General features: G+C 45.1%; 2 protein-coding genes across 4 annotated transcripts; one reads left to right on the top strand and one right to left on the bottom strand.

The window, feature by feature from the left end:
• Positions 1-8,474: 8,474 nt before the first annotated feature.
• LOC139048946 (mitochondrial glycine transporter-like) lies at positions 8,475-29,365 on the bottom strand. Of its 2 annotated transcripts, XM_070523940.1 has the most exons (11): positions 28,997-29,365; positions 28,353-28,465; positions 27,451-27,538; positions 25,957-26,027; positions 22,305-22,410; positions 18,228-18,297; positions 17,546-17,644; positions 15,811-15,977; positions 13,890-13,986; positions 12,561-12,613; positions 8,475-11,067 (listed from the first exon to the last, which is right to left on the bottom strand). In XM_070523940.1, exons 1-10 carry the CDS (start codon positions 29,057-29,059, stop codon positions 12,603-12,605), a joined length of 885 nt encoding a protein of 294 aa, XP_070380041.1. In that variant the 5' UTR covers positions 29,060-29,365; the 3' UTR covers positions 8,475-11,067; positions 12,561-12,602. The 2 variants fall into 2 exon arrangements, with proteins under 2 accessions (XP_070380041.1, XP_070380040.1); XM_070523939.1 differs by lacking the exon at positions 12,561-12,613 and having other exon boundaries at positions 13,894-13,986.
• Positions 29,366-43,249: 13,884 nt separating this feature from the next.
• LOC139048945 (histone-arginine methyltransferase METTL23-like) lies at positions 43,250-56,730 on the top strand. Of its 2 annotated transcripts, none has more exons than XM_070523937.1 (5): positions 43,250-43,663; positions 47,527-47,631; positions 51,460-51,697; positions 53,781-53,865; positions 55,069-56,730. In XM_070523937.1, exons 1-5 carry the CDS (start codon positions 43,535-43,537, stop codon positions 55,259-55,261), a joined length of 750 nt encoding a protein of 249 aa, XP_070380038.1. In that variant the 5' UTR covers positions 43,250-43,534; the 3' UTR covers positions 55,262-56,730. The 2 variants fall into 2 exon arrangements, with proteins under 2 accessions (XP_070380038.1, XP_070380039.1); XM_070523938.1 differs by lacking the exon at positions 43,250-43,663 and adding an exon at positions 43,846-43,945.
• Positions 56,731-63,924: the final 7,194 nt, after the last annotated feature.

Raw genomic sequence — 63,924 nt, 5'->3', positions numbered from 1 at the left:
CCGGCGCCGTTCGGTTGGGGACTGTCGTATTGTCGTCCTTACGAAGCAAGTCGCCGCAGCAGACATCCCGGCGCCATTCGGTTGGGGACTGTCGTACTGTCGTCCTTACGAAGCAAGTCGCCGCAGCAGACATCCCGGCGCCGTTCGGTTGGGGACTGTCGTATTGTCGTCCTTACGAAGCAAGTCGCCGCAGCAGACATCCCGGCGCCATTCGGTTGGGGACTGTCGTACTGTCGTCCTTACGAAGCAAGTCGCCGCAGCAGACATCCCGACGCCGTTCGGTTGGGGACTGTCGTATTGTCGTCCTTACGAAGCAAGTCGCCGCAGTAGACATCCCGGCGCCGTTCGGTTGGGGACTGTCGTATTGTCGTCCTTACGAAGCAAGTCGCCGCAGCAGACATCCCGGCGCCATTCGGTTGGGGACTGTCGTACTGTCGTCCTTACGAAGCAAGTCGCCGCAGCAGACATCCCGACGCCGTTCGGTTGGGGACTGTCGTATTGTCGTCCTTACGAAGCAAGTCGCCGCAGTAGACATCCCGGCGCCGTTCGGTTGGGGACTGTCGTACTGTCGTCCTTACAAAGCGAGTCACCGCAGTAGACATCCCGGCGCCGTTCGGTTGGGGACTGTCGTATTGTCGTCCTTACAAAGCGAGTCGCCGCAGTATAGACATACCGGCGCATTCAGGTTGGGGACTGTCGTGTTGTCGTCCTTACGAAGCGAGTCGCCACAGGAGACATCCCGGTGCATTTCGGTTGGGGACTGTCGTATATTGTCGTCCTTACGAAGCAACTCGCCGCAGTAGACATCCCGGCGCCGTTCGGTTGGGGACTGTCGTATTGTCGTCCTTACGAAGCAAGTCGCCGCAGCAGACATCCCGGCGCCATTCGGTTGGGGACTGTCGTACTGTCGTCCTTACGAAGCAAGTCGCCGCAGCAGACATCCCGGCGCCGTTCGGTTGGGGACTGTCGTGTTGTCGTCCTTACAAAGCGAGTCGCCGCAGTAGACAAGCCGGCGCATTTCGGTTGGGTACTGTCGTATTGTCGTCCTTACGAAGCGAGTCGCCGCAGTAGACATCCCGGAGCCGTTCGGTTGAGGACTGTCGTATTGTCCTTACGAAGCAAGTCGCCGCAGTAGACATCCCGGCGCCGTTCGGTTGGGGACTGTCGTATTGTCGTCCTTACGAAGCAAGTCGCCGCAGCAGACATCCCGACGCCGTTCGGTTGGGGACTGTCGTATTGTCGTCCTTACGAAGCAAGTCGCCGCAGTAGACATCCCGGCGCCGTTCGGTTGGGGACTGTCGTACTGTCGTCCTTACAAAGCGAGTCACCGCAGTAGACATCCCGGCGCCGTTCGGTTGGGGACTGTCGTATTGTCGTCCTTACAAAGCGAGTCGCCGCAGTATAGACATACCGGCGCATTCAGGTTGGGGACTGTCGTGTTGTCGTCCTTACGAAGCGAGTCGCCACAGGAGACATCCCGGTGCATTTCGGTTGGGGACTGTCGTATATTGTCGTCCTTACGAAGCAACTCGCCGCAGTAGACATCCCGGCGCCGTTCGGTTGGGGACTGTCGTATTGTCGTCCTTACGAAGCAAGTCGCCGCAGCAGACATCCCGGCGCCGTTCGGTTGGGGACTGTCGTATTGTCGTCCTTACGAAGCAAGTCGCCGCAGTAGACATCCCGGCGCCGTTCGGTTGGGGACTGTCGTATTGTCCTTACAAAGCGAGTCGCCGCAGTATAGACATACCGGCGCATTTCGGTTGGGGACTGTCGTATTGTCGTCCTTACAAAGCGAGTCGCCGCAGTATAGACATACCGGCGCCGTTTGGTTGGGGACTGTCGTATTGTCGTCCTTACAAAGCGAGTCGCCGCAGTAGACAAGCCAGCGCATTTCGGTTGGGTACTGTCGTATTGTCGTCCTTACAAAGCGAGTCGCCGCAGTATAGACATACCGGCGCATTCAGGTTGGGGACTGTCGTGTTGTCGTCCTTACGAAGCGAGTCGCCACAGGAGACATCCCGGCGCATTTCGGTTGGGGACTGTCGTATTGTCGTCCTTACGAAGCAAGTCGCCGCAGCAGACATCCCGGCGCCATTCGGTTGGGGACTGTCGTACTATCGTCCTTACGAAGCAAGTCGCCGCAGCAGACATCCCGGCGCCGTTCGGTTGGGGACTGTCGTACTGTCGTCCTTACAAAGCGAGTCACCGCAGTAGACATCCCGGCGCCGTTCGGTTGGGGACTGTCGTATTGTCGTCCTTACAAAGCAAGTCGCCGCAGTAGACATCCCGGCGCCGTTCGGTTGGGGACTGTCGTACTGTCGTCCTTACAAAGCGAGTCACCGCAGTAGACATCCCGGCGCCGTTCGGTTGGGGACTGTCGTATTGTCGTCCTTACAAAGCGAGTCGCCGCAGTATAGACATACCGGCGCATTCAGGTTGGGGACTGTCGTGTTGTCGTCCTTACGAAGCGAGTCGCCACAGTAGACATCCCGGCGCATTTCGGTTGGGGACTGTCGTATTGTCCTTACGAAGCAAGTCGCCGCAGTAGACATCCCGGCGCCGTTCGGTTGGGGACTGTCGTATTGTCGTCCTTACGAAGCAAGTCGCCGCAGCAGACATCCCGGCGCCATTCGGTTGGGGACTGTCGTACTGTCGTCCTTACGAAGCAAGTCGCCGCAGCAGACATCCCGGCGCCGTTCGGTTGGGGACTGTCGTATTGTCGTCCTTACGAAGCAAGTCGCCGCAGCAGACATCCCGGCGCCATTCGGTTGGGGACTGTCGTGTTGTCGTCCTTACGAAGCAAGTCACCGCAGTAGACATCCCGGCGCCGTTCGGTTGGGGACTGTCGTATTGTCGTCCTTACAAAGCAAGTCGCCGCAGTAGACATCCCGGCGCCGTTCGGTTGGGGACTGTCGTACTGTCGTCCTTACAAAGCGAGTCACCGCAGTAGACATCCCGGCGCCGTTCGGTTGGGGATTGTCGTATCGTCGTCCTTACAAAGCGAGTCGCCGCAGTATAGACATACCGGCGCATTCAGGTTGGGGACTGTCGTGTTGTCGTCCTTACGAAGCGAGTCGCCACAGTAGACATCCCGGCGCATTTCGGTTGGGGACTGTCGTGTCGTCCTTACAAAGCGAGTCGCCGCAGTAGACATCCCGGCGCCGTTCGGTTGGGGACTGTCGTATTGTCGTCCTTACAAAGCGAGTCGCCGCAGTATAGACATACCGGCGCATTCAGGTTGGGGACTGTCGTGTTGTCGTCCTTACGAAGCGAGTCGCCACAGTAGACATCCCGGCGCATTTCGGTTGGGGACTGTCGTATTGTCCTTACGAAGCAAGTCGCCGCAGTAGACATCCCGGCGCCGTTCGGTTGGGGACTGTCGTATTGTCGTCCTTACGAAGCAAGTCGCCGCAGCAGACATCCCGGCGCCATTCGGTTGGGGACTGTCGTACTGTCGTCCTTACGAAGCAAGTCGCCGCAGCAGACATCCCGGCGCCGTTCGGTTGGGGACTGTCGTACTGTCGTCCTTACAAAGCGAGTCACCGCAGTAGACATCCCGGCGCCGATCGGTTGGGGACTGTCGTATTGTCGTCCTTACAAAGCAAGTCGCCGCAGTAGACATCCCGGCGCCGTTCGGTTGGGGACTGTCGTACTGTCGCCCTTACAAAGCGAGTCACCGCAGTAGACATCCCGGCGCCGTTCGGTTGGGGACTGTCGTATTGTCGTCCTTACAAAGCGAGTCGCCGCAGTATAGACATACCGGCGCATTCAGGTTGGGGACTGTCGTGTTGTCGTCCTTACGAAGCAAGTCGCCGCAGCAGACATCCCGGCGCCGTTCGGTTGGGGACTGTCGTATTGTCGTCCTTACGAAGCAAGTCGCCGCAGTAGACATCCCGGCGCCGTTCGGTTGGGGACTGTCGTATTGTCCTTACAAAGCGAGTCGCCGCAGTATAGACATACCGGCGCATTTCGGTTGGGGACTGTCGTATTGTCGTCCTTACAAAGCGAGTCGCCGCAGTATAGACATACCGGCGCCGTTTGGTTGGGGACTGTCGTATTGTCGTCCTTACAAAGCGAGTCGCCGCAGTAGACAAGCCAGCGCATTTCGGTTGGGTACTGTCGTATTGTCGTCCTTACAAAGCGAGTCGCCGCAGTATAGACATACCGGCGCATTCAGGTTGGGGACTGTCGTGTTGTCGTCCTTACGAAGCGAGTCGCCACAGGAGACATCCCGGCGCATTTCGGTTGGGGACTGTCGTATATTGTCGTCCTTACGAAGCAACTCGCCGCAGTAGACATCCCGGCGCCGTTCGGTTGGGGACTGTCGTATTGTCGTCCTTACGAAGCGAGTCGCCGCAGCAGACATCCCGGCGCCGTTCGGTTGGGGACTGTCGTATTGTCGTCCTTACGAAGCAAGTCGCCGCAGTAGACATCCCGGCGCCGTTCGGTTGGGGACTGTCGTATTGTCCTTACAAAGCGAGTCGCCGCAGTATAGACATACCGGCGCATTTCGGTTGGGGACTGTCGTATTGTCGTCCTTACAAAGCGAGTCACCGCAGTAGACATCCCGGCGCCGTTCGGTTGGGGACTGTCGTATTGTCGTCCTTACAAAGCGAGTCGCCGCGGTATAGACATACCGGCGCATTCAGGTTGGGGACTGTCTTGTTGTCGTCCTTACGAAGCGAGTCGCCACAGGAGACATCCCGGCGCATTTCGGTTGGGGACTGTCGTATATTGTCGTCCTTATGAAGCAACTCGCCGCAGTAGACATCCCGGCGCCGTTCGGTTGGGGACTGTCGTATTGTCGTCCTTACGAAGCAAGTCGCCGCAGCAGACATCCCGGCGCCGTTCGGTTGGGGACTGTCGTATTGTCGTCCTTACGAAGCAAGTCGCCGCAGTAGACATCCCGGCGCCGTTCGGTTGGGGACTGTCGTATTGTCCTTACAAAGCGAGTCGCCGCAGTATAGACATACCGGCGCATTTCGGTTGGGGACTGTCGTATTGTCGTCCTTACAAAGCGAGTCGCCGCAGTATAGACATACCGGCGCCGTTTGGTTGGGGACTGTCGTATTGTCGTCCTTACAAAGCGAGTCGCCGCAGTAGACAAGCCAGCGCATTTCGGTTGGGTACTGTCGTATTGTCGTCCTTACAAAGCGAGTCGCCGCAGTATAGACATACCGGCGCATTCAGGTTGGGGACTGTCGTGTTGTCGTCCTTACGAAGCGAGTCGCCACAGGAGACATCCCGGCGCATTTCGGTTGGGGACTGTCGTATATTGTCGTCCTTACGAAGCAACTCGCCGCAGTAGACATCCCGGCGCCGTTCGGTTGGGGACTGTCGTATTGTCGTCCTTACGAAGCAAGTCGCCGCAGCAGACATCCCGGCGCCAATCGGTTGGGGACTGTCGTATTGTCGTCCTTACAAAGCAAGTCGCCGCAGCAGACATCCCGGCGCCAATCGGTTGGGGACTGTCGTATTGTCGTCCTTACGAAACCTGTCGCCGCAGTAGACATCCCGGCGCCGTTCGGTTGGGGACTGTCGTATTGTCGTCCTTACAAAGCGAGTCGCCGCAGTATAGACATACCGGCGCATTCCGGTTGGGGACTGTCGAGTTGTCGTCCTTACGAAGCGAGTCGCCGCAGTAGACATTCCGGCGCCGTTCGGTTGGGGACTGTCGTGTTGTCGTCCTTACAAAGCGAGTCACCGCAGTAGACATCCCGGCGCCAATCGGTTGGGGACTGTCGTATTGTCGTCCTTACAAAGCAAGTCGCCGCAGTAGACATCCCGGCGCCGTTCGGTTGGGGACTGTCGTATTGTCGTCCTTACGAAGCGAGTCGCCGCAGCAGACATCCCGGCGCCGTTCGGTTGGGGACTGTTGTATTGTCGTCCTTACGAAGCAAGTCGCCGCAGTAGACGTCCCGGCGCCGTTCGGTTGGGGACTGTCGTATTGTCCTTACAAAGCGAGTCGCCGCAGTATAGACATACCGGCGCATTTCGGTTGGGAACTGTCGTATTGTCGTCCTTACAAAGCGACTCGCCGCAGTATAGACATACCGGCGCATTTCGGTTGGGAACTGTCGTATTGTCGTCCTTACAAGGCGACTCGCCGCAGTATAGACATACCGGCGCATTTCGGTTGGGCACTGTCGTATTGTCGTCCTTACAAAGCGAGTCGCCGCAGTAGACATATCGGCGCATTTCGGTTGGGCACTGTCGTATTGTCGTCCTTACAAAGCGAGTCGCCGCAGTAGACATATCGGCGCATTTCGGTTGGGTACTGTCGTATTGTCGTCCTTACGAAACGAGTCGCCGCAGTAGACATCCCGGCGCCGTTCGGTTGGGGACTGTCGTATTGTCCTTACAAAGCGAGTCGCCGCAGTATAGACATACCGGCGCATTTCGGTTGGGGACTGTCGTATTGTCGTCCTTACAAAGCGAGTCGCCGCAGTATAGACATACCGGCGCATTTCGGTTGGGGACTGTCGTATTGTCGTCCTTACAAAGCGAGTCGCCGCACTAGACATATCGGCGCATTTCGGTTGGGTACTGTCGTATTGTCGTCCTTACGAAACGAGTCGCCGCAGTAGACATCCCGGCGCCGTTCGGTTGGGGACTGTCGCTTCCCCGAAGATCACCAGCCCCCGCAGTAGCACCCTTTTGGGGTAATTTGTCCCACAATAATAGTCATGCATCTACCTTGCTTGCATCTCCTTTCTTGAAAACTCGGCGCTCGCTACTTTCCTTCGAGAATGCTGTATCACACTGATAACGTGCACACCGTTCGACTGGTAAGTACCGGGCTCGCAGCTTTAAAGAAAGGAAACGCGGGCAAGACAGATGCCGATTATTGTTGTGGGACAAGATAAGCCCCAAAGGGTGTAAATTTTTTAAAGAGTGAATCTTCCAATCGCCTCTTAACTCATCTCTATTGCGGACATGTTTACTTTCCCCCTGCTCTCGCTGAATCCAAGGGTTTCAAGGAGGCCATCGATCGCTCGGCAGTCATCTTCATATTCTAAAAAAACATGCTCCACCGTTTCCCTAGCTTTACCGCAATAAGCACGATTCGTCCTCCTTGTATCTCGCTTTATAAGTGCATGTTCCGAGATCCTGATCTCGCTTCGATTTCATTTTTTTTTTCATTTACGTATAGTTACTCATGGCAGGTTTCTTTATCACTGCAGCCACCCTTGACATTATCTCCCGCCTCTCTCTCTTTCCGCTCAACATCCTTTGTCGCCATGTTGCTCACCAAACCGGTCGCATACTTGTTAAGCTTCCTAGTTCTTTTCCTCCATTGTGAATAAATGTGTTTTCTGTACAAATATCTGAGCACTCTTCCAGCCCACTTACTTTCTGCTATATGCTTAATTCGTTCTTCATAATTTTACTGTGAGCTTCCCTCAATACTTGTCCAGCCCATATCACCCTGCATGGCTTCATTTGTAGTCTTCCCGTGAGCGCCCAATGCGAGGCGCCCCACTGACCTATGGCAGTGGGCAGCTCTGCGTGTGGCGCCACCTTTGCTACGTACCAGTGCTGCGCTCGAAGAAAGCTGTTTATAGTCTTTTCTCAAGCTTATGTATTTTAATTTTACTCACTCTTTAAGTTCATTTTAAATTGCGCACCTCGATCCTTTGCAGGCTGCAAGTCGCAACACGCTATTAATGTGTCGCCAAATTCGAACCGGCGAACGTACGTGCTTCAAAGCATGGATAGCAAATCTACGAAGAACCAGATTCCGCGCGCTCCACTTGTGGTGCTGATTTCAAGGTGCCCTGTATGATTTCATATGCCCTATCAACACCACTAACTTCTCACCTTTTCCGAAGCATGCCGGCAGCTTCCGCGCTTACAAAATTGACCGTGTCGCCCCCCCTCCAATTTGTTGAGGCTTTCTTGGATCTTCTCTGACAATGCCTTCGAAATTTGGACACCTTTTCTAAGCAACTGTCTTGTCTACACAATGGCTAGAAGCATATGGCTTGCAGACATCAAGTGCTAGCCGTCCTGAAGAGGTCTAAACTATAACTTGACATAGCTTGAGCTGCTTCTAGACGGCTCAAGCTGTACAAGCTAGCTAGTAGCCAACTTGTGCTTCCTGGGTTATTTGACAGCTGCTAAATGAGCCCGCATTTTTTAAATAAAAAGCCATGAACAGCTGCGAGAATCGGAATTCGTCGTATGCTGTCTTGTTCATTCTATAATTCAAGTTCCAGCTGCAACCAAATTTAATGCATACATGGTCTCACTTTCCTTTTTACTGTTTTAGTGTGGATGACTGAAAGCCTGTGCAAATACAATATGAAAAAGAAAGAAAAAGTATTTTCATAAAGCTTGCATGCATGCATGCAACACGTATGTACAATTATGTGGTGTCTGAAATTCCATGTATTTGTAGCAGTCGAATCGCAAAGTAAAAGCATTTAATATTGTGTGCATTGGACTGCAGTATACAGTGACAACAGCAATCGTACGATGAAAAATTACCTTGATGTGTATTTACAAAATACAAAGTCCTTTACAAGAAATTGTCAACTATGCATAAGATAGCTCTAGTTAAAGCATCCGAAGGCACAGGCTACTAATCAGAGATGATAAGCGCTCAGTATAATGTCTGCTTCACAAGTGTAGCGCTAGTTTTAAAGTGCTGCTGATTAGGCCAAGTTAACAACAACCTTCTCAGTGTGATGATTAGTTGCAACAGATCAGATACTTCTTCAGAGCCAATAGATGCAAAAAGATCATGCTTCCATCTGTACAAATGTACAAAAAAACATGCAAGAAGAACTTTGCACAAAGAAATGGCGTCGATGTTGCATGGCATGCAAGAAAACAGTTGCATAGACAGTGCTGCAACAGTGACGTTGCATAAGCCACAAAACGTTTTCACAGGTTGCACTTGCAGGACTGCATCTTCACTTGCAACTGCAAAGACATCCCGACTCACACACAACCCTCGCCTGCCTGTTGTCAAGTTAAAGAGCAAAACAATGCCATGTTTTCTTTTGAATAAATTTCACAAACCCTTCTTCTGGCTAAGTTTGTAGATACGGACAACCTACATGAGGAAACGCTGATGGTTCAATGACAACAAAAACAATGTAACACTTTCCTTAGAATTAATTTCATTAGCTTGCCACTGGCTAAATCCGCAGATGAAGTGCAGTATGCGCAAGGCAACAATGACACTGAATACGAACCACCCACCAACTCTAAAAAAATGTGGACGTATGAGCAAACACGTAAGCGACTCACACTGTACATAGCCGACGCCTAATAAAGTTGCATCGAAAAATCATGGCAGAGACCACAGCATATGTTACCAAGGGTTACAGATGTCATGGAACATGTAGGCTACAAAAATCTGAGTGTGCTGGCAGACATAACACAAAACCGCAGCACTCAACTTCCTGCTTCCAGGCTAACAAAAATATTTAGCTTTGCATGTCTCCAAGTTCTGTAAACTTTTGCAGCAATGTGTATAGTGTTTCCCAGCATGATAAAAGTAAGTATACAAGCTGCAATTACTCTCCGAAGGCCCTCAAGACTCATTCAGCCACCATGCATCAACGTCTGCAAGAGGCAGTTCCTTTAGAATAAAAGCCTCGCTGGCACATGCCTGAGCTCAATCAAGAAACAGGAACCATTCCAAATGATGAATCCTCTTTTACAGTTCTAAAACAACAGTCTCCTAGAGCTTATTTCCAAACGTTGATGCTCACTTTGTATTCCTTGTTGAACCTGAGGGCAAGGTAACTGCTGCCTACACGATACTAGTGCGACAACCTGTAGCTTAAGAGGAAGCTTTAGCTTGGGCCCAACTCTGACATGGCCCGTTCAAATACATTTAAAACGCAAAAACGTTTTTCTGAGATAACCCCTGGACTGATTTTAATGAACTTTGTTGCATTTGAGAGAGGAAGTTAAATTCTAGTGACTATTGCAAGCGGAATTTCGATTTATGACCTGAATTTTGTTTAAAAGATTTTCAAAAATGAGAAAGTTAGAAAAGAATACAGGAGCACGAAGTTTACAAATGAATAGCTCTGCATCAACAACATATATAGCGGTTTTGTAAACGGCATCCGCTAGAGCATTCAAAGTGGACAAATTCGATATGTCAATTTACAGCTTACATTAACTCGTTACGTTATGTACAAGAGGTCTGCAAAAGCTGTATTTTAATACTGCTAAATTTTTTTAGATTAATGTGTAACATATCAATTTTGTCCACTTTAGATGCACTATTATATGCAATTCACAGAATTGTGATATCATTTTTCATTGGACTTAGAGAGTTGTAAACTTGATAGCTTCATTTACTGAAAATTTTTGATTTTTGCCAATTTTTAATAAAAGAAATGACAATCTAAATAAAAAATTTGAAACCAACAGTCACTAGATCTTAAGTTTTTCTTTTAAATGCAACAAACCGCGTCAAATTTGGTGCAGTGGTTGCCGAAAAAAACTAATTACCCCTTCACATGCATTTCGATAGGAGCACCCGAACTAAAGCTCTCTCTTAAAGAAAAGTAATTTATGTGGCTGGCAAGTGATTCATTACAGTGCTTCAAGAATGAACAAGCAATGTGCTCGGTTAGATACTTTGTAAAGAAGCTATGGCAGCAAAGAAATGAAAAAAGGAAAGCTCATTACACATGAGACATAGCCATTCGAAACAACATGAACATGAAACAACATGTCAGCACAAGTCAGCAGAACTCTCAAAACCACCACAGCTCCAGCGAGTCACCTCACCACGAACCACCTTGGCTTGAATCACAGATGCTACCCAACAATGCTTGTGGGCAAAGGAGTCTGGACTAAGGGCACGACTAGATTCAGTAACAAACAGTGAGAGATGTATGTACAGTGAGGTATAGAGTCTGGAGGTTGGTTCCACTTGGAATTCGACGTACAGGAACAGAGTCTGAGCTTAGAGGCCAAGGGGTCATGCAGGATTGTTGTTGCCCGGACGAAACTTCGCATGAAGACTTTTTTGTTTTAGCTCTGGCACACTGAAAAACTGATTTTGGTTCACTTCTTGATGAATCCTTTGGTAACCTGCAAAAGAGATGAAAAAGAGCCCAACTGTAAGCATTGTGCAATATACACAGAGTACAAGCAGCATTGAGAAAAAGGAGCACTGATACAGCTTCCATGTCGCTTAACAGTTCTTGATTCAAATTGACTTGACAGACATGACAAGTTTCTGCGAATGTTGGGCATGCCTCTACTGTTCTCTTTGTATGCACCATCCATTTTTGCTTGGACATTTTATACTTGCCCTGGTAAAATATCTGCAGACAAATTTCTTCATTTGTCCCTGGTGAAGATCAATGATAAACTGTGTAAACATTGATTTCCTCTAGCATGAGCTATAAACACGTGCTATGTCACAATCAGCTCTAAAAACTAAGATGCAATGGGCCTGCTCAGGGAATGAGTATGCCACAAACTGCACAATTAAGAAGCCTGTCTGCATTGTCTCAAGTGCAGTGACTATGATTCAACAATGCCTGAAAGAAAAGTGCATTAAAGATGGCCTGTATGCATGCCTCAGTGGCCCTTACATTCATCATGCACTTCCGGTCTGAGTAACAAGCAGTCATGGGACATTGACTGGTGTTCACTAACTGCTGGTGTCCTGTCATAAGCCTTCCGTGTCAATCACGCTAATGATGAACATAGAGCCAAGTTAGCGTCATCATGCCACTTCCTTCGTCGCGTGGATGTTCCATTTTGTGACACTGACGCACTTGTGACGTGCACACTTTCATTTTGCAGCATCGACACATTTGTGATGGACACATTACTACAATCTGTGATGCTGACACACTTGCGTGTGCAGAATGTTGCATTTTGTGGCCTTGTCACATGTGCACATTGTGCCATTTTGTGACGTGACGCACATGCATGTGCACTCTGCCTGCAATGGTGACACTGTCACACTTGTCACTTGCAGTACTCCATATTGTGACAGACTTGTGATGAGCCATTAGCTACATTTCGTGACAATGACGCACTTATGATGTGCACACTGTTCCATTCAGTGACACTGCCACACTTGTGTGGCACACTGCTCTATTTTGTGAAATAAGGCCACTTTCAATGGATGCATTATTCTAACCTGCAATTCTTATATACTTGATATGTGCACACTGTTTTGTTTAGTGACACTGTCACACTTGTTGCTTGCATTGTTCCATCATTTTGTGACATGGTTACTTGTGATGAACACACTGCTATATTTTGTGACACTGAAAAACTTGTGAAGTGCAGAATGCTCTATTTATGTGATGTTTAGTGCTCTTTTCTACTCACATTTCAAGCTAAAGGTATTAATATTCCCTACTAAAAACTATCATTTGCTGTGTACAAACAGAAGAAAGACTTTGCACCAAGCTTTTGCTAGCATTTTGGGGAGCAGTTTTGAAGTGCGTCACTTATGTTATCGTAGTGTTTACTAACGTGACAGTAATCATGGCATAGCAAGACACATTATCACATGGCCAAGCAAATGACAAAAACAAAAGCAGACAAAAGACACTACTTGCCACACAACACAGACAAGAACAATGCCACGGTGTAAGCAGACGTCATGTGGTGACTGCCTGAAAAGCAGACAACACAGGAGTACCATGAGACACTTTCATCACTTTCAACACATAATGAGACACTACAGAAGAACACCAAGTCAACATCTGTGAATTAGCCATTAAAAGTTCAATATACAGTTGGCTCCTGCTAATTTGACCTTGGTTAATTGGAGTTTTCACTTAATTTGAATGCACTCAAATGTCCCAGCGAGAATGTAGGAAATAACTTCTTTAGTTGGAATGCAAAAGCATGCTGCTTCAGTTAGTTCAATCCAACCAGCACCCTCACACGCACAACGGTTATTGGTTTTGGTGCAACAGTTAATGCTTTTGATTATGAAAAGCTTTAAAAAACAAGAAATTCATCAAATTATGCTAGTGATTCTCTATGCATTAAGCTGTTCTTTTTATCTTTTAGTGTCCAACGCTCTTTCCACCCATGAAGTCATCTATTTCCACTTTTGTGCCATGTCACGAATACGGCTGAAATTGAGGCTAGACTCAATGCTGTGGAACTTTTCAGTCCAACGCTAAGGCAGCATTTAAACATCTCGGTGCTCTCCGCCATATGATGGTTGAGTCATGCCTGACAAGCAAGAAGCAAAGAAAAAGACATTACAGATTGCTTCAAGTGAGAAAAAAGATGTGAATTCATTAATTTTTGTCGCCACTTGTTAATTTTACCTTTGGTATAATTCTACCAAATCTTGTGGTTCCACAAGGTTCGAATTAACGGGAGTCAACTGTACACAATTTCTGTAGCGAAAAATAAAGTTCTTTTGAATTTTTCGCACAAACCTAGGCTTTCATGTCAGTATGACGTCATAGACCTATCTGATGGTACTTTCACACATACCTGGCTCTGTTTTGCCCAGATGGTGACTCTGAAATTTACCAGGTCCCATCTTCAAGTGGTGCCCTCTTTTCTTTATTATAGTGCTCTACTTTACTTTATCTGCCATGACAACAAGCTGTTTCAAATGTTTTTTTTTACCATGACCCACTTAAGAGTGGAATTGCTTGCTTAGTGCTGCCACACGGTTATTACTGTTGATAAATTCGAACATAGTCTATTAAAAATGAAAACCTTATGGCATGGTATATGGGCATCTAGATAGACTAGGAACCCAAAAGGACACACACAACAGCTATGGGAGAAAACAAAATGCATTTTTGGTAGTCTATGCTCATTTTGTCTACTTTGTTGGACTTTTGTTCAGCCTGTATATTCACAAGGTATACTTCTTAATCGCTGCCACACCAATGGAACCGTGTGAATGCCATGACTTGCCTGCTCGTAGAATGACCAAGCCATGGCAGTGACCAACGTCCTTCGCAGCATCCTTGGCACCAGCCCCCGGAAATAACCAACCATGCCCTCCTCCTGCAAGTGCCATTGACAGGGCAGCACACCTGTGACTATACTCGCCAAAGCACAATGCAGGATGTAGCCGTAACACGAAAAAGCTCAGATGACTGCCAAATCACTGCAGTTAACATACCGCATTTCAATCAAACATCAACGCAGCATCTTCCCAACTGCATCAGCAAGTACCTTGTAGTGCCGTATGCAGAGCATTGCCACCATTTTCTTTCTTAATACATTGCTTTTAATTTTCAGCTCTCTGAACAACAAAGTCATGAGGATTTAATTTAGAGCATCCTGGGTGAAATTTTTTTGTAATGGATTTGGGGGAATACTTAACGGCGACGTGACAGAGGACTGGGCATGTTGGTTTCAATGCACATTTGTAAATAAAAGTGAGGGTGTGACAAAATCTCGTTGGGTCAGCATGAAAACGTGGCGAAATAAAATGGAAAACTGACCACAAAAGATTTAGCGAGGTCAACGTCACGGGAGCCGAAACACCGACCTTACTAAATCTTTCGTGGTCAATGTCTCACTTTATTTCACCATATCTGTAAATGGGGCAAAAAGAACTGCTAGTCTGTGCTATCGGTAACGCTGTACAAGAGTGACTTTTCTTTTATTTTGGGGGGAGAGGACACCATGGCAATCAACACTCTTTGTACTGATTATCATGCCTTCTTCTTTCACATTCTTTTTAAGGTGGCCATCTGCATTGTTTGCACACAGCGAAGTTATGTGATCATTGCCTGTATGAAAGAGGATGCATTAATTTTATTTATGATCTTTCTTCTGGGATACCACATTTGTGTGTCTGATCCTATTCGTTGTCTTGAGTTTTTTGTGCTATTTACAAATATAAATACTTAATAGATGTTCGGTGTCTTAGCAAAGCCTTCTCCTTTAATAAATTGGCAGAAGTAATTTCCAGTGCTTGTTCATGATACTATGGAAACTGTAATGAAATGGCTTTTTGTGCAGCTCTTCCCATAAATCTGATAGTCTAACAGTATGAAACATGCTACGCCAATGCCTACTACTCCATTTTGAGTCAGTGTGTATCAATCTAAAGAGCCGACTTCAACTACAACCATAGTCCTACATCATTTTGAGCCAGAGAACAGCCCTAATCGCCTTTGTCTTCATTATTCCACAAAGAATTTTAAAGCTGAAAGGTGTAATGTAGCTGGTTGACTTGAGTGATTCCTAACATTTTCCAGTGGCACCAGTTTTTCAGCTGTGCTTCGAGAGCTGTGCCCCATACTATACAACCACTGCTGGTGGCCCATATAGAAAACGTTTTGTCCACACAACTGGGCTCAATACCACAGTTGGACCCAGTTGGACTACAGAGAACCTAGTTGGACTCCTGCAGCAATTACTCAGACTAGGATTCTCTTAAGAGGTAGCTTTACCTTGAGGCCAACTCTGATTTTCCTACTGAAATACATACAAAATTCAGGAATGCAGATTACTGCCGAGCCGGTGAGAGTGCATGGTGACGGTCACCATACAACGTCACCAGCTTGGCTATGAATCTCTTCGGCATCGTGCCTCTTGAAATGCAGAAAGCGGATCACTGCTTGTGCTTCAACCGGCTTTACCAACTGGCACTGCCATTTTTGGTTTGATACCCTAAGGGTGTTTCGCGGGATTATATAGAACACAATTTTTAGATTCTGCTAAATCTAGAGAGACGTGCGCTCATTTTGACGCCTATCGCATATGCCTGCTCCAAATTCATGGTACTGATGAAACAATCTTTACAAGCGCCTTTCGTAAATGACTGCACTGCAGGAACCTAGTAACCTCCATGGTTCCACAGCTCTTCACACACACCTTGGCAATGAGGAGAATGGAGGTGAGGATACTCCGGAACTTTCCCGGCTGAAGCTGCATGTGGGTCTTGATCACATCAGCCGGCTGCGTGACGAGCGAGGCAAGTAGGCCCGCCACCAAACCGCAGGTGAAGTTGGCGGCCACCAGGTGGTGCCCTTCCCTCACTCCTAGACGGGCGAGATTTGCAGCAAAGGGCCTCATTAGCCGATGGCTGCTGCAACAAGGTTCCAACACTTTTCACCCCAACATGAGAGACAACCTCCTTCCCCAACACTAGAGACCGCTGGCTGCCAGAATAATGTTTCGAAGCTCCAGATCTCGATCTCAAATATAGCAGAGTTTCACCAGGAATACTACCTCCATCAATGTGCTCGTATTACAGAAAGGCTTAAAGCGAGACGTGTTGTTGGGCGAGTTGGTTCATGATACGGAATAAAATAAAAGAGCACAATAAACAAAGAAAGATACGGGCAGGGCAGGGAAGAGCACAACTGCTCACTAACAACTGTCACTAACAACTGGTGTATTTCACGAAGAAGTGAAAGCACAGTTGATGGTGAGCACATGAAAGGCTAAACTGACGAGGTTGTTAGTTCTGACAAAGGAGTGGCCGGGTTTTCTTCCCCTTTTGATTACCCCTGGTGTTTGTTCGTACACATTTGCAGACCCTGAACTGTGCATTTTTTTCTTCCTAAAATATATTACTTAATAGTGAGCGCTTGTGCTGTCCCCTGTCCAGTCTGCGTCTTTTTTTAATGTGCTCCTTAAATTTATTCCTTAATGCGAGACATCCATTCCACATTGGGTTAAATTTAAACATTCAACTTAGACCCATCACGGTGGCTCACAGGCTATGGGGTTCTGCAGCTAGACATGGGAGTGTGGACTACACTGATAGGGGAAATAAATGTGAGAAGTGCTTGTACGATGAGCTTTGGGTGCACATTAAATAATTAATCAAGGAATCAATCAATCGACCAATGTTCAAATTAATCTGTGATGTGGTCTTATGTAGACTGGGCTATGAGGGACTCCACAGCAGAGGAATTCAAATGAATTCTGAACCCCGGGGTTCTTTCACATGTGCCCATGCTTGGTATACGAATGTTACTGCACTCCACTAGAATGAAGCTGTCAATTCCTGGGATAAAGCCTGTAACCTAGTAAACAGCAGCAGAACACTACACGCACAGAGCCGCAGCTGTGGGTAATCCTCAAATCAACAAACTCAGCATTATGACTGAATCATAAAAGTAATTGGGGGCACACGAATGCAGTCAAGAGAAAGTGTGCGTGAATTACACTGCACTCAAAACAATTCAGGAGAAGCATCAATGCATGGCACAGACTGGAGATATAGCACCTTTGGGTCATGTGCTCTTCCAAATGTGGAAGAAAGACAGGACAGGGGCACTCCAACACTTTTCATCAAAGCTACGAACTTTGTCCCCCAAAACTCCTAAAGCGGCACCCTTGAAGAACTGTCTTGCACATCTCGTAATGTCACACACATGATTTTTCATCCCATCACTCAGTGCGCGATCATTAGCTTCTTCTCAAGCTTCCTTGTTAACCTCCAAGTTTTGTCTTGCAGTTGACATGAAAAGACCGCTGGTGATGATGATGACGATGACTACAAGCAGTACGGCCAGCACATAGGCATTCAGTGGATATGGAAAGCACATAACAGGATGCGCTTTTGTTACGATTGGTCCATGTGCATGGGAAAACTCACTTTCAGGGACGAAGCGCTTGGCCTGGACGTAGAAGACGAGGTAGATTCCCGAGTATGGAGCGTCCCGAACCAAAGTCGGAATGAGACCAGAGTAAAGACCTGCAGGTTAGAACAATGGCCAGGTCAGCAACAGTGAGCGTTGCAAGCGAAGTGAATGACCAAGCGAAAGGTCAAGAGTATACATAACGAAAAGTGAAGGAAGCACACACAATCTGCACTTGCTTTTCTTTAAGGCTGACTGCAGTGAAATTCTGCACGGAAAACGGTGTCTGTGCAAAACATAACACTAGAAATGCAAATCAGGAAACGCTAGAAAAAAAAATACTTGATACTAAACTAAAAAGAAAAAAATATGTCATTGCCGCTCACTGGAAATGATGCAGAACCCTGAATATTAAATAACAACACAGCACCTGGGCATTATCTACAAGACCTGGCAATGTCTGTGGCATGCTGATGGGTCTTGGAGCTCATGGTCTGGGATTTGCATCATATCTGACGAGGCGCCTTTGTTGTCTACTTAGGAGCTAGTACTTAAAGGCTGTTAACAGTAAAACAAATTTCCATAATCACCAGCACTGCAGCTTTGCAAAGATTGCTCCGACATACCCACTCATTTATAACCAATTTAGCCAAAGTGAAATCTCTTTGCAGTTGGCGTTTAAGTGGCTGCAGCACCTACCTCGTAGTCCATTTGTCCTGTAGATGTCCCTGGTGGCCTCACTCATAGTCCTGTAGTGGTACACTTCACTCTGAAAGTACGAGACAAGAAAAAAAATGTTAGATTGTGGCATTTAATCATCTCGGAGCTACTCGTATGGACTACGAAAAACACCATCGTGGGGGGGCGGGGGGGGAGGGGTTTAGGATGATTCACAAGTTTTCTGCATTATCCCAGTAAATTTCACATTTATGTTTGATAAGCATAACAAGTAAAGAAATACTGAGACACATCGGAAACCACTGAAACGAATGCACACTGGGCAGAGATCTCCCTCCTTTTTCTTTTTCTCGTTTTAGTAACACTGCCAGTGTTACTATTCACATTTGATAAATTTAAAGTAAAAAATCATAAATAAATTACAAGGTTTTAAGTGCCAATACCGCAATCACATTACGAGACTCCGGATTAATTTTGACCATCTGTAGTTATTTAATGTGCACTTAAATCTAAGTGCAGGAGTGTTCTTTGCATTTCGGGGCCCATCAAAATGCAGCCGCCACAGACGGGACCGAACCCACGAATTCGAGCTGAAAACTCGTACGTGTGTCTGACAGCTTGCATGCAGCCTGTGCATGCAAACGGAAGCTGTCGTTTGACTGGGAAAGTGAGATCCAACAGTGAAAACAGTGAAGTGGAGTTTTGTTCTTCAAGCGAAGAGGATGATAACATTGTTATCATCAACTACCGAAAGTGGCGATCCAGCGAGTGAGGACGGCAATGACATCAAGAGACATTGGTGCAGCATGGACATCAACCCCTCCCGCCCTTCCTCTTTGTGTCTACACATTTTCCATGCCTTAGCTCGCAAGCTAAGACACAGGAAATGCATCAGAAGTGTTCTAGAAATGGGCAAGTTTAAAAATATTCCATAACAAAAGAAGCAACATAAATTCACTTTTCGTAAGGATATGAATGTTGTCACTTAGTGGTTCTGCAAGTGCAGGAAAATCCATCCACCAAGTGGGGGGTCTGGGTTATCGGTGATATGGTAAAACTTTAAAGTTCACGCCAGCGCTTCGTGTGCACGAGACAGGAACAACTCCTCCATAGATGCACCACCCTGACACGCCTCGATAAGATAACATAAAGCATGGATTGCGATGTGCTCGACTCCTTTTCCAGGCATGTGAAAGTATGGCTTGTCAACAGCACTGCAGCGCTGTTTTTTTTTCATCTATACAAACATGCCTTAAACCGTGAATGTAAATATCATACTGAGAGTCCTTATCATGCCCCACACTTTGCACCTGCTGGGGGGAAGGAACTGCCTAGCGAGAAGAGATGTGGTCTGGCGCTTGAACACGGGAGCGACAGGCAGTCATGTGTCTGTCGTCAGAGGCAAGATAGGCGATATGAGATAAGGGGACGTATCGGCTCCAAGCTTCCTCCTGCCTCTCACTGCTTCACGCAAACATAAAACCACGTGCTGGCATCCTCGTGCTTGCATTCTCGACGCCAAAGGTGAACGACCAGAGGCGTCTGCGTGAAACGTGGCGGGAAACAGACTACGCCCGATGGGCTTCCGGGTGGCGACAGCCGTGCTGATCCCAGCTCACAGCTTCGCCATGAAAGATCACTTATCAGAGTGTCTGACTGGCCTCCTCTACCATCAATGCTTTAGAAGAATGCCAGTGACACAGGAGACTATCTCTGGCTCACCCCGTACACTAGGCGATGAGCAAAATTAGAATATCGTAAAAGCAGGAGCGAACGTTTCGCCAAATGGACTCATTTCTTTCAAGGCGCCTTGACAAAGACAAGTACACCTGTCGAAATGTTGGCTCCTGCTATTACTTAGTTCTCGTTTTGATAATCGTCTTGAATTTCCATCTCCCGCCCTCCCCGTGTTTTGCATAGACCCGTACACTAGGGTAATTTGTGAGAGTCCTAAACGCTCTCATTGGAAATACGATCTTGAGTGATGCTTTTTAGCCCTTGAACTGACAAATTAAATTAAATTCTGGGGCTTTAGGTGCCAAAGTGACAACCTGGTTATGAGGCACTCAATAATTGGGGGACTCCATATTAATACTGACTAACCGGGGTTCATCAAGGTACAAGAGCATTTCAGAATTTTTGCTTTCATCAAAATGTGGCCACTGTAATCGGGATAGAACCCGCAACCTCAAGATAGCCTCTAATCTATATCAGTAGGTCTCAAGCTGACAATTTCTTTTAAAAATTTATTTTTCTAATAAATTGGACATGATTTCCTGATATTTCTTGTATGGTATATATATGAGAGAAAAGTGCAATGCTTTAAGTTGCTCAACTGACCAAGCAACTTATGCAGACTGTTGTCAGCACATCCTTCCTGCTTGCATCACTGTCCCATTATCTGCTTGTTCACCATGGCGACAGTGCAGTTCATTGCCTGTTGGTGTCGATTGGTTGCGACACTCCTTCAGACTGCTCTTCGAAGCTGAATCAAGTTTGCTCACTTAGAATGGTTCATCAGGTGAAAACCTGATAGGAGGTATCTCTTTTTCCTAACCACATTGCCTGCAGCGAGCCAACGAAGTGGACACACTCGACCACAGAAAAATTGGCAGAAGCATAAGGGGAATGGGGGGGGGGGGCGTAAGCAGATGCTGCTGTTGACGACAACAGGCAGAAAGATCGTGCGACTTCCTCGATAAGCGCGCGAAACGAAATAAAAAGGCTTTCGCAGCTTTCCCAAACCCCTGCAGTTTGTTCGCCGAGATAGCGGGAGCCTCAACCCAACTCACACACACACCCTTATCAGTGCCGCTTGTCAGCAGGAGATTGTGCCTGCTGGCTCTGAGAATTGTAGATTCAGCTTGCAAAAACCAAAAGAAAAAAGAAGACCCACGCTTGACGAGAGGTAGGCATTGCGGCAAAACTCTGATTTCTTTCCTTCGTCAGCTGTCTGATAGCAGAAACCGAATGGTTTCCAACGCCTCACACTGCGCTTTGTTAAGGCTACAGCAGTTTCCCATCAAGGAGGCCGCGCAGCACTTTTGCACTTGCAGTGCTCTAATAGGAGGTTACAAAGTTGGAAAGTGCTTTGTAATTTAATGGCTGTTATTTACTTCCTGACACATTGTACTGTCCTGGCAGCATTAGGCAATACCTCTCAGTTGCTCCAACTTCTCTTCCTTTTTTTCCCCCTTTTTTTATTGTTTTCATTGTCTGTGCCAAGGTTTCACATTGTGTGAGCAAGCCGGAAGCTGTTGAGGGTAGTTTCGAAACTAATTATTGCTTTATTTTCCATTTAGAGCATTTCACTTGTACGTCATCAGCATGCTATAGTTAGTAAACTCAGTAAACGTTGAGAACACATTTATTCACTGTATCTACTATAGAGTTTTAGTACAGCGCAAAACGCTCACGTTAACAATGCACGGTGGTGCAATGCTAGCGCTATCATACACTGATGAGCGCAGTGAGAATTAGTCTTGCGTAAGCTCGCAAGAGCCCCAGCGACGCTAGTGTACTGGGCATGCGCCAGTGTGGATCAATGCAACGCTAATGCAGAATCCTTGCATTTCCTGCTTTACACTGTACTAAAACTATTTATTACAAACATTTACAGCTAAGAACAGACAACTCAAATGCCTGTATCACGCTTTCGGTGGCCAAGATTGCAAGCAGCATTTGACGCATGCACGCAATGGTATGCTGAATCAATCAAGGTAAATTGATCAACAGAAAGGCAGAAACATAGACTGAAATTTTTACACATTATACGCCATAACAGAACCGGCATTAACAAAACGGAGTATCCTTTGGAGCTAATGTATCTATCAAGGTGCTGTCAGCACTCTGGTAACCTTATCTTTTTTTCATCCTTTTAACTTATGATGCCCTATTCAATGGGCACTTTGATTTTGTATTGCTTATGCCATTTCATATTGTATTTTGCATTTTGATTTCCCCCAGTTCCATTGCTCAGCTATGTTTTCAAACTGGGCTGACTCACGCTCCCCCTTCTGCGACCCCACAGTAATGCTACTACAGCGCTGCAGGAGTCCCGTAAATAAAAGATATAATAACCTAAACAATGAGGCTGACCTCGAATCTTGTTTTGATGACTGTGACCGGCAGCAGCACAACACCGGCTATGGACCGGGCGCTGGCACCAAGGAACATGGCTTCGCTTGAGCTTGGGTTGTCAAGGCTGCGAAGTCAAGGCAATCCATTATCCCTGCTGTAGTCGAGAGCCAGACTTTCACTGCGAGTCTGCTGGCCATTCTTGTTGAAGCACAAACCAGCTAGGCTCAGTTTTAAAGCTGGCTCATCACTGCATCAGGTTGATGGCACACAATAAAGCTCCTACATTTCCTGGTATAATACCACATCTTCATGTGTACAACCCACGCCAAGAAAATTCAAGTCTTCAAGTACCAAATTGGGATCGAAATTGCACGAAAATTTTGCCTTCATGCGTAGCTTCACGGCAATGCCAAAGTGACTGCCGTGAAGACGCACCCAAAGGCAGAATTCATGTATACAGTCGAACGTGGTTATAACAAGTGGCCTTATATGATAAAAAGAGTTCGATGTACCAGGTAATTCGATATACCCAAACTTGCCAATAATTAACTTATACGAACTTCTGTGATGCATTCATTACACACGGATCTGTTATCTCCAGTGGAAGAAAAAATCAAGGATTTTTTCTTCCACTAATAATAAGATAATAAGAAATTTACTGAAAATGATAGCATGCGTAGTAGGCAGCAATTTTTGCCTAATCATGGCAACAATAATAATGATAATAATTACCCAGCACATTGTGTTCATGGCATGCACTCGGCTTTAGAGGGCTGGCGGCATACACTCCATATTTGATATATCCGATTTCCACTTCATTATGAGGCGATTATCTTACAAGGGTACCGGTCAGTAACTTTCAGATGTTCTATATAGAGAATAACTTGTTTGACCCAGACTTGTTACATTCAAGTTCGACTGTACTTAAAAATGTGAAGTGCACTGCCGTGAAGCCCAACCAGAAGGCAATTAGCGTGCTTTGCATTGCTGCGAGGACATGCCACGCTTCAAGAGCGAACAGCTGCGAACGCAATGACGAATTAACATAGAAAGTGAAATTGCTTCCAGAGCTCTAACACGAGGAACCCTGCGAGACTAATTATGAGATAGCCCATCAGTATCGCTTCAGGTGTCGCGCGCTCCCACCACCGGCCAAGCAAATCGACAAAATGCAAGCGGTCGCATTTCGGCGACTTCAGACGAACACATACCCACACCCAAAATACATTAACAAAATCACAGGGGGCAAGGAAAGTGACTAATGTAGGCTCTGTTCAGAAACAGGAACACTCACACACATAATGTGGGAATGCACCTCGCTCCCATTCTCTCATTCCAGTCGAGTCCAGGCTGTCCAGTCAGGAGTGAGACTGACTGGACAGCCTGGCTCAGTTTCGGGGACGTCGACCGACAGCTTGAACTGGTGGACTGGGCGGAAAAGGTCAAGCAGGCCCAGGGCCTTACTTGAGCCCAAACCCTCAGCCACGTCCCCCTTTACCCTTCCCCTTTTCAATAAAGTTTATCACCACCAGCTCTAGCTGGCGCCAATGGTGGTGCCAGACTGCTTTCATTAAGATCTGACGGCTGTCGTATGGCAGGCAGGTTATGCTAGGCTTATTTTTTCCTCCTCAGTGTGTTTCAATTGGAGGTGCGGGTTACCTACAGGAGAGTGTTATCCACACAAAAATACGGAACGTATTCACACAAATTTGCACAAACACTCAACACTGTACTGCCATCATCCTTTGTCACCAGAATTTCTAGAACGGTCAAGAGACTTTCAAAATGGATAAATGCAGAAGTCCCACGAGTCAACACCAAATAGTGAGGGAAAGAAAAAAAGCGACCGGGAGAAGAACTGGCAGGAAAATTTGGCCTGCAGGACACTTTTCAACATTTGTCGGACTCATGAGAAAACAGAAAGAGCAAATAAAGCAATCAATGCGTACACATGAATATCTTGCAGCTGTCAAGTGTCACAAGACAATGCAGAGGTTTTCAAGCACTGATAAACCACTGTACAGAAATCAACTTCATGAGAATTGCAGAGAGTAGAGAAATAAATGATAAGTGGACTCAAGAGGTGTTGCATTCCATTCAGGACTTCTCCCCTAAACAGTGCAAGCAGCAAATGTAAGGAAAAAAAAAACTTTAGTGTTAGGCTTCTACTTATTGCAAGTCCCTCTAATGCATGAAGAACTTGAGTTTCTGGGAGGAAGCTGGCAGGCACATGAAGTTTGTAATCGTGATTATTTTATATCTGTCACTGGGCGTAGATACTTTTGCTTTCTTTTATGTTGTGTTCGCTCCTTGTGCTTGTTTTCTTATCCGGCCTTCTTGCCTGTACACTACTTCTTCGTTAACCAGTATAAGTTCCCTGCATATCAAGATAAACCTCGGTTGGATGTTAGCACTCATGTTCGTCTGTTGTTTCCCCGTTCCCTGCTCAGCGTCACAGAATTCTGCAACAAGAATGGAATACAAACTTGTTCAGTCTACCACCCTTCTATCGCTTACACATGACAGCAAAGAAAAGAAAGCGTTTTGATTTTATAAATTTTGAAAATTTAAACAACTTTTTCAAGATTGTGCACCCGTCAAATGCCAGCAGAGCTTTGTGATGAGCACCAAAATGCACGCTGACGAAGACCGCAGCAACATCTCGGACGAGGGAGTGTCTCAAGACTACCGTAATATCTCAACAAAGATGGTGCAACTGCAGATAACATGTCATTCGAGACAAACACGCAACTGATAGCCAGACTACGATGTCCGGAAGGATGCCAAATGCAATTGCGAAAACAGCTCGAGACGTGACTTGCGTATTCCTTGCTCACGAGATTGGAGGCGAGTGGCAAAGCAACAAAGACAATCTCTTGGGCGCTAAGCCAGGGAGAATGTTGTGGCGAGCTAGGTTAATGACCAGTAAACGCCTGCACTCCCTTAAATATGCATTAGTGGAAACCAATTTTAATTATATAGTATTATCCAATATAGAAGCAAGAAAACTACTTCAACTGTCACATAATTCGTGCAAAATCTTTCTTACAAACCAACTTAAGACAGCATGAAAGTGAATGAAGTGTGCACATAAAGTTAAAATGTGATGTACAAATACTCTAGTAAAAATATAACCACATATTAAGGACAAATTTGAGTGCCTAAACTTGGGTCCTAATTTGTTGTTCTTGAAAACTGTGATCAGAGATAAACAATGAAGAACTTGACAGGCATGCACAACATGCATTTGTAATTAATGTGTATGCTTCAAGTAAAGCAATCAAGTAAAGCGGTTTCATCCTTACGAAGCATTGCATTACTGCTCAACTTTCTTGTATACAGTCATTCAAGAAGTACAACATATCAGTTAACATATCTGTAAACATATGATAAACTGAAGTGCAAACTCTTTGGCCTCAATATAACCAACACATTCCATCGAAAAATCGACATGTTACATTGGCTAGCAAGATTTGTTAATACTTCGTCATGGATGCAGTATATCATGTGGTAAAAAAAATGCAAAGCAGTTGAACTGTCTAGAACTGCATTACATACAAGAATGATAGGTTTCTCTTAGCACTCTTGCAGTCTTTATTGCTTGCGAAGTGGCTGCTCTCTAAACCTATACAGACGGAAAAGTGCTGAAAAAAATTTTTTTAAAGCTTACTGGAGGCTTGTCTTCAGGAAATGAAGGGTGCAGAAGTACAATCCGACTCCAGGAACGCAGCGAACGATGGACTGAAAACAGAAAAGCCAAATATCTGGCATCACAACATTCTCCACAGGTCTCCAGCTTTCTTTCTTTTTTTCGTTTTCACTTTCACTTTACCCAAGGAGCATCAAAGGGTCTAGAAGAACTGCTATGCAGAGAGAGAGAGGGTTTCAAAGAAAGAACCTCCACAAGTGAACAGCTGCAGATTTTAAAAAGTGTCAAAATGTATATGAGGCATGGCAGCGCAGACAGCTGTTATACACATGACAAAGCTTATACAAATGTTATACACAAAACAACACACACAGAGTATTTTAAGCTTGCAAATCCCCAATTGCTGTTCTACATTAAGGGAAACTAGAACAAATTTTTCACCTTTACTCTAGTCACTTGCACTTGCACAAAAAAACAACAATGAAATGTTGTTTGAATTAAAACTTATATCGTACAGTAATTAATTATTTATTAATCACTTTGTTTAACTATCCACAACTGGAACTTTGCTCTAGCACATCAAAAAGATAACTAAGGGCTTTGTGTTAGCTTTCCTGGGCTTAAATATGCATTGTGAGGCATCAAACTCAGGATAGCATATATGATATCATAGGCAAAACAGGGTTAAATCAAAGGGTATTTGCTCTCGTAAGAAAAATGAAAATCCCTAAATTTACACCAGATGGCCAATAGGGTTGAGAAACTTGTATTTTAATGCATTCATAACCGGAATGAGCACTCAAATAAATATATAAAAAAATATTTGCCCCAATATTTATTGCTACTGGCTCTCAGTATTCACAGCACATTTACAAGCTGCTGGAACAAATAAGCCATTTGTCATACCAGGTCAATGTACCACGCAGCTCTTATTAAAAAGACCCCAAAACACCCTTCAACAAACATGCGGTAATCTCCAATGTAAAACTGCACCTACTCACAAATCACTTATCAAAACTTTTTCTACACCATCATGGAGCAGCAGCATCATAAATAATTAAATCTTTCCCTCCACAGCCCTCGCTGCTTCATCGGTTGAATACACTTCCAAATACCATTACGTCCATTATGTGTACCGAAGGAAATAAATCTGTTTTTTGAACAATTTGTTGCCACATTTTTTTTTTCAACATTTGCATGCAAGAACAATAAAGATGGTCAGTATTTTAGTTGAGATACAAAGCCAGCAAGTGTTGTACATTTGTATTCTATTTTATTACAAAATTACAACATTAACTGTTTTGACATCCCTACTTCTGTGATATGCGCTTTCACTGTCTTGGCTGATGAATGCACACTGTAAATGATCAATCTACAATGCAGCTCCTGTTTTTTTGCTTGCAAGAATGAAGGGCCTCCACCAACAGCAGCTGGTTGTAGTTCTCCATGACTGATTGATTAATTGGAGTTTATAGTCAATAACTTTGAGGGACCAAATGCCTTGCACTCACTTACAGGCACTGTGCCTTTCCACAGACCGAAGACTCTTTCATTTTTGACGACGTGGACGACATGCTTGAGCATACCCACTCTTGAGGTCTCCCTGCACACAGAGCAAAAAAATGATCACCTGAGTTAAATAAATTTGACTTCGCTTTCGTAAAAGACAGTGCAGCACAAGATGTTCTAAGTGTGCTGAAGTAAGTCGGGCAGTGCAATAAGGTTGGCAACAAGATAACTGTAACTGTTGCAACTGTTAAAGCTGTCGTACGAGTTTAACCAGCCTCAATCATTTGCTCTCGCTGATTGGCTTTGTTATCACGCACTTGCTGCCGAGCAAGAAACGCGCTTTTGATACGAGATAATGCACGATTCTTGAATGCTGTCGTTCTTTCTAGAAAGACGGGCCGGTCAATTAGTTCACAAGCGTGCTACCGGCTGATTGCAATATGTTGTACAAATTAGGCCATCACCACAAACGCATCTAGAAGGTTCGACGACACTCATATGGTCACAAGCAAGGAGTGGCATTCAACGACCACATTTATTGCTATTGTAGCCTCCGAGTTGTACTTTTCTTTAAAGGCCACAAGGCCACCCGGCAAATGCTTTGCAGCTTGTCTCCAGTCTCCTCCTAACTGCCTGCATGTGCCGTCACATCCACTCGGCAATAGATTCGATAAGATCTATAGCTTTGTACAGTGGTGCAATGACTAATGCTTGCTGTGACCAAATGTTATGGGAACTCTCACGCGCAAAGAAATGAAGCAGATGATGCAAGAGTAAATTTGCCAATCAATCACGGTCGAGTTTGTGTCAGCTGCAGATAATACCTGCAATAATCTCGCCACAAAAGATAATAAGAGATAAATCCCCAAGTTCATTGATTGGCTTGGTTGTAGCACACCTATACGCACCCAGAAATCTGTGGTTGTTGTAGTCTGGTCTTCAGCAAGTCCAATGGCTGGAACAGTAGTGTGGAGAATGTTCCGCTCAGTGAGCCGGCGAGGAATGACTTGACAAGTGGTGACTGAAACGCAAGCAGAATTGTGATACAATGATTACAACGCACATCGTACGTTCAGAAAGCAAGCCATCTCGTAATAAAACTGCGGCATAACGAGGTCTGCTATAAATGTGCCACGGCTATAGCTAGTACCGCATATCCCAGGCGAGTTTCGATAGACGTATTGTGGCTAATTACGAATGCGACCACTCAGCAAGTGCTACTGTATACGATAGGTAGTACACGTACAAACTTTTAGTAAAGGAGCCAGTCGAATGATGCAAAAGCCCGATATCACGAAACAAACCTAGCAGACGAAGCCGATCGAGCAGACGGTAACTTCTAGCAGACGACGCGCGGCCCGCCCGGAGGCAGGAACGACGACACCGCATTGCTCAGAGGTCAACTGCCCCGGTTACGCAACGCGCCTCGGTTTCAACCAGTGCAATGTCACGAAGATAAGGACAGGTTAGAGAACGCAACGCCTATAATTGGCCGATCGAAACGATCGGCGCTGTAGAGAGATTGCTATAAAAATAAATGCGATAAGCTCACGCTTATGATGACGTCCGCCATGGACTTGCTTTCGCTGCGCTCCTCGGTGCCAGACTGGCGCATGAAGGCGCGCCGGCCGTCAAAAGCCTTTTCAAGGCGAGATAAGAAACCTTATCGTCGTGTAGCGGTCGTCATCGCACGGGGCCGCACGCCCATTCGTCCAGGACGGAGGGAGACGTCACAGCGTCAGCGATAAGACACCAGACGACTGCCCAGACAAGGGGGGTCTCGCAACGTAGCAAAAAGGGCAGGGCAAGTCGAAGGAGACGCACTTGACGACGCTCGGTGCACAGCACTGCATTGAGCGCGGCGAACTCGTGCAGTGTCTTATGGCGAAATGCAGTAAACAGGTCAAAACTAACGGCTTTGTATCTGGCTTATGTTGACCGAAACGCTGAAACTGAAACTGAAAAAACATGTTGTTCGCTGTGATTTTGTAAACATTTATAAACAAAGCGTCATAAGTCTTCACTGTTTCTATAAAAATTCGGAGCGCAATTTATCATACGGGTGGCATACATTTCTGAAAATGGCACCTTTTTTTTTTGTTTATCAGAAGATAAATAAATAAATTGAAATCGAAACTGACGCTGCTGAAAGTGCGCAAACTTTCCATTTGTGACTCTGCCATCTCAAGGCACACGCAAACGTGGCATATTTTGGAGCGCCCCAGTGGTAAAAGCAATTTAAATAAGTATGAGGGAAAACCGCACCAACAGAGGTATGACGGGCCTAAAGCCAATAAAAGAAAAAAAAATAATAGGGACCAAAAACACAAAAGGGAGCGTGTTGAATAAATAAAGAAAATTGTAGAGAGATAAATCCTGAAAGAGGTATCGGGAAACCTGATTACGGAACGAATAAGACGTAATTATTGTTATATCAGCTGCAATAATTTGGCGTGTGAGACCTCGACAATTCTACCGTTTTATTTGAGAATGAATGAAATTGAGAATGAAATGGGGGTCGAAAATCCGACAGATGTATTGAGCTGTGAGCAGCGTTCAGCGGCGTGCACTCTTACACTCACTCTTACACTCTTAAAACGGTTGCACCCTTTGGGGTGTATATTTGTCCCACAACAATAATCGTCATCTGCCTTGCTTGCGTTTCCTTTCCTGAAAACTCGGCGCTCGCTACTTTCCTGTCGAGAATGCTGCGTCACACTGATAAGGCGCATGCCGTTCGTGACTGGGAAGTACCGGGCTCGCCGCGTTAGAGAAAGGAAACGCGGGCAGCACGGATGACGATTATTGTTGTGGGACAAGATACGCCCCAAAGGGTGTAAATTTTTCTAAGAGTGTACACTCTTAAGACTGTTGCACCCTTTGGGGTGTATATTTGTCCCACAACAATAATCGTCATCTGCCTTGCTTGCGTTTCCTTTCCTGAAAACTCGGCGCTCGCTACTTTCCTGTCGAGAATGCTGCGTCACACTGATAAGGCGCATGCCGTTCGTGACTGGGAAGTACCGGGCTCGCAGCGTTAGAGAAAGGAAACGCGGGCAGCACGGATGACGATTATTGTTGTGGGACAAGATACGCCCCAAAGGGTGTAAATTTTTCTAAGAGTGTACACTCTTAAAACTGTTGCACCCTTTGGGGTGTAAATTTGTCCCACAACAATAATCGTCATCTGCCTTGTTTGCGTTTCCTTTCCTGAAAACACGGCGCCCGCTACTTTCCTGTCGAGAATGCTGCGTCACACTGATAAGGCGCATGCCGTTCGTGACTGGGAAGTACCGGGCTCGCCGCGTTAGAGAAAGGAAACGCGGGCAAGACAGATGACGATTATTGTTGTGGGACAAGATAAGCCCCAAAGGGTGTAAATTTTTCTAAGAGTGTAGAAATATTTACATCCTTTGGGGCTTATCTTGTCCCACAACAATAACCGTCACCTGTCTTGGCCGAGTTTCCTTTCTTGAAAGCTCGGCGCTCGCTACTTTCCTTTCGAGAAACTGCGTCACACTGATAACGCGCATATATAACTATAACTTTCTATAACTCCGCGAGTTCGGTACTTCGCAGTCACGAACGGCATGCGCGTTATCAGTGTGACGCAGCTTCTCGAAAGGAAAGTACGTAGCGAGCGCCGAGCTTTCAAGAAAGCAAACGCAAGCTAGGCAGATGACGATTATTGTTGTGGGACAAATATACACCCCAAAGGGTGCAACCTTTTTAAGAGTGTAATAAACGTTTACACCCTTTGGTGTGTGTATTTACCACTCAACGGTAATCGTCATCTGCCTTGCTTGCGTTTCCTCTCTTGAAAACTGGGCGCTCGCTACTTCCCTGCCGAGAATGCTGCGTCACACTGATAATGCGCAAGCCGTTCGCGACTAGGAAGTACCGGGCTCGCGGAGTTACAGAAAGGAAATGCGGGCAAGACGGATGACGATTATCGTTTGGGGACAAAATACAACCCAAAGGGTGTAAACCTTTTTAGAGCGTACACTCTTAGAAAAATTTACACCCTTTGGGGCTTATCTTGTCCCACAACAATAATCGTCATCCGTCTTGCCCGCGTTTCCTTTCTTTAACGCTGCGAGCCCGGTACTTCCCAGTCACGAACGGCATGCGCGTTATCAGTGTGACGCAGCATTCTCGACAGGAAAGTAGCGAGCGCCGAGTTTCAAGAAAGGAAACGCAAGCAAGGCAGATGACGATTATTGTCGTGGGACAAATATACACCTCAAAGGGTGCAACCGTTTTAAGAGTGTACTCCTCGCTGTCGCAGCGTGCTGGCGGCTGGCCGCCGCTGGGTGACGTAGGCGCTGGGTGATCTGCAGCGGCTTTGCGCTCGCTGCATACTCCCAGTTTCCGTTTCGCGCTCTTTGAGAGCCCTAATTCGCCGTGCCACGGTTTAGCTGGGAATCCCATTTTTCCAGATCCAAAAGCTGATATGAGTTGCACGGAGAGCTTGCTTCAATTTCCGAACTACGATGAGCCTGCTGAGAAAACTAGTTATAAGCGACTTTTTTTGGTTAATTAGCATCTCATTACCACGTATCACCCGACAAACCGTGCTATCCGCCACTGACGGCATGTCTCCTAAAGCACCGTCCTTTTCCTTTCAAATTGGCGCTATGTTTAAATATGGCCTAAATCTGCACTTCTAAGTAGCGCGTGTGCGCTGCGTGTTGACGTCATATCTTCTTTCTCTACCTTCGTCTCTGGTGACAGTGCACATTTTAATAGCGAGTGCGAAGCAACTTCCGCCACCCGGCGTGCGAAATGCGTGCCTTTTTCTGCTCCGTAAGTTGTGTCTACGATTGGTATGTGTGCTCTTGATATTCCTTCAGCCACGCTGATCTGTTTGCGAAGCCCGCGCGAGCGTTATCTCAAGCGATACAGTATGCGATAATGCGACACCGCGTGGCGCCGCCAGCACCCCTACTTCGTGCCTCGTCTGCTTGTCTCAAGCCGCCGCCAACGCTCTTTCCCAGCGACCGTCTGCTAGAGTCGTCTGCTGTTCGCGTGCCAGAATCAGTTACGTCGCGTCACGTGGTGGGGCTCACCTGTTCCGCGGTGGTCGTGCGCCATCTTTTTTCCCCCTGGCGCCTGCTGGAGGATCTCCGACATACCACATGCAGTCTATAAAAACTAGCTACTTGTCTATATACGTGTGGCTCATACCATGTCAAATTATCCAGAGGTTTTTCGACACAACAACGAAGCAGTCGGCTGGCGAAGGCTGCAGACGGGAACATTCTCCAATCTACACATCCCACATAAAACGTTTCCCAGTCAATACAGGGACACATGCCCATGGTGTGGGGCCATTCCGACACTATATCACGCCACGTGGGAGCGCAGAAATAACTTCTCTTTCCACAAAGAAAAAGAAACCCAGCGCGGAACAGTGGGAGGGCCTGTTCACCAGCGGCGTGGTCACAGTCCAAAAAGGATTGGTGCAACACGCTCTCAAAGTGGCCAGGCTCAGCGGTGCTCTGGAATAGGGGCGCCGACCACTCAAGGCGACGGAGACTTCAATAAAACACGAAGACCTCTGTTAGCCGCTGAAAGCTGTAAGTAGAGCAATAAAGTTTTTTCCTTCGACTTCCGCAACGTTTGCCGGAAAAAGAAAAAAAATGATATCGCGTATTCTTGCACAGTGCGTCGCGGTTCTGCACGGTTTTAGAGCGAATGTTCGGAGGAGTATGGCCTGCGTGAAGCAGACGAGCAAAGAAGAAAGCGCAGGTGCGCGACCATTAATTTGTGCCGCTGTCACCGAATAGCGTTATTGACGTCAGCCGTATATATATATATATATATATATATATATATATATATATATATATATATATATATATATACTTCGGAAATTGTACTGCTATAAGTGCGCCCATTTTATTTCTGCGGTCCGCGTTAGCTGAATTCGCTCTCTCTGACAACCACCTTCCACGGTTTCTGAAAGTATTTTTTATTCGTACACGTGCGTGCATTAATGCGTGCTTCTTTTTTTTTGCGTGGGTGTGCACGTGTACGCGTTGTCGTAAGCGCGTGCGTTTGTATTTTGTCAGCCGCGTGCGAGCGCCTTCGCTGTGCCAAAAGATGTCCGCGCAGCGCATTATCGCGTCAACAACACACTCCCTGTCGTCTGCTCACGCGTCAAGCGCGCGTTGTCGTTACAACGTCCTCATCGTCTGTTTAGAGTCGTCTGCTGCTGGCGTGCCACAACGCTTGTTTAAAGTCGTCTGCTGATGGCGTGCCAACGTCAACTGCGCGATATGCATGGGCCTATCTCGTCGCCTTGTGCGCTCGCCCGTCTCGCGGTCACGTGACGCGTTATGAAGCGACCTTTCTTTAAAGCGATGGCTGGATAGGGGTTCTCCCAATTAATTCGTGGCTGGCTTCATCGCCTTCGCAGCACTATTGGAATAGCACGGGCGCATCGATCTATTGATAATCAGAATCATACATCGTATCGAGCCCACCGCTTTTAAACTAGGCCTAAAAAGAGAACTAGTCGTCTGCTGCTGGCGTGCCAACGTCAACTGCGCGATATGCATGGGCCTATCTAGTCGCCTTGTGCGCTCGCCTGCCTCGCTGTCACGTGACTCGTTATGAAGCGGCCTTTCTTTAAAGCGATGGCTGGATAGTGACCCTCCCAATTAATTCGTGGCTGGCTTCATCGCCTTCGCAGCACTATTGGAATAGCACGGGCGCATCGATCTATTGATAATCACAATCATACACCGTATCGAGCCCACCGCATTTAAACTAGGCCTAAAAAGAGAACTAGTCGTCTGCTGCTGGCGTGCCGACGTCAACTGCGCGATATGCATGGGCCTATCTGGTCGCCTTGCGTGCTCGCCCGTCTTGCGGTCATGTGACGCGTTATGAAGCGACCTTTCTTTAAAGCGATGGCTGGATAGGGGTTCTCCCAATTAATTCGTGGCTGGCTTCATCGCCTTCGCAGCACTATTGGAATAGCACGGGCGCATCGATCTATTGATAAACACAATCATACATCGTATCGAGCCCACCGCATTTAAACTAGGCCTAAAAAGAGAACTAAAGGTATATAGACTCCTGTTGAAACGAACTCGCAGTGGGAGAGGGTATAACTTGTTCGTCTTATCAGAAATTTCGCACTAGCAGGAATTCGTTCGTTCATCTGTCAGAAATTCGGCTTAACCCACACCCTCGGATTCGGCTCCCATGCACAGCCGGCAAGTGTTCTTTTTAAAATTTTTTTTTGTCAATGTGCACATTCATTTCTGTATAGTTTATCATTTGTACACATCAATTAAAACAAACAATAATTTCCTACACGTTATTTCTTTCGCTTCATTATCTTAACATTAAGAAAAAGACAGAAAAAAAGAAGACGCACATGGGAAACATACAGGAAGACAGGAAAGAGGCTGGACTATACCAACTGTTAATGGTCCAGCCTCTTTCCTCATTCTTGTATGTTTGCTGTGTGCATAATATTTTGCTGTTTTTTTTTCTTAATACAATGCACCAACTAGCCCAACAACGTGTTTTACTAGAATTCTTCATTATCTGTTGGATTCATACGGCTGTAACTGAGAAAAAAAAACGGGCCCTTTGCCTTTTCTTCTCCTATAGATGTAAAAATAGATCTTTATGGGATTTTTTACGCGAAAAACTATTTTTTTACTCGCTGTCATGCATGCATAAGCAATAGAGCAATTATTGTTGCTTGCCGACATTGTGCAGACATGACAGATGTCATTGAGCAGCTATATCAAAGACGACATTTTCCCTACAGCTTGCTCTAAAACTTTTCTTCGAGTTTCCTTATGCTGCTGAGGAAATAATATCCATGCAAACAAGGAGATCGTGTCCGTCTGCTCGACTCCTGCGATGCAGCAGTCTCCGATTCTTTCGCTGGTAATTTCTTTCGCCTATCCGCAGAATGCAAAATCTGTAGAAAACTCATTTTCTCCGTCTTGATATCGTTGAAAACGTGTTGTATTCCTTCTGTACCTAGCTTTGCATTCTCTCTTGGGCGCTCTTTCTAGCTATACACTCCTTTCCTGCTTTCAAATAGTTTATCTCTCATTCCGTATGTGTTATCCGCGTCACAACTGTGTGTTACTGTTTTACTGTTGTTCATTATGTAGCTGTTCATCGAGTTCTTTTATTCTATTTTATATCCCATAACTTTTAGTCGCAGTTGTTTTACATTTTTACTCCTTTCTTTTGTTCTCTGCACCATCACCCAGACCTCAGTGTTGTTCTTAGGTGCATTGAGTAAACTATTGATTATTATTATGGTAGCGATGTCTATCTGGGGCACCAGTACATGTTTGTGTGTATAACATAGCGATGGTGTCCCTTCGAAAACAAGGTGCTCTCGTATGCATCGATCCGACTCGAAGTGGAGATGCTATTTACAGGTTAGGAAGGACCAGGGCCTCTTGGCACGCCTCGGGGCACACCCACATAAGGAGTCCACGTATAACGCGCACAGCGCGGCCTTGCCGTGAAAATCGATTGCTGCACGACCGACCCTCGAAAGCACGTCCGTCTGCATGCGCGCTTGCGGCGCAGACGTGCAAAGAAAAACAGACGAAAAACAGTAGACGAAGCAGACGACATGTTTTCGTGCCAGTCGCCCTGGCTGAAAACAAAACGCGCCCTCCCGGGTTCTACATTACGGCAGTACAAGGAAGAAAAAAATGAATAAATAAAAATCTCGGACGTTCCTATTGATTCAGGTTGAACACACACACACACACACACACACACAAAAATAGAATGTGAATGTCCGCACCGAGGACCAGTTTCTGAATATCATTCGTTTCGGTTATTTGTTTACAGCGTCTTCCTTTTCGCGTTCCCCCTCGTCTGCTCGGATGGAGCGCGGTCTCTTTTTCGGGCTTGTCGTCTGCTACGTGCACTTAAGTCCGAAAACCCCGGAGGCAGTTCAGAAAGATTTAATTTGTGTAAGTGTTGTAAGTGGCAGCGCTCGTAGTTCCGATGTTTTGCGTCTCTCGGCATATGAACGTCGAAACAAAGTGTGATAAAACGAAATGAAGGCACTTTACAGCAGTCGTAGCGGTCGTAACAATTCTGCATACACGCATGAACGCATGCAGTGGTTCACTGTTAAACATTTCATTGCATGATATGTATGTATGTATGTATGTATGTATGTATGTATGTATGTATGTATGTATGTATGTATGTATGTATGTATGTATGTATGTATGTATGTATGTATGTATGTATGTATGTATGTATGTATGTATGTATGTATGTATGTATGTATGTATGTATGTATGTATGTATGTGCGCGCGTGTGTGTGTAAATACGGATTGCCTTCTGCGGCGTTTCTTCTTTGCGTCGAGCTCTAAAATGACACCATGATTTATAGGACGCACGATGAGGCCACTATAGCTTTTACCACGATTAAAACAATTGTTCCACGTTTTCCCAGCGCAGTTTGCGCACCGTCTGAAATTGTAGCCTGTCCACGCTTAAACATTGTTCCAGTTCGGTGTTAAAGACAACAGCGATTAATTTACTGGAACGCAGTTCCACATTGCGTTTTGTGGAACAATGTTCCGCGTGCTTTAATAAAGTACGGATTCCAAGTACATTGGACATTGTTCGATATATTTTGTGAATTTATGTGGAATGTCAGTGTCATTTAGATAAGTGGGGGATCAAAATTGAAAAAAAACATCCCCTTACTATTTGAAATCTAATTGGAACGAGATGAAGAGTGTATACAGTACGTGTGGGTGCATACTAAACGTTTTAACACCCTTAGGGTGTTCACCTTATTCTTAACACCGCAACACCGTTCACCGTAACACTTTAGGGGTGTTCAAAGAGTGCTTCGTTTGTCACATGGCTATAGCACCCACACCTTTAAGGGGCAAGGTCGACTTGTAACTGTGGAATTAACTCTGGAATAGTGTAAGCTCGAAAACTTCGGAATAAATTGATATATCAAATTTGTTCTCTTTGGATGCTCTGCACCGGATGCTGTGTACAGAACTGCGATATTTGTTCTTAGTGCGGAGCTACGAATCTGTAACTTCGAACTTTGTGAACACTGTGCTATTTTTTCTAACGTACCAATTTCTGAAAATTCGTTGAGAAAATTCAGTGCCTAAATCCAAATTCCGCTTCCATCAGCCAACATAATTTAACGTCCCCTCTCACACGCAATGAATTTCATTAAAATCGGCCCAGTGGCTATTTCGGAACAGCGTTTTTGCGTTTTACGTGTATTTGAATGGGCGGCATCGGAGTTTGGCCCGACATAAAGCTTACTCTTAATTGAAACATGGGTCCGTTGCCACGTCTGCTACGAATGTTCGTTTTGGTTTTTCGATTTTTCTCTCGGTAGTGTGAAGCATGCGATATCGTGACGTCACAATTTTAGTACTTTCGAGTCGCACACGTGGGCACTTTTGCGCTCACATGATTATGCATCATAAAGTACCAAAAAAAAGTAGGGGTCGCATGAAGTTATGCCTTAGTTCGTTTAGTTTTCCTGCATGCGCTGCGCAAGTTCCTTGGCGCAAGTTCCTTCTTGCGCCATATTGTTCTAAACCTCCGTTATCGTCTGCACGAAACAACCGTCATTCGTCTGCAACACTTCTGCCTCTCGTCGTCTGCTACGCGCACTTCAGTGGATTGTAACCGTCGAGGACTCGACACACTTTTCGCCGATTGTGTTGCTTGTATATGTATACCGGGGACGCTATCTGCATATCCGCTCTGCGGGCGTTATGTATGTCCGGTGTCTTCAGTTACCTGGAGAAGGCCGCGGGAGGACGTGTTTACCCTTTCCCGCCATATTGGGAAAGGGGAAAACGAACTCTGTCTCGGAAAAAAAAAAGTTTAAATTTTCGCTAACATACTGCCACTGGACTTGTGGAGCGAGGCAGCGCATCGAATGCTGCTAAGACCCAAGTCCTGACTTTCGCACGCAAAGCAGCAAACATTTCTGTTTCCTATTCAGCAGATTGTGTACCATTGCGTCAGGTGTGTGAAATCAATGATCTCGGTGTACCTTTTTATACAACCTTGCACTTTTCAGCTCGCACTAAATGCGTTGCAATGTGACGTATGCGCTCTCTTGGTGCTGCTTGCAGACTACCGAGATAATTCAATTGGCCTACACCATGCAGGCCGCAAGTTGTACGCAACAATCTGGATATTCTTCGACCCGAATAAGCGTCGGTCGTCTGGAATGACATTATTAGGTCCAACAACGACAGTATATAGATCGGGCCTAGAAAAAGTTTCTAAGCATTTATCATCACCGCTTTGCTATAGCAGGGATAGTGGACCTTGTCCTATAGCACTGTTGCATTATTGTCATTGCCACTACTTTGCTGCTGACATAATCGCGCTGGCCTTCTGTTTCTTTTCAAACTCCTTCGCGGTGTCCTCACATGCCCCGAGCTCCACAGTTGTATCATGTTTAGTATTCCGCGCAAGATCACCAGAGAACATATAGATCTTTCCTTGTTCCTGCTTGCCACTACCAACCCTCCACCGTCCATAGAATACCGAGTCTTCATAAAGCTTATATTAAAGATCTCAACATTTTTCGTAACTACCTGTCATTGTTCTTTTCTGAGCTTTGCGTTGTTGCGTCATAGTTTCGCGTGTTGTTTAACTGCCCTTTTCCTCCTTTTTCTTTTACGTTAACCTTGCGCCTTGATGTACATACAATATTTTTTTCAAGATGGTTCTTTTTGTTAATTGTATTTTTTGTTTACTTATGTGCCCCTTCTGTTTTTTTAATCAATGCGTGCGCCAGCACTCAGATCCCCAGGGGACGTATTCTGAAACGTTCGCCGCGGCGAACTTTTCGCACTGGCCACGCCTCCGCCGTTGAGGCGCGCGCTGAATGGCTGCTTTGACAAAACCGGAAATTCACTTGCGCCACCTGAATTTCCGGTTTTGTCAAAGCAGCCATTCAGCGCGCGCCGCTACGGCGGAGGCGTGGCCAGTGCGAAAAGTTCGCCGCGGCGAACGTTTCAGAATACGTCCCCAGGTTGTTCCTGGCCACTTTAAATGAATGAATGAATGAATGAATTGCATTCTACTGTGTATCTTCCGTTACTGGGGTAAGCCTCTGCAATTTGGAGCGGCATATATATATATATATATATATATATATATATATATATATATATATATATATATATATTCAAGCATCGATTTTGCCGTTCTGGCGACCATGGTCCAGTCCTCTCAGGTGCACCTTGACTTACACCGCTAAAATCAAGACGTATTAAATCAGACCTCTTGTTCCTTTATAAGGTGGTCCATGGTACCATACTTTGCCCAAAGAGCCGTCATCATGCACAATGTTCAGTACCACAAAAGTATACACCAGGCAGCGTTCTGCGTTTTCTGCATGTGGCCGTTGCAGTATTGTCACTGTCCTATATGGCGTCAAAAAAAAAAGAAAGCAATAAGTATTCTGCCTGTATTGACATATTTCGAAGTTCGTTCCCTGTGTTTTGTATATGTGTAGACAATCCTGTTGTATGAGTAACTCCCTTTTACTCTCCTCTCCTTGTTTTCTTTTGCCACATGTTTGCTTTTCCTGGATATTGTGTCTTGTATATTGCATTTTATTTGCGCCAGTACAAAGGCTCCGTAGCTGTTACTGGGCGCTAAAGTAAACATGCGATTGATTGATTGATTGATTGATTGATTGATTGATTGATTGATTGATTGATTGACACATACGCCGTTGGCACCGGAAGACTGGAAGACAAAGAATGTCTTCTGCGCTGCAAAAGGCGTCTAGATGTCTATCTCAGGAATGATCTCACATTTCAGCCCATTTCATACGTCGAATTCCGACAAAGGTGCCGCAGGGTAATAGCCGTGGCAACACGGACTTTTTCCTTTTCTATATACTGCGTGGAAGAGGTTCGTAATCACATCTGCTTGCCCTGTGTGCGATGTTCTCAGTGCTTTACAGGGAAACATGAGTTCATTTAGGAGGATCAGTGGAAACCAAGCGATTCCCGTTCCTTCGGAACTATGGTCACAATTCCATTACCATACAATTCTTCATTCCGGACTTACAAGGGAGCCGGAATGGTTTTAGAATCGATCGAATACCGAGACGGCAACTCCGAAAACCCTGGCCGATATAATTTGACGATTCTGTTCCAGCGCGCTATTCATTCGTATATATATATATATATATATATATATATATATAGTCACAGGTCTGAACGCCGTTCCGCTCACGTTATCAACCGGATCCGCCATGGCGTGATAACAAATTATAAGAGATGATAACAAATGAATAGAACCAAGCGAAAGAAACCCTTACGTTATACCGCGCCTTGAGTACATGTTATTACATTCGTCTAACAGTTTATTCTTTGCTTTCCTCTAATATATATCTCAAACTGCGTAGTTTGGTTTAGGTGCGCACACGCATGACCATTTACTTTCTTAACTTGAAGTCTAAGTGACGACATATATGCGTTGTAAATAATCTTTTACTAACGTTTCGGCATTGACATGCTGGGCGTCTCAGACACGTTTCGCGAGCTCTGGGCCCGAGTGACTGCATACTCGCGGCCGAAACTTAAGAGGAAGCTTTAGCTCGGGCCCAACTCCGACGCGGCCTATTCAAATACATGTAAAAACGCAAAAACGTTTTTCTGAGATAACCCCTGGACCGATTTTAACGAAATTTAAATGCATTTGAGAGAGCAAGTTAAATTCTAGTGACTGTTGTTCGCGGAATTTGTATTTCGGCCCTAAATTTTCTTAATATGATTTTCAACAATTCGAGAGCTTGAAAAAAATAGAAGCATGAAGTTTACAGATTCACAGCGCTGCATAAAAAAACAGCTATCTCGGTTATGTTAACTGGATTCATTAGATCATTGAAAGCGGACAAATTCGATACGTAATTTTATATCTTACGTGAATTTGTTACGTTGTTTAGAAGGGTTCTGCAAAAGCTATATTCACATATTAGTAAATTTTTTGAGATTCATGTGTAACATACCAATTTTTTCCGCTTTAGATGTACTATTAGATGCAATTCACTGAATTGCATTATAGATTTTGTTGCTGAGTTACAGAGTTGTAAACTTGATGGTTTCGTTTATTGAAAATTTTCAATTTTTGCCAATTTTTAATAAAATATTGACGACCTAAATCGAAAATCCCAAACCAACAGTCACTAGATTTTAAGTTTTTCTTTTAAATGCAACAAACCTTGTCAAATTTGGTGCAGTGGTTGCCGAGAAAAACGAATTCTCCTTAAACATGTATTTAGATAGGAGCACCCGAGCTAAAGCTTAGCGAAATTCTTGCAAAAAGCCAGCACTGTCCGGACGTTCCCATCCATTGCATCCAGTGTAACAACTCGGAGAAAGTTGCAGAAGGCTAGACTCGGTAAGCCTAGCGCTTAGCCGTCGGCGCAACGACGCGTTTTTTGGGAGAAGAAAAAAAAAAGAAAGAAAGAAGAATAGGAGAAAAGCCTCGCTTGATAAAAGACGTCGCACTCGCTCGCATATCGTCTGCTCGGCGCAAGCACGGCCCGTGCCTGCCTCGAGGCCAGCGGGGCCCCGGAAACAGCCCGCAGCTACAGCTCCTCCCAAATAAGGAGTTCGTTCCGCCAGTCCGCACCCTCGTGCGACGCGAAAACAACCCTAGCGGGGTCGCGAGGAGGTTTCGGTGTTTGTTTTACCAAGGTTGGGGGGGGGGGGGGAAGGGAGCTCGGCTCGTGCGTCTCGAAAGAACAAACGCGATAAAAAAGAAAAGTGATATGCCTCACCGTGCCTACCAGAAGACAACAACCTAGCGTTCGCACAAGTGCTTCATGCGAACTCGTCTTGGCTCGCTTATGTGGGACGTCTTCGAGGGTCTCGGCACGGTCGTCTGCTACGCACATTTATGTGGACGTCTGCAAAGAACAACGGGGGTTTCTACGCCTCACTTAATCTTGGCAGCCTGCAAGAATGAAAAGGAAACAGAAAAGAGAAAATTAATACGCGCAAATTATCTTTCTTTTTTCTTTCTACCGCAGTAGCTGTTACGCCCCGTCCGTCAATACACCATCGAATACATCATCATAATTATAACAATTATCATCATGTTATTACGATGATAATTATGTCAGTGATAAAGACACCACGCACACTCGGGGAAGCCGTCCACTTGTTGATAAAGGCATCGTCTTCAGGCCAGAAAACACCGTTTTGAGGGACACCTTTTAGTTCTCTACAGTCATTTTGAATTATTTCCGGACGCCTTACGCGATTCTTGATGCGATTTTATAAGCAACTTATAATATAGCGAGTCCGCTCAAAGTGCTTGAGATGACCACCCATAACTGTGCAGGCCTATCGGATCAATGCCAGCACCAACGACACATACTTTTTTTTTATTTGGGGCACAGGAAAGTGTTCTGAAATATTACGCACGCTTTTAAAATTCGACACACTGAATATTTCATCCTGTTTTGCCTTGAAGCAAGCTCGAGCGCGCCCGCATTTCTGTGATAGTGCGGCCTGAATATTCGTCACCGAGACATTTTATCTTCGTTTCGCTGTGTTCAGCAGAGAAAACAAACAAGAGAGAACAACAGAAGCCTATTAAAAAAATATGCAAGTGGAGTGAAAGTCCCGCCACTGCGACCGTCACCTAGGACTGATACGCGCATCGTTCGCGTCGTCTGCGCCGCTCGAGCAGACGACACCGCGCGCGGACGCGTTTCCCGTCACCGCCGCCGGAAAAATCCGAGGGCGCTGCGGTCGGTGCAGTGCGGCGAAGCTATTCAAAGATGGGGGAGCGCTAGTGAGGGAGGCGCCTTGCGTGCGCCAATTTTCGGTGTGTGTGTATTGTGTTTTAGGCCGTTTTATGTTTAGCTTAGTTTCTTGTTCGCTCGGATATGTGTCTTCTGTTTCTTCGCCAGGGGCGTAGCCGTTATTGTTCTAGGTATAGGCGCGTAGGGCCGTGCGTAGGTTAGCATGTAGCGTGATCGCGACAGTCGCTGGTCGTGATCAGAGGCGCCCGCAGCCCCTTCGACGTCGAACGCGTTGAGCGGACATGGCACTGAGTCGCAAAAAACAGCGGATGAGGCAGCCAGACTACATGGAGAACGGCGACGGCAACCACAAGACGAGGACGTTCGTCTTCGAGTCGCACAAGGAGTCGCTCACTGTCAAGATCATCGAGGTAAGCGGGCGGCGCGTTATCGCGATGTGCTATCAGTCTAGGGCGCGCTGCGCGCGCAAGAAGAAAGCCGGGAAAGCCAGTTTCGGTTTCGGACATCTTGTTTACGCAACCGGTGGCTTTAATTTGATTTGAGCGAACGATTGGTAGACGAGGCCGTAGAGGATAAGGCGCGTGTAACCACCGCACGAAGAAAAAGAAGAGCGAGAGAGAAATCCAACAACTTGTTCTAGATTGTTCTGTTGAGATGACTGTCACTTTTGCCTCGCGACAAGCTGTTAGATTGTATGTAGACGTAGATCCTCGTCGACCGATTTCTGTATAGCGATCGGTGAAAGCTTGTGTTGTCTATCTCGTGCTCTGTGCATGTCCTAAACACAATTTACGCGTGATAAGAGAGGCCAGAATGCCAAGTCACGTGATCGGCGGCTTGCTGGGCTTGCTTCCATGCGACATGTCACGATATCAGCATGGTGCGCAGGCCACGCTATGAAAATGATCGATGTTTCGCAGTAATATGTTACGCTTACGCCAACAGCTAGCCTTTATACTATCATTATGTTTGTACGTGATGGATATATATAGCTGAAGAGTTTTTTGACGCAAGCTTTGTGAACATGCAGCCATTTAAGTTCCATATTGCAACCCCCCTTGGCTCGTGTGAAAGAGTTAACAACACAGCTGACTATTGAATTACAATTGAAGATTTAGTTCCGTCGTTCTGACGTACATTGTTAAACGTGATCGGCGAGATTTCCCATTAAAGGACCTCTTTTGATCCGCAATGGAAAGTACCCTTCACGCAACATGCTATATATAATGTGAGCATTTATGTGCTCATATTATAGCACACGAATGACTTTTAGGACTAGCCGGCCAGGTATATTGTGGTATGGGAAAATGAGTGTCATCGATGCGGTAGAAATGTCCCAGTCTCCTTCTAATGACCTGGGCAAGGTGTATGCGAAGCCATATATATAGCTGTGTATGAGAGTCTTCCTATTGCCAGGTTTTACACACCACACATTCATTATTTTGAGGCTGGAATCATAAAATAATAGGTTTAGTTTGTCTGTGGACGCACTGGCCTCTGCCGAATACTGGTTTACTAGAGACGTAAATATGAGTGACGGGGTTAGTGGCACAGATATTATAATGCCTGTAGCATAGAGCGTACATAGAGTTAATACATTAACAAGAGAGCACACAGACTTATTATTGTTGTAGTCGACCATATTCTACTTAGCCGCTGGTATAAAGTTTTCAGAGAAACGTAATTGTTAACGTGCAGCCTCAAAAAATTTTTCTTCATTAAGAACACACATGTACATGACATTGTGCCTAACACATTGTGATTGAAGAAAGCATCATGAGATGTCGTTACCAGTGCCATTTGCTGCTGTCCACATGTCCCGTAACCCCAGATTCCGTAAAGAGTAATATGTTTACGGACAAGCTATAAAATTAATAACGTAAACACAGTTTGAAAGCATGCCTTTAGTAGTCAAACTATATACATTATGGATGTGCATTATAAGCCGCTCTCAAAGACGCTGACTTAGTATTTTGCCATTGATTGTTGCTGAGATGTGACACAGAATCATAAACTATATATTCTTATTTTTAAATGTCAACCCAAAGCACCAGATCACTTTTTCTGAGGAAGTTGAAGAAATGTTCCAGTAATATTGGTTTTATTGCCATTTAAGTCTTCCTTTACTGGGCCTATATAAATTGATCAATGTGTTCGACAGTATTTCAACACAGTGTTAATCATTTCTGTTGGAATAGCTCTGCTAGCGACATGATGCGCCATCTGAAATGCTGACTGAACTTTAACTACTGCTCAGATTTGACAATTTTTGGCAGATTGGGGAGTCTGGAAAAATAGAGCTTTCACTGGAGATATTGTCGAAATTAGTCTCCAGTGCTCCTAACACTTCCTCAATGTAATGATGCAAGATTTGTGCTTTGGCCGATGCGGCAACACAGTTTTAAAATGACAGCAGCAACGGTGACACAGAAGCTTCTTTAGCGTTGTCTAATTTTGGCGACCTCAAGTCCAGGCTGTATTAACAATGTCTCAGACAATGATAGATGCCCATGAATGCATGTTATATACATAATTCCGTTTGACTAATAAAAAGTGCAACATTTTCCTCCGTGGGTTGCTTTTATTCATCAGCGTTTTGACAGTGTGTGTACAAGGCATTACGAGCAGTCTCTCCTTTCGTTTGCGCCTTTCACTCGCACGAGTGTATGCAGTCGATTTCAGAATGACCTTCGACCGAAGCTTGACTATCAGTCTAATCTCTTCGTTTTGAGCACCGCCTGTGCAAGTGCCTGTATTATTTACTGTACAGTGTTGTGCAACACTCCGTATTAATGTCCGCACGCCCGTACGAGACGCCCGTACGGGAGCTGTACAAAGCATGTGGATGCTCCAGTGCCGCTTGAACATGTACTAAACCAGCTTGCTTGCAGAGAAAAGCTGATCCACCGCAGTATACAAGGACGAGGAAGCTTCTGCATTCTCCCTGACCTGACAGCCGTTGCTTAACGAGCCTAAAGAATGAAGTAAAAATTGACCAGGTGCCTGCTGCAATTTGCAAAAACAAATGCCCCCCGCACAATAGGAGCTTACCTGTTTTCACATTTGGGAAAGTACTGCTCTGCCGCGTAATATGGGCATTACCTTGGCTTATATTGATGCCACCAAATCTGCATAATAATATTGTTGCGTGGTCCAACTTACAAGAGTTGGGAGGTAAAAGCCAGGTGCATAATTTGTGTATTTCAGAATTTTTCGTTCTTTTAGTACTTATACTAAAGATAGCAAATTATTACCTTGATTCGGGTTCCTTGAGGTGCTGCTTTGAAATGTCACATAGAAATTAAGAGAAACTGCCTGAGTATCTATTACTGCCTTACATTCACTCAATACACTGAAGCTAAGACTATAATTTAATGTATCGTGGTATTCATTGTGAGTACTACGTCTTGAAATAAAACGGTAAAACATAACAGGAACAAACATGAGCACGTTTCTAGCAGTAACGAAACAGTTAAGTGCGCCCCTCAATATTGAATCATACCGTACCATGGCAAAGCTAGAGAAACCTCTGCTGAATATTAATGGGAATCCCACACTCCATTTAATTTCTTTTCTGGACAATTAAAGGAAAAGGTGTAGTCGTGCTTGTACATGAGTTGAGCAGCCATTTGAACAAGGTCAGCCTGAAGGTCATCATGTGGAGCATTAGCTGCATGCAGTGTTAGAGCACTAATTAGCCTCATGTTCTGTATTAAGTTCAATCTATACCACACACACATTACAACTGTTACTTGTACTGGCACCGTATTCTTGGTCAATCACATTTATTCATACTTTTGCCTAGCAAATCATCCAGCACGACATGTCATTGGAGTCATGGGCATCCTGCTCGCAGGCTTGTCCAATAAATCTGACATCGGAGAAACTGGTACTGAAACTGATATCTCCGAAATCGGCCCAAAGTGATCAATGATAGTGAAAGTGATACTGGCACTGGAGCTCATATCCCCAAAAGTGATTGATGATAGCGAAAGTTATATATTGGCACTGACATAAGTATCCCCAAAAGTGATTGATAATAGCAAAAGTGCTACTGGCACTAACATAGATATCTCTGAAAGTGTTTGCTGATAGCAAAAGTGACTCTGGCACAGACATAGGTATCCCTGAAAGTGATTGGTGACACTTAAAGTGATTCTGGTACTGAAACTGATATCCCCAAAAGTGATCGACCAAGAATGTGCCCTAGTTCCTGCAGCTTGTAGGGAAGACCAAGTCTCCAAACGCACGCATCCTGTCACGCTTGGTGCAGATGCTGGACCCAAGTTACGGCATGTACGTCTGGCCCTGCAGTCCCGTTTTGGCCCAGTACCTCTGGTTCAACCGGGAGCACATCAAGGGCAAACGCATTCTCGAGGTGAGTGCAATCGGGCTCATTTCACTGGCTGGTGACTGGCTGCAAGTCACATCGCTTGAAGTGGGACCACAAGGAAAATGAAGTAAAACGAAGTTAAGCTTTCGCAACAGCACAACAACCATCCTTACTTCGAAAGGCTTTCCAGATCGGCAAGCCAGAAAAAAAAAAATCAGAAATAAAAGAGGGGGGTTGACACTGGGCCCGAAGTTCCCACATCAGCTCGTTGTGACGTCGCAGATTTTGACAGCATCTGCTTGGTCAATAGTTAACAGGCAAATAATGACCACGTCACATTTCTGGGGGAACCAAAGGCTCAAACTAGCAAGTTTTGACAATTTTTCCTGCCCCCAATGCAACCCAAGTGTGAGAAAATACTTTAATCGTGGTGTCGCACTGACTTACCAGCAACTGAGCCTACGGCAAGAAAGTCAAGCAGGGTCCTGAATTTGCTGCAGTGATAATCATTAATGGACTATTTTCTAGCAACAGAATGAAAATAAGGTTTTAAAGGCATGCGAGCTCAGTTTAAGCTTGACTTAGTGTTACTCTCAAGTGTCCTCATTCCAGCTAAACATTTACAGCAATTTGGACCCTCTCATACAATTTCCATTGGCTGTACAATCAAACAAACAACAGATTTAGTCCTATGCATATGCTTTGGCATTGCTGTTTTAGCAGAATGCAGGGATGAAAACGTCGGCCCCGATTCTGATGGTAAAATATGAAGATGTGTTCATATTAGGCTCTGCTGGAGCATTCATCTATTGTGCAAGATTTCTTGCCAGGGAACGGTAGAGTGTTCGGAAGGTTGCTTTGCTGAGTAAAGCTTTGTCTGCAGATAACTGCATTCAGCCGCTTTATGTGGAAAGAGGCCGACATGGTTTGGCTGGGCAGTTATTCTTCACCAATCACGAAGCTAACATCAACCATAGCAAAATTTACAAAAGCAGTTTATGGGTGACTCTAGTGCCAAGCACCATGTAGACACCTAGCTGGCAACTTGATGTGTTGTACTACAGCCAATTATGAGTTGCTCCTGCAAAAATGAATTATTGGTGTTGCATTTAGATCTGAATAAAAATTAATAGAATGTGAAAACTAGCACCACTATTTGTGGTAACAGCTGTGTCACCTGTAAATGTGAAATTGAGCACCTTTGTACAGGTTACTGTGATATGAGAGTTCAACAACCATTGAGATAACTTACGGTCATTATTAGAATTGGTGTTTCCTTCTGGTAGTAAACGTCTCAGGCCTGTCAAAGATGAGAGTCTGGTCTGATTGGAATGTCATTCTCGTTTTTGTTCTTTTTCCCATTTTAATCAATATGGAGAGTCGAATTTCACACAGAAATGTCATTTCAGGCATCTCATTCACTCTTTTAGATCGATGATGCTCATTGATGATGCATTGCGAGACAGGTCCCTGCAGGATCCCTTGAACCTTTGGAGGTCGGCAGACCATGGGATCAGAAAACACTGTCCTTGTCACATTTTGGCAGGTCGTTGGTTTAGGCATGCTACGTGCATGTTGTTTTGCACACATTGTTTTGCATTTGCTGTAGAAACACAAAGACGGTGTTCTTAGCTTGGCTCATGCAAGGACATGACAATGGCCGTGGAAGTACCCAAACTGGCACAGAGCCTTGGCCTTGTTTACTTGAATTATGGGTCTTTGGTACACTGCTCGGGCCGGGCTGTTATCAACACTTCCTGTCGTGTTTGCCACAAGATAACCCAACTGAACTCCTGCCAATGACCCATCATTGTTCATTGTCTGGCTGCAGTCATCTTTGTTTATTACTGATTGCGGCAATGCTCTTCCGGCACATGCAAGTTCTTTTGGTGCAATTTGCTGCAGCAGCTGTACTGTACATTTAGTCGTATAATGTGCCATTTAATTTAATGGAAGTTTTAGGTACAAAAGCGAAAGTTTGAGCTAAATGTAAATTTTGGGCTCCAATGCAGCTTCACGGCAATGTAGAACACCATTGTTTAGTGATGCCTTCGGGCCTTCAAGGTGATAATAAATGAAATGAAACCAAACTCAAACCTTGTACCTAATAAACATCTAGAATTTTCGATGCAGATTATAAGTGCAACGATGCAGTAATTTTCTACGCTTCGAGTATGTAGAATGTGCAGGCAGTTGCCAGTTGTGTTCGGTGACATACCTCATGTTTTGCATTGAAGTACGCTGTGTTCCACCTGTGTGTGTTCAGGCATTAAGTACAGGGACACGCATATCTTGCTTAAGACGTTCGAAAAACGATTTTGCATTTACCACTGCACTGTGATTGCTATAATTTTGCAGAAGGATTACATTTTGGAGTCTACGTCATTTAGTGTAACACATGCCAGAGCTAATTGCCTGGTCTTTAAGAAAATAGTGCAAATTTGCCTTCGTTTATAGGGATGCGAGCTGATGCCACGACGGTGCAAGCATAAATTTGTGTCGCCGCCTGCTGGCAGCTGCAGAAAGCAGCCAATTAGGGAGGGTTGCCGCATGTTGCCCGCTCCTCCGGAACACGCGGCAGCCTTTCAAGAAATGCTGCTTTCTGCAGCTGCTGGTAGGTGGTGACACAAGTTTATGCTTGCACCGTTGTGACATCAGCTCACATCCCCATAAACGAAGGCGAATTTGCACTATTTTCTTAAAGACCAGGCAATTATCCGTGGCATGCGTGACACTAAACGACATAGATACCAAAATGCAATCCTTCTGCAAAACTTTAAGAAGAACAGTGCAGCGGTAAGGACAAAATCTTTTTTCGAATGCTTTAAGCGAAATATGCATGTCCCTGCATGTCTGTCCGGTAAAGCCAGCTTGATTATTATGATAATTTCTTTCCTTATAAAACTGCTGGCAGTGGCAAAAATTTGCACGTTCCGACAAAGGCGGAATGCAAAAATGCTCGAGCACTTGTATTTGACTCCTTTTGGTATTTCTTTTTATGTGCCTTTGCATGAAGTCCACCGAGTACAAATAAAGAAATAAATTAAATTAAGGAGTGCTTAGATTTGTATGTGCATTGAATAACCCCAGGCAGTCTGAATTAATCTGGAGATCTCCGCTGTGGCGTCCCTCATAGGCAAGTTGTCACTTTCTTCTGCTCGACCCACTCAATAAACCAGTCACACAGTGAGTCAACATGTTGGCAACATGTTGACAGCCAATCACTGTTTTGGTTTACTGCACCACTTCCTGGACACAAAAGGCAACACCAAGAGGGATGAGGACATTTGACTTGTTTTATCAACCAGTCAGTAGCAGCTGCTCTTATTTCACAGCTGCATAGTTCTGAAAGTTGATCAAGTTGGGGTTAGAAAAGCACGAAAAGACGGGACATAAAGAAGCGCAAGACAAGACTGCTGACTAGTGACTAAACGTTATTAAAGAGAGGAGTCTATGTACATAGTATAGGGCAATACTCAAGTTGGTGGTGATAAACAAGTGCACAAAGCATCCATGAAAAATAGACAAACCACTGCCGCTTCAAGGCTATGACACATCTGGACGCAATATTTCTTTTTTTCTTTTTTCTTTTCTTTTCTTTTGACAGGGTTATACTTGACTGGCTGACACAGGACTCTACTTCTTTGTTGACATCATATGCCTCGAATGTTATTTCGCCAGTGTTTTGATTGCAGTGCCTGCATGATATAATGTCTCATCGCACGCCCTTGGTTACGTTCCAAATTTTCACACTGTTCTGAGGGTGTTTTAATGCGTTGCTTTTCCGGTGGAAAATGCAACATGAACGTTTTTGTCAGCTAGCCGCTAACTGAATGCTTTATACCGTATCACTGGCCGTGCGTTGCATTTCAGATCGGTGCCGGCACTGGCCTGCCGGGGATCCTAGCGGCTCTTCTGGGAGCCCGAGTGACCCTGTCGGACAGCTCGCCACTGGGCCTCAAGAACTGCCAACGCAATGTGGAGGCCAACGGGCTGACGGCCAATGAGGTGCCCGTGGTCTCCATCTCCTGGGGCCTGTTCAACCCGGCCCTCTTCCAACTCGGGCCCATCGACATCATCCTGGGGTCGGACTGTTTCTACGACCCCAAAGGTACTGGCTTGGAAAGGCTGTTTCATTCACAAACTTGTAGTGCACGAAAACAGCACAAAGGAAGACGTGCATGTACAGTCAGCCACGAAAGTTTACAGGCAACAGGGTTGTTGATAAAGCTGTATATCTCCACAGCCTCTGAATACAGCCTGCTATTCGGATTTTTCGTCGTATACTAGTAAGTCGAACCCACTCGTAGTAATATTCAAGGGGCTACAAAACAAGCAGTCGAATAAGAAACAGCACACGGTACATTAGAAAGTAGAAAAATCACTATACATGTTGTTCTACGAAGTGTGAAGCACGAGAATAAGAAAAAAAAAAAGACAGAGAAGCACCAGCTACAACTGTTTAATAGTAGATCCAGATACAAAGCGAAGAAGACTTTGTCGTTTAACTTGCTTCGAGCAAGTTAATATTGTAGGCAAGAGCGGGGACCATACTGGTGAGGGTTGGAAGCTTTTTCGGAAGCTTTTCCATATGAAAGAAAGGGTCAAACTTGCGTTAGTGGCACATCTATCGCATTTCTTTTCTTCTGCAGCGTGCTTTTTCAAAAGGCAGCTTTCATGATGCCGTGTTTTTGTGTCACACATTCTCTGAACTGCGCATGTCTGGAAGTCTTCTTAATTTTTTATGTGGGTCTGCTATTGGACAGTTGGTAGTTGGAGCTTCTTTGTGTCTTTCCTGTTCCCTAGCTTCATGCTCCATACTTTGCGTCAAGAACAGCATGTATGTTAAGCCTCAACACCAACTTGCCCTAGAACAAGTCCTTTTGGAAGTATATGTAGGAAGAGTGCAGTAATGAGTGCAATGTTAGTAGCTGATATTTTAGTAGAGACTGAGAGGCAAAACTGCAATGGGCCGGGCCATGTAAAATGTAGTACGGCTAACTAGTGGCCTGACAGAACGGGTGCCAAGGAAGCAGAAATTAAATTAAAAGTGGCAGAGGCTTGGATGAAGTGGTGAGTCTTTTAACGAGATTTGTTGTTTATGGTGGGTTAACTTAACAAAGACAGGTAGAGTAACTGTAGATTGCTGGCAGGGGCCTTCATTCTGCAGTGGACTTTATAATGCCAATGATAATATATTCAGCTTCAGGCAGTTCAACCCTGTGATAATTCAGCCGGTGATATGTGCTCACTAGGAATTTTGAGAACCCATGAGTCAATTGTACATTGAGAACACCAAGCCATCTGGTATCTGCAACATGGCATGTTTGTGTCATAGGCCTAGACTTCCTCTACTGTAGTGGCCTATTTCGTTTGACAGCTCTGATCCTGTTTTTTTTTTCTACCTGCACAAGCAAGTTTGTCTGAAGCCTCTTGTGTGTCATATGTGCCTCAATATGTGTAATCACACAACATTTTACTTGCAAGAGCAAGTTATGCTCAGTGTTTGTATTGGTCCGTGTCATCTTGTCTGAAGCTCTTTGTGTGCCATATGCTTTGTGTAACACATGCACAGGAAGACAGGTGGAAAAAGAACAAAGAGGTGAAAGAGGGCATAAGGATGTGCGCCAAAATCTGGGAGGCAATGCTTGTAATTCAGTGATTGAACGTTAGATGATGCCGCAATACCGTACCACAGAAAAGTTGGAGGGCTTTTCGAGGTACTTAGTAATCATGCCTTGTGCCTCTTAGTAATTATTTGATTTCATTTATCATTACCCTCAGCGCTTAACAGCATTACTGAGGGGAGCAGGCATGGGCAAAATGCAAAAACAATGTAAAAGAATGCAATTGCAAACAACTAAATGAATATACAAAGTACAGAAATAGCTGAGCTAGGAACACAAGTAGTACAATGTAAAAAGAAAAACATAAATTACTCACAATTAAAAAAAAAGCAATTAGCATATTTCGAAAACAGGAAGGAGTCAGTTATAAGAACAATCTTTTCAGCGGGGCAATTTCAATCAATGCGTGCTTTTGGTGATTGGAAGTTGAGCGAGGGCATGTACATCAGTGGCACTGCGTGCGAGCGAGATGTGAACTTTCTGTTGCAGGTTCCTTTAGTCGGAGTTGTATGTAAAGAGCCTCTAGTATTTACTCTTCTCAATCTTTGAACGCGCACTTTGTTGCAGACTTTGAGAACATCATTGTCACAGTGTCCTACCTGCTGCACCAGAACCCCCACGGGCGTTTCTGGTGCGCCTACCAGATTCGAAGGTGAGCACCCATGCGCTAAACAACTACTCTGTTGGGAAAGCAATGCAGATTGCTACTACAGGTCATGCAATTTAACTCCAATTGGTTGTTTTATGATGTGTTCTCCACCTACAATTAAGGAGGTGACTTTGACTCCCGGCTTTGTATAAGACGACTTATGCTGAGTTAACTCATAGAAAAGTGTCAAGTGCATAACTGCAAGAACAAGAAAGAGTGACATCACAGTGCTGACTTCAGCGAAATTTCATTGCATTTGTCAGTCATTTTTATATAGTGTGTATAAACAAAATAACAAATAAAACACAAGTGTTACTTATTCCTTGCTGTACTAATTTGCTGTTTTGGCCGTGTACGTACATAGACCAGTCGAGGTAATGACATTGTGTTGAAGTCAGGATTTCGGTGTCATCCTCTTCTCTGTATGCTTTATAGACTGTTCCACTTCACTTCACTTCCAGATGTGTACAAACTACTTACATATCAAAAGTACGGATAGTGGGGCAAGTTGGCACAATTGCATTCTTGAAGACCGAACAGGCGAAGTGAAGAATTTGCGCACATTCGAAGCGCATCTTGCATGAATAATTATGTTTCATGGTGACCATTGTTTTTTTTTTTTTTGTTCACGTTTGACCAGGTGATGCATGTAGGAGGGGCAGCTAGCATGCTTATTTTGTGTTTGATTTCAATAAATTCAGTTGCAAGCCTGTGCCTGGCTTCGTCTAATTTCTTTTATTTGGTCCGTCTTCACCTGCTCAGTTTTCAAAAATGCAACTTACGAGTGCTTTAGTTGGTCCAAGCTAGCTTGTTGCTTTTTACCAAGAAATCAATGATTCATTTAGTGCGCTTTTTTTTTAGTAGTAACCCATGAAACACTGTAATTAGGCAAACTGCTATGAATCCACTGCAAACTAGCTGCACAAAACAGACGGTAACATGAGGGACAGACAAGACACGCACTTGTGTCATCTGCTTCTGTGTTTCCATCTGTTTTGTGCTTCCCACAGCCATTAACTTTACCATTTTGTTATTGCTTGAAACTTTTCGCTGGAAACTTTTAGTCTTCATGGAATCTTGCACTCACAAGGTGGCCACAATGTTCTTTGTCTCATTTTTAAGCCATTTGGAGACAAGATAGTGGCATTGCCCTGTAGAGACAGGCGCTAGGAGGGAAAACCAAATTTCTCTCTGTCCTACTTCCAGTGCGGACTACTCGATGGAAGGCCTGCTTCGGCAGTGGAATTTGGTCTGCGTCCAAGTTCCGCTCGAAAACTTTGAAGCAGACTCGCCCAACCTTGCCGGCTCGGGCCTTCCGGGCTCGCACACTATCGAGATGCTTGTGATGAGTGTCAACACGACCGTGGAGCCGGCTGCCTCGGACAAGGCGAAGACGTGAACAAATGGACCCGCGGTGCATCGCGTTCGCTGGCAGCCGGGAAAAGTGACCACGGCAGTGGCAACGTGCTGTTGTCATCATCGTCGTGCGTCGAATGCATCCCAGCCGTTGTTGTGCTGTCTTGTTCCCTACTTTCCCCACTTCCTGAAGAATGCCTCGAAGAGGCTCGATCTTCACAAAGGCTTTACACCCTCACCTGGACATCTGGACATCTGGGTGTCACATTCCAGACGTCAAGATGTGCAGACGATGTGCCACATTCCAGATGTCTGAATGCCATTTGCATATGGTGGACGAGCAGACGACTTCTTGTAATGGCATGAAAGGTTGCTTCGATTTTCTGTGAACTCACTGTGCTGTCAGGGAACCTCAAGGAGGGCTTGGTCTTTGAGGTTTTTTATTCTCACCTGAATATCCAGATGCCACTGACATCTGGACATGCAGACTTGTTTTTGTTATTGCACAAAAGTGTTACTCTGGTTTCCTGTGAACTGGCCAAGCTTTCTCTGCCCAGTACTGTTTTCTGAGCACTGAAAGTGCATGGTTGACCGAATCAATGAGAGTCTCACTTAAGTCAGCCTTGGGAACCGGCTGATGAACTCTATGGAATCAAAGCCAGCTAATCTGTGCCATTTTAGGTCAGTGTTCATATTCCTTATGTCAACTCATGAAGTTGTCATTCCTTGGTTATGCACTTTATTTGCAGACATATGAATTGAAAAACAGGGCAATTGAAACACGAACGCAGAATGATGACAGATTTCCTTGCTGGTTTTCATAAATAGGTGTGTAATAAGATTTCTCTTCAAACAATGTATGGTGTGTCAAAGTCAAAAATCAACAGTGCTAGTACTGTGTCACGTGCCTCAAGTGAAATTTCCTGAATCTTAAAATTTTCCATTCAGGATTCATTTGTCCATGGTAGTGCTTGGAAAGTTCTTGTGCGGTCGAAACATATATAATTGGTCTTCATACTGGTGCAGACTGCGTTTTGGTGACACGCAGAACCTAGAAACATTCATTACCCCAGACCTGAGTGCCACTAGTACGACTTGAAATTGAGCACATTGTGGCCAGCGCACAGGCAAATTAGAGGCTTCGGGGAGTTGTTGCAATCGTTGTTTCTGACGTGAACATACGGACTCATCCCTGTTTGTTAACGTAACTCCATTTCATCACACTTCATTTTTATGCTTTCTGTGTCATTGCACGTCGAACCCACACCACGTCCCACCTCGGCACGCGCTGCCACACTTTTCTTCTGTATAAGACTTTGTGACCGTTTTTCTCACAACCACACCACATTGCCTCTGCATTGTAACAAAGCTATTTCTTGTCTTTTCTTCAGCTTGTTACACAACGTTTTGATGCCAGTTTCAGAGCATTTCTCAACCTTGTGAACTTGGCATTCGTACTTGGTGTCGTGCCGTACTGTATGGCATGCCATATTATATGCCATTATTTCTTGACATTCTGTGCCGGGTGTTCTTGCGTGCAAGAAGGTGTTGCCTGCGCGTTGTCAAGCAAACAACGATCACTGCAAACAACTAAGAAATCTACAGCTTCTGATATCTGTTGTATATCTTCTATTGCCCACTTAGTTGTGCCTGTGACGTTAACGCAGCCTGGAATGCTTAAAGTAATCAACTTGCTCAGCCTTCTTAGAGAAATGCGTGTTGTGATCCTGTCTGTAACCCACCCTAGGATGCTCAGCCTCATAAATGTGATTGTTAAAGGGCTTGCAGATTAGTGGACAAGGACTTTGCAAGTTTTTTTCTTGCTATTCATTCGTTCGTTTTACAAACAGAGCTTGCTTACCACGTTCACGTTGTGTGCACTGGGCCTGGTATTGACCAAAAAAACTTTGTTGATCAGTGTGTATTTGACATAGCTGCGAGAAGCAATGTCTCCAGGGTCTCTGTGGCTTGGGGTGATCTCTAACCTACCCCGTATGTGTTATGACACATTGTGTGTACATATGATCTATACAACATTTTCTGCTTTTTAATCCTATGCACTGCGCGTTTGGCATGGTGTCCGCAGTTTTGCGGTTGCAGCTTGATGATGTCTCATCGCGCTTCTAAAAGGGTAAAACACCGCTTGCTTGGCAAATGGGAGCACACATTCTTACAACCCTATGCCAAAAGTGTCGTTTCCTACTGCCTGTTTATAATGAACCTAAAGCATGCACTGCATTTAAGGGTCACAAAGTTATCATTGACAGGTTGTAACTTCCTTTGAGAGGAGGAAACTGTTTTTTCTAACTGTTGGAGGCACGCGAAGGATGCTGCTTGTGTGCTAGTATTAGTGACTGTGAATGTAAACATTTAGACCTTGCTGAATGCATTCTATGGAAAGAGCTATGGAAAGGATAATGATGGGTGTAACGTTAAGGGATAAGAAAAGAACAGATTGGGTGAGGGAACAAACGCGAGTTAATGACATATTAGTTGAAATCAAGAGAAAGAAATGGGCATGGGCAGGATATGTAATGAGGAGGGAAGATAACCGATTGTCATTAAGGGTTACGGACTGGATTCCTAGGGAAGGGAAGCGTAGCAGGGGGCGACAGAGAGTTAGGTGGGTGGATGAGATTAAGAAGTTTGCAGGGACGACATGGCCACAATTAGTACATGACCGGGGTAGTTGGAGAAGAATGGGAGATGTCTTTGCCCTGCAGTGGGCGTAACCAGGATGATGATGATGATGATGATGATGATGAAATGCATTCTGTGCCAGCTGGTTAAGCATCCTGTATCAAGAGTGGGGTTAATTGTAAGAAAGGTGGCGCTTTTCATAACGTGGTAATTTCGGAATTTGGTGCCAGGAACATCAGGGAAGGGCTCAAATATAGACAATAAGAATGACACCCCTGTCGGGAAGTCGAGCAGGAAAAAGCCATATTTCTCTGGCTGGAACATAGAGGCAAGTGCTGCCAAATTAATTGTTTTTCCCCAAGTCCAATTCTTTGCTAAGTGTTTTCTCTGCTGAAGCTTTGGAACAAGTTTTTTGAACGCAACGTTTTTTAAATGACAATATCGCTACAGACATGTGCAGGTGGAAAAATTTGCTCGGGGTGGAAAAATCTTTCTTCAATGCATACTAGGCGTGTTTAGTTTACTGTATTACCATAATGTGTTGCACATGACTTCTTTGAAAGCACTCAGAAGTACTGTGACCATTCATGTGCGACACTGTGGCTGCAACTAAATCTGTTCACTGATCTCAACCTTTCTACCCAAAAGGCTGTCGGAATCACTCTGCTGAAAATGTAAGCAGTGGTATTAACGTTGCGCCATAAACGTGCCAACTGCGGTGGTTGATTGTAGTCTAGTGAACCTTGCCAACTCTATGCGACTCTTGTCATTTATTTAATAGAAGAGGCCTGCAGGCCTAGGGAAAATGAAACAGGGATTAACATGGGACAGGTAATTCAGTGACTGACCGCAGTTAGGCTGTCATTTAACAATTTCTTCAAAGTCATGATTACTATGCATAATTGATCGAAGCATTCCAAATTAACTTAATAATTTACTTTTAATTCTATTTAATCCGAAAAAAAAATAATCTCAATGACCGCAGCTACCACTCGTGCAGACTCGCAACTACGCACAATACTTCCTGTCTTGTGCATTTCAAGAAAGTTCGACAACTGCTAGTTGCTAAACCTGCAGGAAATCTGCAAAATCTGCAGTACGCTGCGCCAGTGCAAAAAATATATCTTTAAGCACATCAGAGTAAAATGCAAGCATTCACTTTTTCCAGGAAACAGTATCCAGAAACTGGTTGTTGCATATGTTGATACCTATCTTTATTCTGTGCAGGCTTGCACCGATACTAACGATACCAGTTTCCACCCGGCAAAGTATGGTTTCGGGTAGTGCACTAACACACAAAGACAGGTATTTTGCCACAATGAATGTGTGTATATATATATATATATATATATATATATATATATATATATATATATATATATATATATATATATATATATATATATATATATATATATATATACACACACACACACACACACACACACACACACACACAAAATGTTAAGAAGGTATTTAATATTTGTCCGAATATTAACCTGTTGCCCAACGTTGATACATTCCATTCTTCCTCATCAACGTGCATGATGAATTCGTATCAAAGCATCTTGCTGTATACCAATGCATGCGCATCTTTTAAGAATGTGTCGAGTGTTTGCGTATGGCTGTCCAGTTGGCTGTAAACGTCAGCTGCCATGTTGTGTTGCTCAAAGAACATTTGAGCAAAACGAGAAGGTGAAAGCACTTCCTCGGCGCTTTCCTCGCTTTCCTCGGCGCTTTCCTATATACGCTTTCCTCGGCGCAGTATATATAGATACGGTTCTTCCTAAGGGGGGAGAGGGTAAGGCGGGTGGGCAAGGCAATGACTGAGGATGTGTTAGTGTGTTAGTGACGAGGGTGTGTTAGAGGTGAGGGCGAGGAACCTACAGTGACATGTAAACTGGCCGACACATGCCGCTACCTCACATTCTTCCACCGATGTCCAGTAGCGCACCTTTCTTTTCGATTCTACACCCTCGCCGCTAACACTCCCTCGGTCATTGTCTCACCCACCCACCTTACCCTCTCTTCCCTTTGTAAGAACCGTACCTATACACACTGTGCCAAGAAGAGCTCATGTCGCCTTGAAAAAGACAAGTCCACTTGTCGAAACATTGGCTCCTGCTTACACCTTGTTCTCGTTTTGCTCATCGTCTTGAATTTACATCTCCTACATTCCTTGTGTTCCCATAGAACATTTGTAGCTCAACAGGGGACTGAGGTCTCTCCTAATCTAAGTTAAACCTGCAACGTGACTGACTTCAGGACGCACCTTCTTCATTCATCTAGCTCAGGCCTGCACATTAGCTCCTGGCTCTAGCTGTAACATATACCACATTTAATGGAGTTGCATGCATACCTCAAACACATGCTGTGGCTTGCTCACACATTTTTTAACTTGCACAGTTTTCACCTCGAGCATGGGAGAATGAAATTTCACTCCAGCTGTCAAAGATTTTCAGCAATGCAAGCTTTAAGTGGACGTCCTGTAGTCGAAAAGCTTTAAGTGGATGCCCCGCTGGTAGTCAGGCTAAACGTACGGGTACTTGCACCCATGCACCCAGGTACTTGCACCTGGGTACTTGCAAGCAGAGTCTGAGATTGCCAAGTGTACCCAAGTAGCATTGGAAGTGAGGCCTGTGTTGGATATTAATAGGGCCAGTACTGCCCAATGTAAGGCCTATGTGGCTCATTGTAGGGTGCACATTGGTCAGGCTTCCTATGCTTCTTGTATGTTGTTTACGTATTACATGATGGATAAATGAACAGGCAGAACATTCCTTATCAGGGTCTGATTTCACAGTGCTAGATGTCCTGTTGCCAAATATGGGGTAAGCTCTAAACTAGGCATGCTAGTGGATTTTATGCTGACATCTCATAATGTGGCCAAAGTGAAAGGATGTTTCCTGTCAGGCTCAGCTTGTGAGGCCTAACTTGTTATTTGGTTTGTCTGCTACAGTACATTCGATAAGGGTGGTCTAATTTTGGGGTCATAATGTACTTGGGCACACTGCGATAGATTATTCCATTTGTCCAGATTTCCAGCATTCAGCAGTAAACTTAGGATTGGCATGTTAGACAAACCCCGTTCAAAATAAGAAAATTGCTCGTTGTTTGGGATATTTGCAAATTGTTAGGATAAACGTGAAGGCCGCCGTACAGTTGGTTTTCAAAATATTGGAAGTATACATGCATAGCCCACTGGAAGGAAATGGTCGTAATTACTCGGGAAATGGTGCTCCCCAGACTGTTTGCGAATATGGCATGTTTCATTGGTGGCATTGAATTTACCTAGTGATAGTAAGTCACCTGACTGTGCTACCCATGCTTCCCCACTAGTAGTTCTTAGATTGCTGTAGCTTGTATACCACGAAGTAGGATACAGTCTAGGCTGCTCCACCATCTATAATGCCTCGCACTAGCGCACTTGCTAATAGATCTCACCCAACTAGCCATCGCTACGATATGTAATCGCGGTCACAGAGACCGAGAATACGCTCAGTTTGGCGAGTTCCGATCGCCTTGTTGCGTCATGGAGCATCTCTTAACGACCATTACACACATTTGTTTTTTATTCACGTCTGCAATTTTTTCTCGCAGAGTTGTCGCCAAGCCTTGCCAGATAGAGGGGTAGTCTGCAGGGCAAAACATGTTATCACGAGACGAGAGCGATTTGCTTTTCTGACGTAAGTGATGATGTAAAACTCGGATCTGAATGGTGGAGGTTTTGCCCAGGTGATGCAGACATTTCGCGCCTCTGTGCACCCACTGTCAACGATGTCGCGGCACGGCGCGACGTTGATGCTAAGCAGGTCTGGTGCCGTTCGCACTCTTTCCAGCCACTCGTGAATCAGTGAACAGAGTAGCTGTGACGGTAACTTCACTAGCCATTGTCGGACTTCTCCGACTGCTAAGCCTTTACTCATTTCAATGCCGCTTCTGGAATCAAGGATTGTGGTTACGTGCTCCACACCTGCCGCAGTGCTTAGGCAGGATTCCTGCATCCATGGACGTAAGAAGTCGCCTCTCTTCCCAATGCTGCTTTTGAAGTTGCTGTTCCCTTGCATGAACATTTTTCCAAAGTACGTGCACGGACCATGCTAGTCTCTCTCTCTGACGAGCACGGGTTGAGGGTTGTTGTTGGTCGTCTTTTTCACATTTTCCGTCCCCGTTCCGAAGAACGCGCTCACACCAGTGAACTTTGGGGGTAGAGGAAGCTTCGCACGCTTGAAGGAATGTTTACGATTGCATTTACAAGCTGAGGTTTTCGTTTGGGAATCTTTTTTAAGTCAGCCCAGGCTCATGAAGAGGCATTAGGAAAGAAAGGTATGAAGGCAGAAGGGGTAACAGCGGCTGGAGGGTTACTAGCTGTTTATTGTGTTGTAGTCGTCTCATTGGATTCACGTCCATTGCTCTGCTGGAGTTCCCTGAAAAACGTCTGGTTCACTTTGCTACCCTCTGTTGCCTCTTGCGTGGGGATTTTGAACGCGAGAATGGACAAGAAGGGTTAGGGAGATGGTACCCCCATGCTTCACTGAAGAAGTGAGCAAGTATTTATACATCTAGTCGTGAATATTAACGAATGTTGAGCTCGTGTTATGTCTGAAATGTGAAGGCAGCTTGTTTTGCAAGAAGATTGAAGCGCCCTGTGGCTTTAGACAATGTGATGTCCAGTACATGCTGTGTTGATGTGTTTAGGGAATATTTCTAGCGTTGTCACAGAGCGTTCTTACGACATGTAGATTCTCTCTCCTTTCTTTCTGTTTTTGTGAACACTTTCTTGTTTGAATTTGTCGTTCACCATAGAGTTGCATGTGTGTGTGTTGTTTTAAGTTAATTTCTAGCCCTATTTTGTAAGCGGAATGTCCAGTATCTGTGGCATGCTTGGCAGAGGTGAACTCACCTTTCCTTCTTACTGTACTACACAACCTTTCTGATAATTTTATATCGTAGATGGTTTGGTCACAAATTTGAGTATTTGGGGTGTGAAAAGCATTACAAAGCCACAGTGTTTTCGATTGAAGCCCAGCCAAAGCAGCGCAGTTTTCTTGAATGAGCATTGCATATCAATATGGCAGCCATGACATGTTGTTGTTTGATATTACTGTACATAACTACAAACTGGATTAGAGCAAAGGAATAGTTTAAGTGCCATGACTATGCCTTGTTCTCAGTTTCTCTCTTTTTGCTTTCGTGCACATTTCTTGTATTTCGTGCTGCATAACAGTTACATTACATCCTAACTAGTTAAATTGTTTATGTTTTTGGATTAGTAATGTTGGGTTTGCACCCTGTTGTTGGCATTGGGTTAATGATGGAGTGCAAAAAAGAACAGATGACTGAAAATGGAAACAGGAGTTCCACTTCCCTTTTTGTAATCCTTTCCCATAACAAAAAGAAGCCGACAAAAAAAAGTGAACAGAAGTTTCACCTTCTTTCGTGTCACCTGTTTCTATTGCAAAGAGGAGCAGACGACAAAACAAGGAGAAAGAAGTCCCACCTCCATTTTTTGTCTGTTCCTTTTTCCACTATCTGTCATGAACATGACCCAAGTTGCCCAGTTTTCTGTTCCCGAACTAGTATCGGTTATCAGAGTGACTTGAAACTTTTGAGTCTGTCACTTCGGCTTTAACATTTCAGACTGTCTGGATGCATTATTTTATTGCTGTTAATGTGTAGCCAGTCGTGGTTGTGCATTCTGTGTAATACGCAGAGTTCCTGCAATTAGAGGTTGTGACTTTCTTGCCTTGATTCTGGAGACGGCACCCTGGACATTGGCACCACGTATGCTGCTGTGAACGAGGGGTTGTAGATAATCATTGATGCTCCACTGTCCCGGAACTACTTAAGGCTGCTTAGAGGGTAGAACAATCTCATTTGCAGAGGCTGTTTTGCTTCATTGTAGGTTCTTGCCAGAAAAAGACGGGCAACTTTGTAGCGCATGCCAGAATTTTTGCAGTGCTTTCAATACAGACTCGGGGAGAAGACACACTCAGTGCTCTCAATGTCCGTGTTGCGGGCGCTGTAAACATTTTGGAATATGTATTGCTAATTAGTTTGGCGCTG

The sequence above is a fragment of the Dermacentor albipictus genome, chromosome 8 (assembly GCF_038994185.2).
Source record: "Dermacentor albipictus isolate Rhodes 1998 colony chromosome 8, USDA_Dalb.pri_finalv2, whole genome shotgun sequence".
Lineage (NCBI taxonomy): Eukaryota > Metazoa > Arthropoda > Arachnida > Ixodida > Ixodidae > Dermacentor > Dermacentor albipictus.
The sequence above is the reverse complement of the archived record's forward strand: the minus strand, read 5'-3'. Positions and strand labels throughout refer to the sequence as shown.

Excerpts from the sequence above, each read along its gene's own strand:
- LOC139048946 (XM_070523939.1), bottom strand. The coding sequence starts at position 29,059 with ATGCGCCAGTCTGGCACCGAGGAGCGCAGCGAAAGCAAGTCCATGGCG. Across the intron at positions 26,028-27,450 it reads TGTGGAAAGGCACAGTGCCT|TCCATCGTTCGCTGCGTTCC; the intron begins GTAAGTGAGTGC and ends TTCTGTTTTCAG. Across the intron at positions 22,411-25,956 it reads TTCCTGAAGACAAGCCTCCA|CCTTGACAACCCAAGCTCAA; the intron begins GTAAGCTTTAAA and ends TTGACTTCGCAG.
- LOC139048945 (XM_070523937.1), top strand. The coding sequence starts at position 43,535 with ATGGCACTGAGTCGCAAAAAACAGCGGATGAGGCAGCCAGACTACATG. Across the intron at positions 47,632-51,459 it reads AGGGCAAACGCATTCTCGAG|ATCGGTGCCGGCACTGGCCT; the intron begins GTGAGTGCAATC and ends GTTGCATTTCAG. Across the intron at positions 53,866-55,068 it reads TGCGCCTACCAGATTCGAAG|TGCGGACTACTCGATGGAAG; the intron begins GTGAGCACCCAT and ends TCCTACTTCCAG.